This window comes from Anguilla anguilla, chromosome 19 (assembly GCF_013347855.1).
Source record: "Anguilla anguilla isolate fAngAng1 chromosome 19, fAngAng1.pri, whole genome shotgun sequence".
Classification (NCBI taxonomy): domain Eukaryota; kingdom Metazoa; phylum Chordata; class Actinopteri; order Anguilliformes; family Anguillidae; genus Anguilla; species Anguilla anguilla.
The window spans coordinates 853,029-925,117 of record NC_049219.1 but is presented as its reverse complement, the minus strand read 5'-3'; the positions used below and the strand labels follow the sequence as shown (position 1 = coordinate 925,117).

The following is a 72,089-nucleotide window of genomic DNA, read 5'->3' as shown; positions in this document are numbered from 1 at the left end:
TCATACCAGGAACCAGTTTGGTTTCCCTTCTTTCATCCTTTTCCAGATCCTCTATATCTTTCTTGTAGTACAGTCCCCAGAACTGCACACAATTCACTAAGTGTGGTCTGACAAAGGTATTGTATAAAATAAGTAGGCCTATAACTTCCTTGGATTTACAGGGCTCCAGACTAACTTTTTACATTGGATGCACTGGTGCGCCTAACTTTTTCATTTAGGTGCACCAGCACATAATTTAGTTAGACCTAAAATTTTTCACCTCGCCATTTTGGCGCCGTAATAAAACATTTTAAGTGTTACCTTTTTTGTCAGTTCCCATACACATTGGTAATATCGTAACACGTTATGGAAATGATTGTAAACAGGAATAAAGGTGCAGATAAATGTTTTCTCTTTATTTAATTTACAGCACAAACAAGAAATGGCAATAACCTCAACTGTTTAAAAAATGAACTTAAAAAGTGCTGATGTTTAAAGTGCTTGACAAACTCAAATAAATAAATCAAACTCAAATAACTCAAATAAAAGTGTGCGCTGCTCCCGGAGGAGTACAGGGCGCGGTTTCACACACACACACTAGTGATGCGCGGATCGGCTCTGACGTCATCCGAATCCACATGTACGCAATCATCCACCCGCCACCCGCCACCCACCCGAACAAATTATTTTCTCTGATTTAGAGACCCGCACCCGATCACACATTACCGCTATTTCTCATTATTTCGCAGCTGTTGCAAATGACATACCCAGCACTTGACTCGTCATTCACTAAATCGCTCCCACACGGAACTTTTCTGCCCTTCCTTTTTTTAATTCTCCTTTTTTAATTTTCTCTCGGATCTTTTTTGCCTCCATTGCTGCTTAAGTCAAATGGACGCCGCAATTGGCGCAACGAGAGTCTAGTCTGCTAATTCGCGTCTGACGAAAAATGAAGCTTAAAATATGTTCACATTTTAGAGAATGTAATTAATATTTTCCTCATTAATGATGTATTATTTCACCCACCCGCAACCCATCCGCTATTAATCAGAATGTTAATTTTTATGACTCGGCCCACCCGATCCGCAGATTAACCGTGGTGCCCGCGGATATAACTGCGATCCGCACATCACTAATACACACATGCCTAATTTTTTCCCCCACCCGCATTCAGCGAAGAACAATATCAGGGTCAGAGCCAATCAGAGGCAGAGTAGGGGCGGGTCTTCACAGAATGCGGGTGGGGAAAAAAATAACGCTACACACACACATAGACAGACGTGCTAAATGTCAGGTGCACCGGTGCGACCAATGAAAATGTTTAGTCGCACTTGACAGATTTTTGGTCGCATGTTCAACCAAAATGGTCGCACTCTGGAGCCTTGATTTATACTCACTACTATCCCAGCATCCTGTTGGCTTCTTTACTGCAACAGCACAGTATCTAGAACCTGAAAGGTTTTGATCAACTATTACTCCCAAAATTGAGCACATTCCAATGTCGTTCCTCCCATAACATCTAGCCTGATGTTTTTATTTCCCACATGTAGAACCTTACATTGAGCTGTATTGAGTTTCATTTGCCAAGTTTCCACCGACTTCTGGATTCACTTCTGTCATATATTGCAGTCTTCATCCATCCCCATTATTCACTACCTGCTCTGCACTCTAATGAAATCCATACTTACACTAGAGCTACCGCGGTTACTTTATTACCGCGGAAACGCAATCACGTGTTGACGACAGGGAAACTTAATGCTACAGGGCATAGGTGGCTTGCTGCCCTAGCCACATACGATTACGAAGTAAAATATCGCCCTGAGAAGGTCAATGTTGAGGCTGATTTGCTTTCCCGAAACTGGACACTGAGACGTGGAGAAACCTTTCACAGGGTGATGTGAAGGCGATTTGTGGTCGTGTGCATGTGCAGGAGTCTAGTGACAGTGATGTGCACTTGGCAGACAAACTAGGTGTTCCAGCAGAAGGTGTTCCTGAGCTGTATGCTTTTGCAACTCATCTCAATTTGGGTCAGCTAGAACAGTTCACCCGAGAAGACCTGCGAGAAGCGCAGCTAGAGGACAGTGTTCTCAGAGTAGTTAGAGAGGCTTTGAACACAGGTCAGTGGCCGGCAAACTAGAGCTGCCGCGGTTACTGCATTACCGTGGTAACGCAATCACGTCACGTCCACCGCAGAGTCAAGCTGATCACCGCTTCACCGCTGGGTTTTGTTTTTTTCCCGTTTATTTTAGGCCAATTGTTTATGTTCCAATTTTTGCTTGTAAAAGTTGTGATCTGAAATAAATGCAATGCAATTTTTAAAATAATTCTAATTATTATTGTGTAGTCTATTTTCTTCACTCCATGTGTTTGAAAGTTTTCACTCACAGTTGCGCAGTTAACGTTCTGATCGGAGAACGTGTCACCCAGAACGTGCTTTGAAACTGTTGGCTACGGAAAGTTTTCGCTTCAAATTAGGCTAAAAACATGGATCTCGTAGCGAAACCCAACGTTACTTCTATTGTTTAGAAAGATTTTGGCTTTGAGTCCGATGAAGATGGAAGCCAGAGAATTTGGATGAGGCAGTATGCCGCATTTGCGGCAAGAAAATCAATGTCATGCGAGGAAATACGTCAAATCTAGCATCGCCTCTTAGGACCACTCATCGTCCGTTATACGATGCCATGAAAGGCACCCCATCTACCTCGGGAGGTACCGGCTCGGCACTACGTCAGTTAGGAGTCTCAGAGTGACTAAATACAACCGGGACAGCAACAAGTGGCGAGCACTTACAACAACTGTAACAAAGTATTTGGTTGTGGAGATGGTGCCCTTCCGGACTGTAGGAAAGCTATCATTCCGAGCTATGCTTCAGTCCTTCGACAAACAGTATGAACTGCTGGGCAGAACCTATTTTTCGGAAACAGCCATTCCAGAAATGTACTTGTAAAAAACAAAATCGTAGCCCGGAGGTTTAAATTATAATTTTTTTTATGGCGGTTACCGCAACGGTTTGAATGGCTTCGCTAATTTTTGCGGTAAGGAAAAAAATCCCACCTGTCCATAGCCACGCTCCCAAACACCATCTAAAAGCACCCTCCCCTAGGCCTGGAAGCTAGGCCTCTTATAGAGCCCATGGTTAGGTAATGGGCCACAGCTGCAGCAATACCTCTCTGTAGGGCCAATGCTGCCCCCTGGTGGACAGCACCCCAATTCCTTTCCTGGCATCACATGTTAAACAGGCAAGAGCTTTGAGGATATGCTGTGGGGCACTCAGAACAACACCAATTAATGCATTACTAATGAGATGGGAGAAATACCACTGAGGCATAGATGGATAAAACTTGCTTCGCATAAGTGTATTAAGTTTAAATGATCTAGTGTAGATCAGCCTGCTAAGCATCCTGTTGAGAACTCATGGGAAGTGGACATGCAAGGGATTAATTGTTAATTAATTGTGCTGCAACATGATGAACAGACAAACCAACTAATAAATAACTCTCCAGTGCTTCCTCAGGCAGTATGTGAGAAGGGCATCCAATTGATCTGGCGTAATCTGAATTATGGAGTGAAACATTCAGGCGAAGAGCCACTTCCTCCAAATGGCTGAACACTACAGGGTCAATCTCTGTGATGCAGCTACCTGGAACAAACTGTCAAGGCATCCACACAAAAGAGCACATAATGAGGACTAGCATTTTCAGCTAGGTCAGCCAGGCTCAAGCCTCTGGCTATCTCTTGCCTGTATAGGAAACAACAGTTTTCCAAATTGGCTCAATTCTGAAGATATAACTAGAACTAGATTAATCATTTTTAATACAAACCATTCACACCTACATCCTAATTATGATTTCACACCATAATGGAATTTCTGGGACGTGCCATTCAGAAACTGACATGGCGAGCTAACCTAAGTTTTAATACCTTTAAAGGTTCACACAAAGTAAGGTAACTCAATACAGTTTGATGTTTTAGGATACAAACACTGTTTCTAATCTATCTATTGATTACATTTAAATGTTTTTCATAGCCTATTGCCAACTGGTGAAAACTTATCACGATACTGTACATTTGTAGTGTAGTCAGGTTATCCACTAGGTGGAGCCCTAGGCTTTTCGAAACAGGATACACCAACCAATGTAAGACGTCAGTGAGGTGGTGAGGTAGCTTGTTCAGGAGATTGAGTGCAGCCGTGCTGTATGTATGCCACAGTTCTTTAAGCTCCAAAGTAAAGTTTATCATAAACTCTTCTATGTGGTCCTGTTCTTTTCCCTTCTGAAGTTATCCCAGCATTATTCTGCAGTTCCCGTTGAATGTCTTCCCTTTTCAGTCCTGTTATGTTCCCTTGCTCTGTGAGTCTGCGTGCATGTCTTAATCCTGCAGGTGGAGCTGATTGCTCTATCAAAAATATGCAATCTGTTAGTCACGAAAAGACTGTTTACGATTACATACATTTGGATCTTTGATATGCACACACATTACAGCACCCAAAAAATACTTATGGTAAAACAATGTGCTTACATATCACCAAAACAAACTTTTATTTGGCAATATCTCCCAAAATGTTTATCAAAATCCCTTACCTTTCGTTGGAGAGAAAGCAAGGGTCATTCTGAGTGTTTATCCTGAAATACGTCACTCAAGCTGCACCACCTAACCAAAAAAATTAAATCTGTGTTACGTTTTGCCCTGCTCTGCCCTACTAACGTAAATGTGGTAAAAAGCAACCGGTGTTGAAGCAAGGCATGTACAGTGAATCTACGTACTCTGGTATCGATCAACCAATGGAAATATTGTGACACTATGACATATTTTCATTGACAGCCCCCTCATTAACATATGGATGAAAAAATACAGAAATAAATACAGAAATATATATATATACAGGCATAAATTAATCAAAACATAAATAAGGATATAAATATATACAGAAATAAATGAATCAAGCAATAAATAAATATGGAAATGAACATCCACAGAAATGAATGAATCAAGAAATAAATATGGAAATAAATGCAAATACCCGTTTGTCAGATTTTGTCTATTAATTTATTTGTACATTCATTAATTTTTACATTTTCTTGCTTTTGTATTTATTTATTTATACATTAATTCATTTATTGAGTCATTTATTTATTTATTATTTTTACATTTTTGGTCCTCCATATACCTGTAGTACCAGTCAATGGCAATAATCAGTTGTGGCGTTTCTCTGCAGCCAGCAGATGGCGCTGCAGTGTATTTCATTTGCCGCCTTGGTTACATTATTAGATGAAGATTGAATGTTTTTAAAATATAAAGATGTTTGTAGACTGAAGGTGAGGTAAAGTACACCATAGTGATCATACTAGTGCAGTTTCTTGTGTTTGCAAATGAAATATGTTTGCAATCATGTTGTTTGCCATGTGATATCATCGCAACATGGAACAGTTTTGTTAATGAAATCCTTGCAGGAAGCCCCCAACCTTGAGTTGAATTGGCTCCTTATTTTTAGTTATTTTTTGTTAATTGAGCCAAGTGATAACCTTTTTTTTGTGGATTAGTCAGAATAATTTATGAACATAATTAATATAAACTCTTCCTGTTTTTGTGTGTACTGTGTACATCCCAGAAATGCACGTACTGTACAAATAGGAAATTCCACATTTATCTGCTGCCAAGGTGCACAGTGTGACAATTAGCAGTGAATTTCAATTGTGTGTGTGTGTCTGTGTGGTGTGTGTGCGCATGTGTGTTGTGTGTTTGTGTGTGTGTGTGTGTGTACATGTGCATGTTTGTGTGTGTGTGTGTGTGTGTGTGTGGTCTCTCCACAGGCTGGGTTGGTGTAATCTCACAGATGGCTGCTGTGATGTTCTGGCCTCAGTCCTGCGTTCTCCTCACTCAGAGCTGAGAGATCTGGAGCTCAGAGACAATGAGCTGCAGGATTCAGGAGTGAGAGCGCTCTCTGCTGGACTGGAGGACCCACACTGTAAAGTGCAGAGACTGGGGTGAGTACAAACACAAACCCCTTCAATCAAAAAGGGTTTCAATGTGACACAACACAGCACTAATATTAATAATGACTAAATATAGCACTGATATTACTAATGTTTTTAATGTTGAAATAGACAAGAGAGTTATTTTTCTTCACAGAAATAAAGCAACATTTTCCTGTTCTTCCTCTTGGTAGAAACACATTTTAAATCTGACATCAGTTGGAATAAACATATTTTTGAGAAGCGTCAAATCGGTTCTATTCATACATTCTTCAAAATTATGAAAATTAATTGAATCTGTTCAAATTTAGTTTAACTGGTCATTTTCTTAAATAGGCATGATTAATTCCAGAGCCCTGTTATTTTATATTGAGCTGTAGATGGGGTTTGACACACACAGCCCTGTTAGTTTATATTAATGTGCTGTAAAGTAGCACACTGCTATGTGTTTGACACACACAGCCCTGTTAGTTTATTTTAATGTGCTGTAAGGTGTGTAACACACTTCTATGTGTTTGACACACACAGCCCTGTTAGTTTATATTAATGTGCTGTAAGGTGTGTAACACACTGCTATGTGTTTGATACACACAGCCCTGTTAGTTTATATTAATCTGCTGTAAAGTAGCACACTGCTATGTGTTTGACACACACAGCCCTGTTAGTTTATATTCATGTGTGTAAGGTGTGTAACACACAGCTATGTGTTTGACACACACAGCCCTGTTAGTTTATATTTATGTGTGTAAGGAGTGTAACACACCGCTATGTGTTTGACACACACAGCCCTGTTAGTTTATATTAATGTGTGTAAGGTGTGTAACACACTTCTGTGTGTTTGATACACACAGCCCTGTTAGTTTATATTAATGTGCTGTAAGGTGTGTAACACACTGCTATGCGTTTGACACACACAGCCCTGTTAGTTTATATTAATGTGTGTAAGGTGTGTAACACACTGCTATGTGTTTGACACACACAGTCCTGTTAGTTTATATTAATGTGCTGTAAGGTGTGTAACACACTGCTATGCGTTTGACACACACAGCCCTGTTAGTTTATATTAATGTGTGTAAGGTGTGTAACACACTGCTATGTGTTTGACACACACAGCCCTGTTAGTTTATATTAATGTGCTGTAAGGTGTGTAACACACTGCTATGTGTTTGACACACACAGCCCTGTTAGTTTATATTTATGTGTGTAAGGTGTGTAACACACTGCTGTGTGTTTGATACACACAGCCCTGTTAGTTTATATTAATGTGTGTAAGGTGTGTAACATGCTGCTATGTGTTTGACACACACAGCCCTGTTAGTTTTTATTAATGTGTGTAAGTTGTGTAACACACTGCTATGTGTTTGACACACACAGCCCTGTTAGTTTATATTAATGTGTGTACGGTGTGTAACACACTTCTATGTGTTTGACACACACAGCCCTGTTAGTTTATATTTATGTGTTTAGAGTAGCACACTGCTATGCATCTGACACACACAGCCCTGTTAGTTTATTTTAATGTGCTGTAAGGTGTGTAACACACTTCTATGTGTTTGACACACACAGCCCTGTTAGTTTATATTAATGTGCTGTAAGGTGTGTAACACACTGCTATGTGTTTGATACACACAGCCCTGTTAGTTTATTTTAATGTGTGTAAGGTGTGTAACACACTGCTATTTGTTTGACACACACAGCCCTGTTAGTTTATATTAATGTGTGTAAGGTGTGTAACACACTGCTATGCGTTTGACACACACAGCCCTGTTAGTTTATATTAATGTGTGTAAGGTGTGTATCACACTGCTATGTGTTTGATACATACAGCCCTGTTAGTTTATATTAATGTGTGTTAGGTGTTTAACACACTGATATGTGTTTTGAGACAAACAGCCCTGTTAGTTTATTTTAATGTGTGTAAGGTGTGTAACACACTGCTATGTGTTTGACACACACAGCCCTGTTAGTTTATATTGATGCATGTAAGGTGTGTGTGTCCTCTCTGCAGGCTGTCAGGCTGTAGAGTCACACAGAGAGGCTGTGATTCTCTGGCTTCAGCTCTGTGTTCAAACCCCTCACACCTGAGAGAGCTGGACCTGAGATACAATCACCTAGGAGACTCAGGAGTGAGAGCGCTGTCTGCTGCTAAACTGGACACACTCACACTGCTGTAAGTACTGGGAGTTTCCGCACTGCACCTCACACACACACACACACACACCTGAGAGAGCTGGACCTGAGACACAGTCACCCAGGAGACTCTGGAGTGAGAGCGTTGTCTGCTGCTAAACTGGACACACTCACACTGCTGTAAGTAAAGAGAGTTTCCATAGTGCACCTCACACACACACACACATACAAAAGGAGTTGGGGGGGGGGGGGCGGGGGCATGGAGGGCACTGTACAAACCAGCGTTACTCTAGAGAGTTGGGGATCTCCTGTGGAGGGTGCTGAACGGGATCACTGCAGTAAATAAGATGTGGTTGTTGTAGTTAGGGGTTTGATCAGGGACACAGTGATGGTGGAGTTTCAGTATTACAAAGCAAAGCAAGTGTGTTTCAGAGTGTGTGTGTTATAAGGGTGTTTTATGTTCAGTGGAGGGAGGGGAGCTGTTTTTGCACATGGAACAGGGTGAGTGAATGGAATAAGTTTCCTTTCTGACAGATTTGTGTTTTTTTCATATGATTGTGGTTTTGTGTTTTATTGTGCCTTTGTTTTTATTTATGTGATGTCATTGGTGTGTTGAGAGTGGAAATAAAGAATGGTTAAAATTCAGAATTCTGTTCTGCTGTTCTTACAGTGTGGACCATGGAGGAGAGAACAGGACCAAACCAGGACCCAGGAAATGTGAGTCTGTATCGACACAGAACACTTTCCATAGATACACACTCTGTGTGTGTGTGTGTGTGTGTGTGTGTGTGAGAGAGAGCGAGAGACTTCTCTCTTACACACATAAACACACAAACAGAAACACACATGTACACAAACACACACACAGAAGTACTATGACCGTCCTTTCTCTCTCACACACATAATAAGGTGAATATTAATAATGATAATTAATCTCATTAATGTCTCTGGTGTGCAGACGGCTGTCAGTTCACACTGGATCCAAACACAGCGCACAGACAGCTGTCTCTGTCTGAGGGGAACAGGAGGGTGACACACACACTGGGGAGAGAGGAGCAGCCATATCCTGATCATCCAGAGAGATTTGACTACTGGTGCCAGGTTGTGTGCAGAGAGAGTGTGTGTGAGCGCTGTTACTGGGAGGCTGAGTTCAGTGTGCCTGAGAGGGGGGGAGGGGTTTATATAGCAGTGATAGATAAAGGAATCAGCAGGAAAGGACAGGATTATGACTGTATGTTTGGAGAGAATAAAAACTCCTGGAGTCTGGGCTGCTTTAAGTTCGGTCCCTCTGGTAAACTCAGATACTCTGTCTGGCACAATGAGAACCGAACAGACATACCTGCCCCCCCCTCCCCCTACCGCAGAGCAGGAGTGTGTGATGATGATGATGATGATGGTAGAGGAGTGTGTGTGTACAGGGTAGGAGTGTGTGTAGACCGTCCGGCCGGCACTCTGTCCTTCTACAGCGTCTCTGACTCTGACACACTGACCCTCCTGCACAGATGCCACACACACTTCACTCAACACACACCCCTCTGTGCTGGATTTGGAGTGTGGAACTCCTCCTCAGTGTCCCTCTGCCAACTGGAGTAGAGACACACACACACACACACACACACACGCACGTACGCATACACACTCGCACACATGCACGCACACACAAATACACACACTGATGTACACACACACACACACCACATTCATATACCCACTCACACACACACACCACACACACTCATATACACATACACACACACACATACATTCACACACACCCTTGCTTTCTCACACTCATGCACACGCACTCACAAATACACACACTGATGTACACTCATGCACACGCACTCACACACTCGTGCACACACACTCACACTCTTACACACACATACACACCCTCTCACACCCAATCACTCACACACCCAATCACACACATGCACACACACACCTACACACATGAACACACACAATCTCTCGCACACACGAACAAACACATTCACCAGTGCACTCTCACGCGCACAAACACATGCATACATATGTACACACGCTCATAACCGTATGCACACACACACTTTCTCTCTCTCTCTCATACTCAGTCACTCACATACACACCCTCTCTCTCTCACACACACACTCACATCCACACACATTCACACAAACGCACGCACACACACATACATGCATGCAGAGACTCAAACACGTGTCAACACACACATTCACATTCCCATACGCATGCACACACATGTATAAACACACACACATTCACATTCCCATACGCATTCACACACATGTATAAACACACACATATTCAAATTCCCATACGCATGCACACACATGTATAAACACACACACATTGACATTTCCATACGCATTCACACACATGTATAAACACACACATATTCAAATTCCCATACGCATGCACACACATGTATAAACACACACACATTGACATTTCCATACGCATTCACACACATGTATAAACACACACACATTCACATTCCCATACGCATGCACAAACATGTATAAACACACACACATTGACATTCCCATACGCATTCACACACATGTATAAACACACACACATTCACATTCCCATATGCATGCACACACATGTATAAACACACACACATTCACATTCCCATACGCATTCACACACATGTATAAACACACACACATTCACCAGTGCACTCTCACGCGCACACGCATGCATGCATACATACACACGCTCATAATCGTATGCACACTCTCTCTCTCTCTCTCTCTCTCTCTCTCTCTCATACTCTGTCACTCACACTCACACACACACCCTCTCTCTCACACACACACACTCACATCCACACACATTCACACAAACGCACGCACACACACACACAAACTCATGCACTCACACACACACACACCCTCTCTCTCACACACACACGCACACTCACATCCACACACATTCACACAAACGCACGCGCACACACACAAACTCATGCACTCACGCACACACACACATGCCTGCAGAGACACAAACACGTGTCAACACACACACTCCTCAGTGTCCCTCTGCTAACTGGAGTAGAGACACACTCCAACGCATGCACACACACACACAGACATATATATACACACACTCTCATGTACAGATACACACACTCAATAACACACACACACACACACACACACACACACACACACTCACGTATATACAAACACACACACTCGTATAAACATACACACACACTCAATCACACACTCACACATATATATACACACACTCATATGCACCTAGACTCACACACATGCACTCACACATCTACACACACTCTCGCACAACCAGTCACACACACACACCCTCTCTCTCTCACATACACTCCATCACACACACATACTCTCACACACACCCTTTCTCTCTCAGTCATGCACACGCACTCACAAATACATACACTCATGTTTACTCATGCACACGCACTCACAGACCTATGCACGCACACTCTCTCACACCCAGTCACTCACACACACCTACACACGGACACACACAATCTCACGCGCACACAAGGCGCATGCACACATACACGCACTCATACACACACACTTTTTCTCTCACTCACACACTCACATACAGTATACAGACACACACATTCGCAAACGCACGCACACACACATTTATGCACTCACGCACAAACACAAACGTGTCAACACACACACACTCTCATTCCCATACGCACACACACACACATGTATAAACACACACATGTATAAACACACACATTCTCTTACCCATACGCACACACACACACTCATGCACTCACACATGCACACACATGCATACACATACATGCGTGCACACACCATATACACATGTATACACAAACATTCTCATACCCATACATACACACACACACACACATTCACAAAGGCACTCTCACGCACACACACATACACATACACTCATTCTCTTGCACGAACACACACTCAAATACACAGTCAAACACACATTCACACAAACGCACGCACACACACTTTCTCTTACCCATACACACACACACATACTCATGCACTCAATCATACTCTCACACATGCACACACACATACATGCGTGCACATGCACACACACACATTCTCTTACCCATACACACACACAACCCAGGCATACACATACTCATACACACACATGTTCACATCCACAGTCACTCCCACAAACGTACGCATGCATGCACACACATTCACAAATTCACACACACAAACACACTCTCACACACACACGTTGACACACTTGCAACCTTCCTTGACCAATGCCTTACCCGTGCAATTTCAGCTATGCCCAATATTATATATATATATATATATATATAACCTCAGTACAGCCTAACCCCTGTACATAAGAGTAATATCTTTTAGCAGGTTCAGGATAATCACTTGCTGTGTAAATGTGATTTTTTTTTTTTACATTTTAATACATTTATATTGCAAATGTTCAAGGTGTATTTATGTACTTTTGATTATTAAAACATTAATATAACATTGAGAATAATAATGCCAAAAGATGGCAGGGTAAAATGTTTTTGAAGTAATAATTCTATCTCCTGTATCTGCATCTTTTTTAAAAGAAGCCAGTGGCAAACTCCTCCACTTAAATGTGCATTCTACTGGTTTTTACAGTTTCTTTCATTCATTTTCACAAGAGTTCCAATGTGCAAATTTCTGTGGGCAAATGCAGCTGATAGGGAGAATGCAGAATGATCACTGCAGTGTACTTATTTCCTTTCATTACTTTAAACAATAATGGATTGAGTTTCCTTATTAATTCTGTTAGGATTGTTTTTTTTTTTTGTTTGTTTTGTTTTTGTTTTCCTTTAATTTTCTGTATTTTCAGACAATAATATGCAATGATTAAACCTGAATTATAAAAATATAAAATGTTTTGCTGTCGTGATTTATTATTGTGTGATGTATTGAACTCCTGTGACACAGTAGTACTTATTTCATATTCTATATTGGATTATGTTTGGGCTCAATATGAGTAGATCAGCATGGGGCTAAAATCTGCAGTTAAAGCAATGACAGGTGAGTCACATTGCAGCACGATTGATAATCCCAACATAAAAGGCTGTTTTACAGCACTACATTCAGCAGTGTCTGACAACATGGAGCAGCCCAATGCAGTTGGTACTGATGGACGGGTCATGGCTGTGGCTGAGGTTGTGGTCAAGCAGGTAGAAGAAATGCTGCTGTATTGAATGAATTTAGAGCCACAGTGATTGACCATGTCATAAATCCAGGCATAACAATGGGAGAAGCTGGAAGGATTGTAAGGCCAAACTTAAAAATGTCAACAGTGGCATCCAATAAGAGCTTTTGGACTGAACATTGATAAGCCAATAATTTACTGCAAAATGTGATACTGTAATTACATTACAGGATTGTTGTGTTGGTGTCATTTTATATTATTTCTGTTCCGTGACGAGCCTGTAAGCTATGCTAATAATTTTTATTAGAGACCACCCAACTCTGTATCCAAAATGCTGGCTTATTCCACATGGGGGAAAATTGTGTTTGTGTTAGGTATTCCTGTGGCAATGACTGATCTGTCTGTTCTGATAATGTGATTATTTTTCTTCTATCAGATAAGGCCTGCTGGGGCAATTTTGTAATGTTGCATTTGTATGTGTTATTTTTACTGTTTACATGTCAAATGTCTAGAGTGTAAATGTTTCTGTTTAAATGATTGGTTGAATAACACATATCGCCGCTATTTTCAACGACCATGTTAAACGTACTCACTCAGCTCCAAAGGCATGCTGATGTTAAACCCATACTCCAATCTGTTTGGAATGAAACAAATTCTGCCTAGTCTGTTCAAACATCAGACATTTTTTTAACTCTACATATTGTTTATGCCCTGCACCTGAACAAATTGGATGTGCCCATTCTACTGTACCATCTCCTTTGTAAACTAAGAAGTTCCTTTCAGCTGACTACATCAGAATCTGTACTACTGGCGTTTTATGAGAGCTGAAAATGTACAACATTGTTAATCAGATAATCAGATGATATCTGGGTGGGTAAATTGCTGGGTATGCTGTAGAACATACTTTGTCATTGATTGATAAATATACCAGTATATCCTGGGCTTTCACTGATGGTTTAATTGTGGTACATATAGCAGTGGCCTGATATGCATTCTATGTTTGCAGTTTGCTTCTACCTGACTGCTTCCCCCCAGCAGAGAAGCAGAGGGGTACAACCCCCCCAGCAGGGAAACAGAGGGACACAACCCCCCCCAGCAGGGAAACAGAGGGGCACAATCCCCCAGCAGGGAAACAGAGGGGCACAACCCCCCCAGCAGGGAAACAGAGGGGCACACCCCCCCAGCTGGGAAACAGAGGGGCACAACCCCCCCAGCAGGGAAACAGAGGGGCACAACCCCCCCCAGCAGGGAAACAGAGGGACACAACCCCCCCAGCAGGGAAGCAGAGGGACACAACCCCCCCAGCAGGGAAGCAGAGGGACACAACCTCCCCAGCAGGGAAATAGAGGGACACAACCCCCCCCCCCAGCAGGGAAACAGAGGGACACAGAAGACTCTGGGTCATCCCACCATGGATGGCGCAGGAGAGGTAGCAGGTTATAGCAGTTCGCTAAGGTGGTCTGGGAGGATGGACAGCGTGGGAAAGTGTGGAGGACCGATTGCTCAGTGGGTCAGACTTGTGGAAGATACCACAAGCCAGGCTTAGCTTCCTGATCAGGGCCAATTATGACACCCTGCCTTCTCCCCAGAACGTGCGCTAATGGTTTGGTGCGGATGAGACCGTCTGCTGCGGAAGCTTCTGGAATTACTAGAGACCAGCAGACAGGAAGCAAACAGAGACGCCTCGTTCACAGGAGAGGCGTCTCTGTTTGCTTCCTGTCTGCTGGTCTTTGGGAGGCAAGCAGAGGAGGAGGAGACCGTTGGACACAAAGGTGGGAGTAGAGCCCTGGTTCCAGGCAGGGGGTGGAGCATGCGTGTAGATCTCAATTCACAGCTCCATTTCCCAAATGAAATCAGCACAGCGTTCATGTGGCCTAACATGGAGACATGGTCCACTTGGGCGAAGGTGGTGCTCCTTATATGGAGATGTGGTCTACTCGGGCGAAGGTGGTGCTCCTTATATGGAGATGTGTTCTACTCGGGGGAAGGTGGTGCTCCTTATATGGAGACGTGGTCCTCTCGAGTGAAGGTGGTGCTCCTTATGGAGCTCACCCTCCCATGGGAGGAGGGGGCAGAAGCAGCCTATGAGTGGAAATGCCTGAAGTACTCCGACCTGGCAGCGGAGTGTGAGAGTGTAAGGAGTGTAAGGAGGTCCGTTAGAGAGCGACAGTATATCCAGTGGAGGTGGGATGCTGGGGGTTCACCCGCCAGTCAGTGCTCTACCTTCTGGAGAACACGGGCATGGCAGGGGCAAGGCTGAGGAGGGCAGCTAGAGGGCTGGCCAAGGAAGCAGAGAAGGGGGGCTGGCTCAGAGAGGAGGGGGAGAGTCGGCAAACACTCACTGCACCCAAAACAACAGCAGAGGGTGGCAGCTGGCCTTCTGGATCAGTTTGAGCCTCTTTGTGTCCCTGGAGTAGAGGCTCCCAGCCCAGCACACACAGGTGTAGAACAGGACACCGGCCACAATGATCTGGTAGAACATGGCCAGCATCCTGCTACACACACCGAAGGAGCGTAGCCTCCCCAGAAAGAAAAGCCTTCAGTCTAGTAGGGCCTCCAAAGACACAAACCACAGTATCAAACCATCTATCTATATGATCGGGTGAACATGGTGTATATGTGTTTGTGTGTGTGTTTGTGTGCGTGTGTGTGCATATTGTGCATGTGCGTGCGTCTGTGTGTATTGATGCGCTGTGTACGTGCTCTGTGTGTACAATAAAAATGAGCATCTTCAGTGCATCAACCAGTGCAGTGTTTCTTTGAAATTACACCCCCATCCTCATGCTAAATGGAATTTAATAAAACCATTATGTGCCGTGGCAGGAGCTTGAAATAGTCGAAAATATCAGAGTATTTACTTTTGCTATCAGACCTGTTGGCTGTACTGGAATACTGGAAACACAAAGTGGATGCTTTCCGCCATCCGGTGGTCTTGTGACGCTACTACAAGGGACTGAACTCCAGAGGGTGAGACTCAAGGCTGAAGTTGGGAGTTTCTAAATCGTTGACTGCTTACTCCAGTTCCCTCTGTCTAATATAACATTTTTTGTAAAGATCTGAAACTAGGCCCTAATTTTTTTTTTTCTTTTTTACAATTGAGCACACACTTCTTAACCTTTTTCTGTCTAAACTAAATATAAATTAAATTTATGAAATCAAACATTCTATTATTGATGGCCATTATCAAAGGCAAACTCAATGTAGACAGATAGGGCTGGCAGTAGCAGCGCCGCAGCAGCAGCGCTGGCGGTGTGGACACACACATGCATGCGAGCCGCAGCAGTTCGGCGAGGTAGCCGTCACGCGCAGGCGAGGTAAGCGGTGTAGACCAGGCGTAAGGCAGTGCAGTGTGGGGCCACATAGCTCAGGAGCTAAGAGTGGTTGTCTGGCAGTCGGACGGTTACCAGTTTGATCCCCCGCCCTGGGCGTGTCGAAGTGTCCCTGAGCAAGACACCTAACCCCTAATTGCTCCCAACGAGCTGATTGGTACTTTTGCACGGCAGCCTTTCACCGTTGGTGTGTGAGTGAGTGTGTGTGTGAATGGGTGAATGAGAGGCGTCAATTGTAAAGCGCTTTGGATGAAAGCGCTATAGAAATGCAGTCCATTTACCAGAAGGCAGCTGTGATGAACACGATGCACCTAATAATCGTGTGCACCCCCAGCCTCTGGCAAAACAGTCACACGTTAACCCTCATGCTGATATTAATATATAATGTAAACATATGATATAATTAATATAATATATAATATTATTATATTCAATAATAAATTATTATAGATAATTATTATAGATATCAATACATTATTATAGGAAATTATTATATTAAATAATAGAGTTTAAGGTTAGAGTTTAATATTTGTATTTAATTAATTTCTTAATTTATTATTATTATTATTATTATTATTATTATTATTATTATTATTATTAATAATCCGCCATCAGACCCCTGCAGCTCATCCAGAATGCCGCAGCTCGTCTGGTCTACAACCTCCCCAGACATTCCCATGTCACCCCCCTGCTCACTGACCTCCACTGGCTGCCTCTTATGGCTCGCATCAAATTTAAGACTTCGGTGCTTGCATACCAGGCAGCTAAGGGGTCAGCACCAGGATACATCCAGAGGATCATCAGACCATACACACCAGCCAGACCTCTCCGTTCTGCCACCTCTGGACGCTTGGCACCTCCCCCTCTTCGTGTCTGTACTTCCCGTTCGCGTCTGCTGTCTGTCCTGGCCCCTCGCTGGTGGAATGACCTTCCCGTGGCGGTCAGAACAGCAGAGAATCTGATTACCTTCAAGCGCAGACTAAAGACTCATCTCTTCAGGCTGCACCTCTCCCCACCCCTCCCTAGCCTCTAGTCTAGCTCAATGTACCTAGTTAGGCTAATGCGAGTTAGTTTTGTATTTGGCAGGATTGTTTTGTCTGATTCTGATTAGGCAAATGTGATTTCAGTGCTAGTTTTGTACTTGGCAGGATTGTTTGTTTGTTTGTTTGCTGAACAGGTTACCCTACAGGGTTGGAGTCCTGCATTTCAGTTTGAGTACGCTGTGCCTGTGTTTGAAATGCACCGTGTGCATTTCAGATTGAGTACGCTGTGTCTGTGTTTGAAATGCACTGTGTGCATTTCAGTTTGAGTACGCTGTGTCTGTGTTGGAAATGCACTGTGTGCATTTCAGTTTGAGTACGCTGTGTCTGTGTGGGAAATGCACCGTGTGCATTTCAGATTGAGTACGCTGTGTCTGTGTGGGAAATGCACTGTGTGCATTTCAGATTGAGTACGCTGTGTCTGTGTTGGAAATGCACCGTGTGCATTTCAGTTTGAGTACGCTGTGTCTGTGTGGGAAATGCACCGTGTGCATTTCAGATTGAGTATGCTGTGTCTGTGTGGGAAATGCAGCTCAGTGATTGCGCCCTGTGTGTACAGCAGGCCCCTGTTAAAGGCAGTGTGGAGATGAAGGGGGTGCAGAGGGTGGAGTTGGGGACCCTGCTGCAGGTCACCCAGGCCTTGGAGGCTGTGGTGGGCCCGTGCTTCGGTCCGTCCGGGGGCCAGGTCCTCTTCACCCGCGACTCTGGAGAGGTCCTCATCACCAGGGATGGCCGGAGGATCCTTACCTCCCTTCGGCTTGACCATCCCGTTGCCAGGTAACAGGCCCCAGAACCTGTTCTCCCTCTTACTGACATACAGCACAGCCAACAACCTGGGGCATCTTCCATTCCTCCAGCTCAGAAAACGGTTTTACACCACTACGTCTTACTGCAGTATGCACAGTTTGATGTTGGGGATGTGACGTTTGCACTATAAATGAGAAACGAAAGTATACAAGTGGAAAATGCTGTTTGAGTAACAGTGTGTAAATCATACTGCATGCATAACAGTGTGTGAATCATACTGTGTGCGTAACACTGTATGAGTAACACTGTAAATCATACTGTGAGTAAGAGTGTGTAAATATTGTGTGATTAGCAATGTGTATGAGTAACTGTGTAAATCATACTGTGTGAGTAACACTGTGTAAATCACACTGTGTGCGTAACGGTGTGTAAATCATACGGTGTGAGTAACAGTGTGTAAATAATACTGTGAGTATCAGTGTGTAATTCATACTGTGATTAGCAATATGTATGAGTAACTGCAATTCATACTGTATGAGTGACTGTGTGTCAATTATACTGTGTGAGTAACAGTGTGTAAATAATACTGTGTGATTACCAATGTGTATGAGTAACTGTGTAAATCATACTGTATGAGTAATAGTGAGTAAAAGACTATGGATAGAGATGTGTGTGCTGATAATGGTGTTGTGTTGTGCCTGTGACAGAGTCCTGGTGGGATGTGTATCAGCACACTGTAAGATCACGGGTGATGGAGCCAAGTCCTTCCTTCTCCTGCTGGGGGCGCTTCTGCGGGGTATCCACGGCGACCATCTCCACGGCATTCAGGCCCGCCGCGTGGCTCACATTCTGCTGTCCTTCCAGACGCTCGTTTTGGATGGCGTGATCGGGCAGGGCCTCGCCCCTCGCGCCCTGTCCCTTCTCCAGGACCCCGCCCACCTGCGCCCGCTCACGGACGCCTACTTCCGGGGAAAGACGGCGAGCTCCCACTGGGGGGTCCTGAGCCAGACGGCCTGCGAGTTCTACCGCAGGTGGCGGTGTGAGCAGGACTGCACCGGCGTGACCCTGATCGCCCGCCACTTCGCGGCGCTCCACACGCCCGTACCAGGCCTGCCTGTGAGCCGGTCCCGGGTCCTCCAGGGCCTGGTGATGCACAGAGACTTTGCGGTGCGTTGCCCTGGCGACGGGCCGCTCCGAGCGCTGGCCACAAGCGAGCCGCTCCAGTCCCCTCTGGCGCCCCCTGGCGTCTCTCTGAACCTGGCGAGCGCGGCGCAGGCGCAGAGGTGCTGCGGCGGGGTGGGCGGGAGGGCAGAGCGGGGCGTGGCCTGCCTGCGCAGGCTGAGGGTGGGGCTGCTGCTCTCGGCAGCGAAGCAGTCGGAGCTGGCGCTGGACCTCGCTCGGCGGGCCGGCCTGTCCGTGGTGGAGTGCGTGGACAGTGACGAGCTGGCGCTGTTCTGTCGGCTGGCGGGGGCGGAGCTCTTTGCCGACCCCGGTGACTGGAGCCTGATTGGAGAGGAGCACGTTGCCACGGTGACATTCTGCAAGCCCGTGGTGCTGGGTCCTGACAGGTTGGCCCACGTGGGCTTCCCAGAGGGGCGGGGCTTGGCACCGCACTGCCTGGTTCTGTGCGGGCCCAGTCCCGGCCTGGCGGAGCAGTGCAGCACGGCCTTCTGCGGACTGTTCCGGATGCTTCAGCGCGTGTACGAGCCTGTCCAGTCGCGTCACGCACACGGTCCTGTCCAATCACATCACCCGCAGGGCAGGGAGGAGGACAGTGAGAACGTAGCTCATTACATGGTCAAACAACCCGGCCTACACAATGGCACAAGGTTAGATAGAGCACCCGCCAGCATGAGGGACAATGCCCACCTGAGCACTGACAGCACAGAGGCTGGAGGGCCACAGGCCATTATTGGGGTCCCAAACAGGGGTGAGGGGCTACAGGCCCTCATTAGGGACTCAAACAGGGGTGAGGGGCCACAGGCCCTCATTAGCGACCCAAACTGGGGTGAGGGGACACAGGCCCTTATTAGGGACCCAAACAAGGGTGAGGAGCCACTGTGTGCAGGCCAAAGCCAAAATCTTGACAGCACAGAGCCCGAAGCAGAACCTGAACATCCAATTCCGGACTGGCTACGAAATGGCAAGGCATCAGGAGAGCGGCCCGGCGTCCATTTTGGGGAAGGGAAAGAAGGAGTATTGGGGACCCGTACCCGAGAAACAGGCCCCGCCTCTTCAGGTGTCCTAATACAGGCAGGCAGCGTGCTACCAGCAGGGGGCGCGTTTGAGTTCGTACTGCACCACTGCCTCCTGCAGCAGGCCTCCCAGCGGCGCTGCCCCGACCTGCGCGCGGCCTGCCGGCTGGTGGCGGGGGCCATACTGAGCGTGCCCAGGCGGCTGTACCCCGGCCCACGCTTCCTGGATGCCCAGTCACACTTCCTCAGGGCCTCTGGGGCTGCCCCCCCCCCCAGCTGGAGGGTTCGGGGGCTGGAGTCCCTGGCCTGTAAATACCAGCTCCTCCTCTCCGTCCTGCATACTGCGTCAAGCCTGCTGTCCGTGGACCTCATCCTTCACACCCACATCCGCAGCCAGGCGGAACACAGCCAGGAGGAGGAAGAGGAGGCAGAAGAGCAGAAATGTTCTGTCAATCCTGTTTTTCATTATGCACAAATTTGAATGGCTGTATGTATTTATCCAAGTTCCAGGTCCTCCCATGTGATAGTATATTCATACCGTAAGTATGTGAAATTGGGGTGGCAGGTATGCCATCCTGCAAAGTTACGTGTTGGTGAGGTGGCATGCCCCATACATATACAGCACCGAGAGCTTGGCACTTTTCAGGGTTTCCTTACAGAAATAACCACAATGACCCCAGACACTCAACCCTTAAAAACATTCATTTCTGTACCTTCTGACCTCACACATCCACAAAATAAAGCCCCAAACTTAGTGGATTTTGCGTTTTCTTCTTCCTGCCTGATTACATCATCACAAATGCGCCAGAATAGGTTGCCTCATTGGACATACATACAGGTGCATACGTTTAAAAGACCAAACATTTGCAGCCCCAACATCTGTTTTCTTCGTAGCTCACTGGGTAGCATGTTTACCAATTATGGACGAGTGACAGACCCAGGTTCAAATCCCCCCTGAGACTCAAGCAAACCTCTAACTCATTAAACTGGCTTGCTAGCTAACTAAAAATCAAACATTTAAGCTATTGCTTTTGCATCAGTTATGTCTTTGCGGGAAACATATTTCTGAAATCTAAATAAAATACACCCACTTTAGACAGTTCCGCTTTCTGCATTTTCACCGAGTTTATTGTTTGCTACCTTGTTAACGAGACGACAGACCGAGTGCATTATGTTAGTGGAGATACAGACGCCTCTGAAATTAAGTACAATCTGTGTTGCAATTCGGTATAGAAACTGGCGCAAGATAATGACTTCCTCACATCAGGTATATTGATTTTCTTTAAGTCAGAATGGTTCACATTCACTGTTGATAAGTGAATAAGTGATAAGCCTGTACTGATAAGTACTTTTTAACTACTGTAGCTGCCCACATTTCTAAATTAATGTTATCTAGCCCTATAGATCCTCTGCCAATATGCAAACAATTAGTAGGTCTCTTGTATACAATAGCCCATTAAAAAACACTTCAGTCTAAAAAATATGACCTACACCATTTGAACTAATGACCTGCTGACAGTTCTTTGTATGTGTGAGGAACTTGCTGGTTGAGGAACTGTGCTTGCATTCTAATGGTTTCAGGTTCGATTTCCAGGTAGGACACGGCTGTTATACCGTAAGCAGAATAATTCACCTGAATTGCTTCAATATGTAAACAGCTATATAAATTGATACTATGTAAAAATACCAAATATAGTGTGAAATTGCTCTAAATAATGGCGTGTGGTAAAAATGGTTGTAATATCTGGAGTAATTTAAAAGGGTTCTGTAGTTACGATTGTTGTCACTGATTATTTTTTCCTCCATGACAGTTAATTTTCTGCCCCACCCCACATCTTCATAGAAGTGCAAGAGAGAGTGTGTGTGTGTGCGTTCGTGCGTGTGTGCGGGCACATCTGTGTGTGTGCGCAGATGCGCACTTGGACTACACCTCTCTGCCCCTGGAATGGACATTTTATGACTACCCTGTACCGACCCTTTATTCCAGGCCATCATCACCGCTGTGCCTCCTATTTATACTATGTATAATCACCACTGAGGCCACTGGTTAGGCAGTATTTATATCACCTATATTCTTACAGTTATTATAATTACACTTATACTGCCTTATTTATATTTATCACTGCTTTTATTGTGCTTTTATTCTGTTTTTATGTTTCGAGACTGTGTTGTATTTTGTGTTAGCACCTTGGACCGTGAGGAAAGACATTTCGTTCCCGTATACTATGTATGTGGGAATGACAATTAAATTTGAAACTTGTTTGTGCGCATTTCTGTGTATTTTTTGTGGGCGCACACATGCGCATCTGTGTGTGCGTGTGCATGTATGCGTGTAAGCGTGCGTTTGTGCATATGTGCATCTCTGTGTGCGCATGTGCATGTATGCGTGTAAGCATGCGTTTCTGAGGGATTGGTTATGCTGGCTCAGTGAGGGATTGCTAGAATGTAGGCATTTAGCAGAAACCTGTCCAGAGCAACTTCAACACACAACCTACATTTTCTATATATACTGCCTTCCAGAATTATTTTTACACTTGATAAAAGTGAACAAAGAAGGCTCTATAAATAAGCAAGCAATGAGCTATGTGTATAACATGTTTAAAAAGGGGGGTATTTTCTTCAAAATAATAATAATAATTATTATTATATATAGTGTTGTGTGGTTGTAGTAGAATGGATTAGAATGTGTTGTGTGAGTGTAGTAGAATGGATTAGAATGTGCTGTGTGATTGTAGTAGAATGAATTAGAATGTGCTGTGTGATTGTAGTAGAATGGATTAGAATGTGTTGTGTGATTGTAGTAGAATGGATTAGAATGTGTTGTGTGATTGTAGTAGAATGGATTAGAATGTGTTGTGTGATTGTAGTAGAATGGATTAGAATGTGCTGTGTGATTGTAGTAGAATGGATAGAATGTGTTGTGTGATTGGTTGCTTTTCTCACTCCGTGCAGGGCCTGGAGCCAAGATCATGCTGTCAGTGGCCGGAGGATTGATTGGCCTCTTTTTTCTGACAGCACTGGGTGTGCGTGCAGCACACGCTATAACACAGCACAACCCCAGACATCAATAAAGTGTGTATACCTGCACTGTTTAGTCCATCCTCTGTGCTACTGTACCAACAGCACTGTGTCCTTATTCTCCCTGTGTAGCTGTGTACAGACAGCACTGTGTCCTTATTCTCTCTGTGTAACTGTATACAGACAGCTCTGTGTCCTTATTCTCCCTGTGTAACTGTGTACAGACAGTACTGTGTCCTTATTCTCTCTGTGTAACTGTGTACAGACAGCACAGTGTTCTTATTCTCTCTGTGTAACTGTGTACAAACAGCATTGTGTCCTTATTCTCTTGTGTAACTGTGTACAGACAGCACTGTGTCCTTATTCTCCCTGTGTAACTGTGTACAGACAGCACAGTGTTCTTATTCTCTGTGTAACTGTGTACAAACAGCACTGTGTCCTTATTCTCTTGTGTAACTGTGTACAGACAGCACTGTGTCCTTATTCTCCCTGTGTAACTGTGTACAGACAGCACTGTGTCCTTATTCTCTCCGTGTAATTGTGTACAGACAGCACTGTGTCCATATTCTCTGTGTAACTGTGTACAAACAGCACTGTGTCCTTATTCTCTTGTTTAACTGTGTACAGACAACACTGTGTCCTTATTCTCCCTGTGTAACTGTACAGACAGCACTGTGTCCTTATTCTCTCTGTGTAATTGTGTACAGACAGCATTGTGTCCGTATTCTCTGTGTAACTGTGTACAAACAGCTCTGCGTCCTTATTCTCTTGTGTAACTGTCTACAAACAGCACAGTGTCTTTATTCTCTCTGTGTAACTGTGTACAATAGCACTGTGTCCTTATTCTCTCTGTGTAACTGTGTACAGACAACACTGTGTCCTGATTCTCTTGTCTAACTGTGTACAAACAACACTGTGTCCTTATTCGCCCTGTAACTGTGTACAGACAGTACTGTGTCCTTATTCTCTTGTTTAACTGTGTACAAACAACAGTGTCCTTATTCTCTTTATGTAACTGTGTACAAACAGCACTATGTCCTTATTCTCTCTGTGTAACTGTGTACAAACAGCACTGTGTTCTTATTCCCTTGTAACTGTGTACAGACAGCACTGTGTCCTTATTCTCTCTGTGTAAGTGTGTACAAACAGGCACTGTTTCAAACACTGCAATCTAGAGATAAGGAGGGCATCTGATTTTGGTGTCATCCCCTCTAACTGACTGTCTGTTTGTGTTCCAACCTTTATACGCTGTAACTTTGGCAGTGCGCCACCATGACATTGCTGTTCAATGCATGAGATTTTTTGGTCAAACTTGTCTGTGGTTTTACAGAAGATATTGTAGCCAATTAAGTGAACGTGCAGATGGTACATCATAATGCAGTGTATATGTTCGGTGAACGCTGGGTAGATGTGGTTGTTGATAAGTAATAGACAAATATTAGTGAGCAAAATAGCACAGTTCAGAAACTTGCTTCCAGTGGGGCTTGAACCAGGGACCCTGTAATCCATAGACCATGACATTGACCACTCAGCCAAAGGAACTCGCTGCTGAGATTGGAAATGTTTTACAGTAAAAAGATATGTCTATTTTGCATGTGTATTTGAGATTTTGATTGTATTGTGTAGGTGAAGGATTGGCTGGTGTTGGTAAAATGTCCAATGGGGAGACGGAGGAGGAGAAGGAGAAAACGCGAATCCATTTAGTTTGGGGCTTTATTGTGTGGACGTGTGAAGTTGTTTACTAATTCTGTTTGAAATGGGGTCAGAATGTACAGAAATTAATGTTTTTAAGGGCTAAGTGTCTATGGCTGTTGTGGTTATTTTTGTGGGGAACCCTGAAAAGTGCCAAACTCTCAGTGGTGTATAGGTATGGGGCATGCCGCCCCGCCAAGGTGTAACTTGGCGGGATGGCATACCTGCCATCCCAATGAAGAAAGAAAAAAAAAATGTAGCTAGCTATAGGTTATTTCTAGGACATTTTATTTTCTTAGTGTGAGGTTATTTGATTAGCTATAAATGGCCAGAGTTCAATCCAGATAGCTAGTTACAAAGGATCAATCAGATAAATTAGAGGCATAAAAACTGCTGCATTAATATATTAAACTCATATAAAACAAGCTATTTATAATGCCAAAGAATACACTTAAAGGTTAAAAATATATTTACCTTGTTGCTCCTGGTGTAAATTAAGAACAGTTCCTCAGATTAGATCGTCTACTGTAATTTAAACCGGTGAACGTTAGTTGGCTACCTTGTTTGAAGCTGATTTAACTAAGGTAACACTGTAAAAATGAATATTTCTTTACATTTGGTAACGTTACCATACTTATCCATAGCTTGTCGTAACTTTTTCCCAGTTATGATTCAGTTAAATGTGTGGTTATCTTTACCTATCGACGCAGGAAAATAAAACAGCGATTTACATCATTCAATATTTGCGCGTCTCTCAGCCCGAAAGACTCGAGCAAGGGATTGGTCTTGGTAGACATACGCACTCTGATTGGCTATCCCCTTCAATTCATTGGTAGAATCTTGGTAGCGAACGGGGATTTGATTGGATCTCTCTACCAACAATTACAGAGACTCACGGCTTCCTCGGGGTGCCTTTAGAACTGACCTATATTTGGCCGGACCGCAACAGCGTGGCCAGCCGTACAAACACGAATGTCTGTGACTGACTGACTGACTGAGTGATAAAGTTACACCGCCCATGTCTGTGACGTCGGCCGATTCGGTCCAGCAATATACTAGGTTTTAACCTGGTCTTGTTATACGGTCTATCGGTGGCACTCATTTGAGTTATGTGTAATCTAATTGAGCTCATTTTTTCTGGAAAATATACACTCAATTCAACACTGAACACTCAAGTTGTTATTACTACTACTACTACTACTACTACTACTACTACTACTAATAATAATAATAATAGTAGTAATAATCTTAAAAATAATTTGTTTTTAATGACATTTAACGTGATAAACATTTGATGGTAGGCCTACCATAATGTGAAGGCATTCAAAACCTGACAACCTTTTATAAAATCTATTAAAGAAACCACCACTAGATGAAGCCACATGCTCAATAGTCACTGAAGTCAGCATTCAGATTATGGCTAATGTTTCTCAGTTGACAGTTGCTTTTGCAATCAAATGTCTTCATCTGCATATGAATTGGTTCAAGCAGCTTAATAGCAATCTTATCTTACTGTAAAATATTGTCTCACAGTTATGTCAAGTTATATATTTCTACTTTCAAAAATGAAACTGGAACTCACTCTGATATCAGAGAGCCATCAGGCACCAGCCACGCCTAATACCAGCTGATCTGGCTGCTCCAGCTGTCTGTGTCACACTGAGCTGCCTGTGTAGCATCCCTGCATATTGTATACTCCTGTGCTACCACTACTGTGACATTTGCAATGCTTCTAACTTTCTATTGTCTGCGTCTGTGATGCCCTTTAACATAGCACAGTGCTGCAAACCACATTTCTCTACAGGGACAATAAAGTCAAGTCAAGTTCAGTAGAGATGGCTTATATGAAATCCATTGTATTTTCCATGTGCAAGTAATTTCTGTCACAAAGGTCACATAAGTATTTATCTATAACCTTTATATGCATAGTTAAAAACAGTTTTAAGTGCATCAGGTTAAGGCCATTTTAGAAAGTGCCATGCGATTTCTGAAAACATTTTAAGAACATTATACATACTCTCCACACTGGAAGACATCTTGTGCATGTAGAGGCATTGTTATGGGCTCTGTTGTGGAGTTTCATGATTTTCCTCCATGATCAGCGTGTCTCACTTTGCAAGTCTGCTAGATGACTTGCTATATGTGAGAAGGAATCTGAATAAGATCATCTAGAAATTGTGTATATGAAAATAACCTCTATATTATAATTGTGGGTGCTACAATGGTCATGTGCGGTCACTCTGCACAACAGAACTGAACAATGCCTTTAGCATCAGGTTTCTGGGGAGCTTATGATATGCCTGCTCATAGGATAAAAAGTCAGATTATTAAAATATGAATAAAATCCAAACGGTTTATGAGTGAAGACCACACAGCACCGAGTGCCCCCGAAGGTACAGGAAGCATAGATAAACCCTTCAGGCGTGGCCTTAAATCCATTTGAGCATAGATTTTGTACATGAGATGTGATGCACAAGTCAGCATGTGCCTGTTTACTCTGTACATTCAGATCAACCAGCCTGAGTCCATGTTCAGAGCAGGAACGCTGTAATGTGTGTGTGCTTACACGCCGATATGAATCATCACTCCTAAGAGACAAGCAGGATGGCTGTAGGATGGTGTTAACTCTGCTCCTGTTGTCTGTCATCCACGTTAGCCAGGGGGAATCCCCTGGAAACCAGCCACGACGCCGGGAAACCCCCTTGAAACCGATGTCAGATCAGGGAGTCGCAGGCAAGCAAATTCATTACAAACGACAAATTTATTCAATCAATTACTCATTCAATTGTCTGGTCGGGACCACAAACCGGACATGTACATATAATTTAAGAAACAGAACCTTATTTGTTCACGGCGTCAGTGTGTGCACTGAGTCGAGGAAGGATTACTACTCTACAGGATTCCAAAGAAAAACTGCCACGTTATGGGGTAATAATGGGGGGAAACAATATTTACGACAACGTTATCAGTCTTTGTCGCCTCCAATCATGAATTCAACCACTGCTGTAAGCAACCCAAACTCCAACTAACAGTTCTAGTATACAGTTTAACTTGTAGGCTACAGTTGAGGCCAAAAGTTTACATGCACCTCGGCTAAAGACATTCAAACTCAAATTTTCACAACTCCACACATTTCATGTTACCATGCATTTCTTGTGTTAAGTCAATTAGGGTATCTACTTTATTTCCATAAGAGGTAATTTCAAAATAATAGCTAAGAGACTTTTTTCAGCTTGTATGTACTATATCAGATTTTCAGTGGGTCAAAAGTTTACATACACTTTGTTAGTATTTGGTGGCATTGCCTTTTAATTGCTTAACTTAATCAAACACTTGGGGTAAGCTTCCACAGGCTTCTCACAATACTTTGCCAGAATTTTTGCTCATTCCTCCTGACAGAACTGGTGTAACTTAGTCAGGTTTGTGGGCCTCCTTGCTCGGACACGCTTTTTCAGTGCAGTCCACAAATTTTCTATGGGATTCAGGTCAGGGCTTTGTGATGGCCACTCCAGTACTTTCACTTTGTTGTCTTTAAGCCATTTTGTTACAACTTTGGAGGTATGCTTAGGATCATTGTCCTGCTGGAAGACCAAGTTCTGACCAAGTTTTAACATTCTAGCTGATGTCTTGAGGTCTTGCTTCAGTATTTCTAGTTCATTCTGGATTTTTTATGCCGGCTTTGGAGTAGGGGCTTCTTCCTTGTACAGCAGCCTTTCTGGCCATGGCAATGTAGGATTCTCTTAATGGTGGATGTAGATACTTTGGTACCTGATGCTGCCAACTCCTTCACCAGTTCCTTTGTTGTTGTCTTAGGGTTCAGTTGAACCTTTCTGACCATAGTTTGTTTAGCCCTGGGAGTTAATTTGAACTCTGCAGTGTCTGTGGTCCCAAGGTTTTTATATTTGTATACAATTGTTTGTACAGATGTTCGTGTTACCTTCAGTTGTTTGGAATTTTCTCCTAAGGAGGAACCAGACTTGTGGAGGTCCACAATTTTTTGGCAGAGTTGCTTGGATTTCCCCATCGTATCATGGGCAAAAAGGCAGTGGCTCTAAAAGTAGGCCCTTAAATACAGCCATATGTGCCAATTAACTCCCAGTTAACTCCTAATTATGACAAATGTTACGGTAAAAAGTAATTGCATCAATTTCTGGAATCTTCCAGACTGTTTAAAGACACACGAAACTAGGTGTATGTAAACTTTTGACCCACTGGAATTCTGATATAGTGAATTAAAGCTGAAATAAATATGTCTCTAATCGATTGTTTTAAAATTACCTCTGATGTGAACAAAGCAGATGCCTCAATTAACTTGCCAAACTATGTTGAGTTATGAAAGACTGAGTTTGAATATCTTTAGCCTAGGAGTATGTAAGCTTTTGGCCTCAACTGTATGTATGTGTATACATGTCTCTCTCCAGATTTCATTATGGTACATACATTTATATGCATTATTATTATTATTATTATTATCAGTTACTCATAGAAAACACAGTACATAATGAAATATCTCAACAAAAACGCGTTTTCAATGTACAAAAATGCCAAGATACTCACCCATACAAAGCACTGTCTATAAGCCTATAATTAAAACTTGCAAAATCTAGGCCTTTAAAAGTATTGACATCAATACTTTTGATATAAAAAAGGGGTGGGGCGGTGAATAAATAAATACATATAATAATGGAAAATATTTTGGCCTATTAAAAAATATTTTTATTCCAAACAGCATCCAAAGCACTGGATTCCGACGATTGTTCAAACATAGTGTCGCCATTTTCACAATTTCAGGTGTAACAACTGCATAGCTCAATTTCCGTGATTGGCGTTTCACTTTCATGTAACACAAACTTTGAATGACAACGTTCTCAAAATAGAATGAGACCATCTAACAGCTCATGATATTAGCTCTCCATCAACACCAAACATGACTATACTGCATATTAGATTGGCTATAGTTTAGACAAAGACCGTGAAACAAAGTCCTGGTCCCAAAAACATTTAAGTGTGCCAGGAATCTGCTAAAATAACAAGAACCTGCTGGAAAGAGACCTCGCCAATTTAAGGTGGAGCGGAATTTTCGAGTCGGGAGCTGCGAATCGGTAACTTCAGCGTCGTAATCACTGACGATCAAATGCCACTTTCAAATAAATTGTGTAAATTAACAGATTACACAAATACCACAACTTTTGTTTTCGCGCATAATTTATGCACCGACATAGCCTACTATTCACCTCCAGGACCGACAACAAAAACAGATATGCCGTCTCAGAAACGTCAAAACCATCTTGATTCATCTACGCCTTTGGATCATGCTTTTGATTGGATAATATACGTGACTCACCGAATCATTGACCAATAGAAACATGCTTTTGATCCGTCAATTTTGCATTTTACACGTCCCATCTCCAGATACTCCCGACTGGAGAAAGAGACTGTGGGTCAGATCTCACATTTCAGCCCTGAAATGCAAATAAAATAAAATAAAATGTCTTGTGGCGCATTTTGAATAAAATGAAGTGGAACTGGTAAGAGCAGATATCCTGGAAAGTCAGCTCTCGTTAGTTTTTTAAATATATTTTTTAAATACTTCACAAACAAACACATATGATGAGTATAGAAAGGGCAAATAACCTTAAAAATGGTCAACAACAAAAATAAGAGAGAGAAAAGAAACAGTTGATTCGGGAAGGCACAAGAAAATGTACAGACAAAATACCAAAAATTACACACAAACTTATAAACAAAAGCATGTGCTTGTTATTTCTTATTATTTTGTAATAAGAAATAATAAAAATGACTTACCTCACACATTACATAGGGCCATCATTCAGGATGTTAATGGGTCAGTGACTGGCAGGGAGACTGGTGGAGCGTTAATTGATTAATTAATTAATTAATTTAATTTGCTGTCTGTAGTAGGCTATTTGTCTTGAGATGGTTTGTTATTATCAAAAAGGCTTTATTTCTGTGTTCAGCCTACAGATATTGGAGAACTCTAAGTCCCAACATCAATATAATTCGCGAGTTGTTGAATAGGCCTGATATATGTACAGTAAGTACCATAATTCATTGGACAGTGACACATTTTTTGTTATTTTGTTTCGAAAGGATACAATGACAATGAGGTTGAAGTGCAGACTGTCAGCTTTAATTAGAGGCTATTTTCTTACATATCGGAAGAACCGTTTATAAATTATAGAACCTTTTGCACATAGTCCCCCCCATTTTCAGGCATCAAAAAATATTGGACAGTTTAGCATAATGTAGAATAAAGTAATTATTTTTTATATTTGGTCGCACATCCTTTGCATGCATGACTGCTTGAAGTCTGCGATGCACAGACATCACCAGACGATGGGTATCTTCCCTGGTGATGCTCTGCCAGGCCCGTACTGCAGCCATCTTCAGTTCCTGTTTGTTTCGGGGACTTTTTGCCTTCAGTCTCCTCTTCAGCATGTAAAATGCACCCTCTGTAGTCCTGCTGGTGTAGTCTTCTACGTATGGTAGACTTTGACATATCTACACATGCATCAAGGAGAGTGTTTTTGATCTGTTGGGCTGTTGTCAGGGGGGTTGTCTTCACCATAGAGAGTATTCTCCGGTCATCCACTACAATGGTCTTCCTCAGTCTACCGGGTCTTTTGACATAATTGAGTTCACCAGTTGTTTTTTTTTTTCTTGTTAATGATGAACCAAACTGTTGACTTGGGTATGCCCAGGGTTTTTGCAATGTTCCTGATTGATTGATTTTCATTTCTGAGCCTTATGACGGCTGGCTTATTTTGCATCGACACTGCTGTCTTCCTCATGTTGTCACACCCCAACAACAATCTCCAAAGGCAATTGCAGTCTAGAATCAAGACTAGACATCAACAGCTCTCTTCTACATTCACTAACGACACAAATTAATACACCTGCCTAACGAAACACATCTGTGAAGCCAATTCAACAAATACTTGTAGTACCTTAAAATGGGGGGACCATGTACAAAAGGTTCTGTCATTTCTAAATGGTTCATTCGATATGGATGAAAATGCCCTCAAATTAAAGCTGACACTCTGCACTTCAACCGCATTGTCATTGTATCCTTTCAAACTCAAAGTGCTAGAGTACAGAACCAAAATAACAAAAAATGTGTCACTGTCCAATGAATTATGGTGCTCACTGTATGTGCTAAAATTTGGCAAAGATCTACATGGATGAAATATTTGTTTATTCTGCATAACTTATTAAATACCGTGACTGATGCAGCTAATACATTATACCTGCAGATTCCCATTCCTCCCCGCAGCCCTTTATCTTCAGCTTCTCTTACCTCAGTTCCACTCCACAACAGATGACTCCACCCATCGAACATTCAGTTGAGCAGGTAAACAGGTAAGTAGCCTAAGGGAATTGTCCAAAACAGAAACGGAAGCTTAACGGCCATTTTAAAAACGGAGGAGAAAGGAATCCTAGGAAAGAAGGAATAAAATGAAATGTAAAAAACGGAGTAAACGGTCTGTTGTGGAGTGGAACTGAGGTAAGAGAAGCTGAAGGTAAAGGGCTGCGGGGAGGAATGGGAATCTGCAGGTATAATCGCATTAACCCGCGTAATTCAGAAAAACTGATAACTGGCAATAAAATAGCGAGTTTAATGCGTAGCCTAACAAGCTAAGAGCTTATACGGAATCCAAACATACCTTTTAGACCAGAAAGTAATTTGAAAAATAACCCTTAAAAGAAAGTTTACTTCAGTTTTTTTTATATATTCCATGACCACTTTTACCACGTGAGGAGGTAGCCTAGTGAGACGGACGTCACAGGACTTGTCGCTTGTTGTTGACATTTTTACACTTACTGCACTATAAACCCTGATTTTGTTTTAAATTAAACAATTAAGGGGTTGTTACTTTTTTCATGTTTTAGAGGGAATCATTCCCATTAGCCTACTAAAATTAAGTGGTTTGCAATATTGAGGAAAAATATACAGTGGAGTGATTATGTTAGGCAGAGATTACTCTAGGCCTATATGATATCATTTTACTCGTAGTCGGACACCCTCCAGAACCCGGACACGCTCCCTTGCGGCGTCGGTCCCGTCCTTTTTATTGAAAATTTCGAAAAGATGTGGGGGTTGGAAGTAGCCTAGGTGTCCGGTATTTAAGGTAATTAAACTACCTTTGTGTGAAATTCCATGTCCATCCAAACATATATGAACATATTACGACGACTTTAATAAACATTACCCTGTTCGATTGAATAAAATGGGGCAATTCTTCATTGGATGACGATCTCGCGACAGTTTACTGCAGGCATGTCAAACATACGGCCCGCGGGCCGGACCCGGCCCGTTGGATGATTTAATCCGGCCCGGCATAAATTTCTGAGTATGTCAAAAAAAGAAGCGAGTCTCTAGCTCATTTCTATCAAAAGTTATGATTTTTTAAAATAAATACAAACCAAATGCTCCCTCCGGCCGCGGGAGGGCAGTACATGTGTAAAAGAGCTGCATGCGGCATTGACACGAGTTAGTACTAAAAATAAACCGGCAATCTTGCTTCACAATTCACCACTACTAAACAAGTTATCGGTCAACACACCCTTCCCAAAATGGCACTGTCAAAAAAAAGAAAAGTGGACACGGAGTGCAGAGTTTTCAAGGAAAAATGGACTGAGAATTATTTATTCACAGAAGTGAATGCAAAACCAGTGTGCTTGGTATGTAATCAGCAAGTTGCAGTGTTCAAAGAGTTTAATATTCGGCGCCACTATGAGACTCATCATAAAGACAAGTATGACCACTTGAAAGGACAAATAAGGAAAGACGAGATAAACAAATTGGTGGCTGGTCTGAAGAAACAGCAGTCTACTTTTACGCGCAGCCGCGATATCGCTGATGGGGCTGTAAGAGCCAGCTACATTATTGCCAACGAGCTGGTGCAGGCATCCAAGCCATTTTCTGATGGGGAGTTTGTAAAAACATGCATGCTGAAGGCTGCAGAAGTCGTGTGCCCTGAAAAGCGACCTGCCTTTGCCAATATTAGTCTAACGAGGAACACTGTCGCAGATCGGGTGACAGAACTCTCAAGTGACTTGACAGGCCAAATGAAAGAGAAAATCAAGTCATTTATCGCATTTTCAATTGCAATAGATGAGAGCACCGATGTCACAGATATTGCTCAACTGGCCATATTCGTTAGAGGTGTTGATGAAACTTTGACCATCACCGAGGAGCTGCTTGAATTGGTGCCCATGAATGACACCACAACAGCAGATGACATTTTCAGCGCTCTCGTTGGAGCGCTGGACAAGGTGGGAGCGGAATGGTCCCGTGCCGTGAGCCTGGCTACCGACGGTGCGCCATCAATGGTCGGGAGAAAGGCAGGCGTTGCCACAAAATTCCGTGACAAAGTACAGACCGCAAATGGAGGACAAGAGTTTTGGGCATTTCACTGTATTTTGCATCAGGAGGCGTTATGTTGCAAAACACTGCAAATGGACCATGTTATGAGTGTGGTTGTGAAAACTGTCAATTTCATCAGAGCGCGCGGTCTAAATCACCGTCAGTTTGACACATTTCTCAGTGATAATGTCATTCATGCTGGCCTACCATACCACACTGACGTGCGGTGGTTAAGCAGAGGTGCAGTACTCAAGCGCTTCTTTGAGCTACGAGGGGAAATTAGACAGTTCATGGAGAAGAAGGGACGCCCAGTAAAGGAACTTAAATGCAAGGAATGGGTGCAGGATCTTGCGTTTATGGTTGATATTACACAACACTTGAATACACTTAACACTACATTGCAGGGCCGTAACAGAGTTGTCACTCAATATTACGACAGCATAAGTGCGTTCAAGATGAAACTGTCACTGTGGGAGACGCAGCTATCCAACGGTGACACCGCGCATTTCTCTTGTCTCACAGCTGTGCGTCCGGAGGCACCGGACCGTCCCGATAATGATTTGGAAAAATATAAAGACAACATAACAGATTTGCTGCGAGAGTTTGAGCAGAGGTTTCAGGTATTCAGTGAACTTGAGAACAAATTTGGCTTTTTTCGCTCGCCATTTACAGTGAAGCCTTCTGATATGCCAGCTGACATTCAACTCGAGCTTATTGACTTGCAGTGCGATTCCGCTATGAAGGATAAATTTGGGTCCGTGGGATTGGATCAATATCTCGTGCCAGGTTACCCCAAATTAACAGCCATGGCTGCAAAGGTTCTATCCATGTTTGGGACTACTTATCTTTGTGAACAGGTGTTCTCCGTAATGAACAATAATAAAACAAAGCAGCGCTCAAGGTTAACAAATAAACACTTGAATGACATTGTTAAATGTGCTGCTACTCAGGATTTGACACCTAATATCGATACACTTGTGAAGGCAAAAAGATCCCAAGTTTCAGGAGCCAGCAGCAGCAAGTAGACTGCAGGAGTGCAGTGAGAGAGAAAAAAAGTGTGATGACACGAAATTTGTTTGCACTCATGAATACGGATCATTAAAAATAAGATTAATCTGGTTTCATATTAAAGACAATTAATATTGTGCAGTATATTCTCAGCTTCAGTAGGCCCAGCCTAGTAGTTTGATCTGATGTAGTCTAATCTTATTGCCCATGCACTGCTATAACTTTTATTTTGTATTTCTTTTTTTATTTATTTCAAAGCAGTATGACAATTAAGGCGAAAATATTTTTTTCATAGCTCCCACTTGAGTTTGTTTAGTGTGGTGAGTTGGTTCAGGTGTAAAACTGCATTCACTTAACTGTTAAAATAAACCAGTTGTTAACACATTCACCGCCTAACATGAAATCATTTTTTTTTTTCCATTGTTTGTGAATAAATGTGTTGTGCTTAGAAAAGATCCCTTGTCATCCGTGATTATAATATGTAGGGTAGGCTACAAATGTAGGCTGAATGATAAAGCATAGTACTGAAAAACAAAGCTAAATATTTGGAGTTGACATTCTTTTACTGATCCGGCCCACCCGAGAACAGAAAGTCTGGATCCGGCCCCAGAGCCAAACTGAGTTTGACACCCCTGGTTTACTGTCTACTCTCGCCGGCTTTGACTGGGGGTGTCCGTCTATCTTTGACTAGGCTAACCGACGGAGGTCTTCTAGTTTTCCCACTAGGAAAAAAATAAGGTTAGCTGACCTTACAATTCCTATACGTATGTGTTTGTGACATGTTGTCTGTTGTTGTGTTTCAAGCTGCTTATATGTCGGGTGAACGGACAAGGAAGACCGCAGGCACCTATTACGCGAAAAAGCTTCCACCCATAGGTAAGCGGACGAAAAGGCTGCGTCCGAATCAAGCGGCCAAAACCAGACTTCGTTTTTGAAGCTCATTTCCTGGTCTTGTTGTTCCTGGTTGCTCACTAGCGCCACTACGGTTGGCTCCAGTATAGGTGTTTTCATATCCGGTTTCCATGTCTAATTTGCAGAATCAGTGGTAAATGGTAAATGGACTTTTATCCAAAGCGCTTTACAATTGATGCCTCTCATTCGCCAGAGCAGTTAGGGGTTAGGTGTCTTGCTCAAAGACACTTCAACACACCCAGGGCGGGGTTTGAACCGGCAACCCTCCGACTGCCAGACAATTGGTCTTACCTCCTGAGCTATGTCGCCCCTCTGTAAGTCTATGGTACAAATGCGGTCAAAATACAAAGTCAATAATTTTTTCTCATGAGAACAAATAGTCACAATATGTGTCTTTTGTTCGTCTTATGACTGTCCATGGGTCGATTTCATGATTTATTGTGTCATTTGGGCAATGTTATAATATTTGTTGTGGACCAATGAGGTACAGTTTGCGTCACTTCCTGATTACTGCGGAGGACTAAGCTACAGTAGGGGCTACAGTCTGTGGTCACTGGGGTGGGAGGTGGCGCCTCTTGGCCTTGACATTGCGGCTCCGACCACGGTAGCATTGCTTTGGAATAAATCTTATTTAATTTTGGTGAGGCAGGATAGCCTATATTGTTTGTAGTACCATAACTTGGCGTCATTTTGATATCAATACTTTGAATGGCAGGCCTGGATTTTGGCAGTCTGAATGAATGAGTTATAGAATCATGTATGTCTTGTATGTGTGAGTAACTTGGCATTATTGTACGTTGAAAACGTGTTTTTTATGAGATATAATTTCTTTTTGCAAAGCGTTTTATTATGAGAGTGAGAAATGCGAAGTGACCCTGTAAGAAGCGGTTGTGGATTATGGCTATCCTCGTGTGAATTTATACAGTCTGATGTGCGTGTACCGTTTGCTATATATGTAAAACAGTGGCTGTGACAAAGGGTGCGGTGGCGTAAGTGTAAACGCATCAGAAACGCAGGTGAAATATGGCCAGTGTATGTACTCACGGATTTGACGGCCATCCAACGAGCCTTGATTGACAAAAGAATCAGCAAGCCCGTAGAATTAGAGCTCCCTAAGTCGCAACTTGTGTACCCTTCTGTCCTGCTCCATTTTCTGTTATTTCGTGGAGATGCACTTTTAGTGTTTGTAAGGTTTATAAGGCATTTTGATAGGCTTATCTGGAATGAATGAATAGGTAGGAATCCTCTTCGCTGTTTTGCTAAGCTTGAACCGGAAAACTTGATAGTGGAGAATAGGAGCAGACGCATAGGCCTATGTCCCAGCAGGCTTTGCATATGAGAAAATAAGAACAGTGTGAGAGAAATTAGGAGATATGATGAAATTGCATAGTTGAAACAATATGTTTTTAGCAGAATGGGCATGTAGGTGAAGGTTGACATGATCATAAACTATAGTGCGAAGTAAACTTAGGAGCTTAGGTTCCTTATTGAATGGTATATATAACAGTCAGTATAAAGTTTAATTATTAAAGTGGAGGGTTAAGTAATGTGTGAAATTCGTTACACTGATGTGCTTTTTTCATGTTCAGTACGAGTAGTTATAGTTATGAGTGAGTCATGATTTTAAATGTAATGTTTTAATGGGGAGTTGCAGAACGTACATACGTAGTAATTGTTTGTATGTGGCTAGATAGAGAACAGGGCGAGGTAACATGAATGCAGAAACGTGGGCGTTTGCCGATAAGAAGGTTTTGTACGGTAGCCAAGTGAAGAAATATAGTTAGTAGAAATGGCACAGTGGTGAACTGGTGTAACTTTTTAATAAAAGGAATACATTTGCCGTCATGAAATGCATATGGGTGGCCTTGAGTGAGTTTTGGTAAAGCAAATATAAGCGTAAGAAAACGTTAGTGTAAAAGAGGAAATTATCTGCCTGAAGGCGAGGCGGGATTCAATCCTTCAACCGGAGGTTTACCAGTCTGTGACTTTGCTAGTGCAGCACCATGACATAGCTATGCAATGCGTGAAATATCATTAGCAAACCTGTCCGTGGTTTTAAAGAAGAACACAGGCCAGTAAGCACAGAAGAGCTCCCGTTGAATCCATATGGCTTTGCAATATTGTAGCCGGTTAATAACTGAATATGCAGACGGTACGTCATAATGCAGTGTATACTTTCGGTGAACGGCGGGTAGATATGGTGCAAAAGCAATAATTGAGAAGTAGTAGACAATTATTAGTGATTAAAATGATGAATTATAAAATGCAGGTTAAAGAAACATGTCCCTAGCTGGGTTTGAACCTAAGACCCCATATTCCCAAAACTGTAACCTTACCCACTAAGCCACAGGCCAATTAGCTGTTTAAACTGCAAATGTTTCAGAGTAAAAATGCATGGGTATTTTGCGTGTGTATGCAAGTTTTTGATTGGGTCGTGTAGGTCAAGATTTGGCTGATGTCAGTAAAATGTCCAATGGGGAGACATGTTGTTAGTGGGATAGGCGGCAGGAAAAATAAGAATGAGAAGAAGAAGAAGGAGGAGAAAATGCAAAATCCCCTTAGTTTGGGGCTTTATTGTGTGGACATGTGAAGTTGTTTATGAAATCTGTCTGTTGAAATTGGGTCAGAATGTACAGAATTTAATGTTTTTAAGGGCTGAGTGCCTGTGGCTGTTGTGGTTATTTCTGTGGGGAACCCTGACAGGTGCCAAACTCTCGGTGCTGTATAGGTATGGGGCATGCCCCCGCCAAGGCGTAACTTGGCGGGATGGCATACCTGCCATCCCAATGTTCCGAAGATGGACTACTAAAAGCGCATCTTAATTACTACTGCCCCGTGCATTCTTACAGTGATGTTTCATGCAGGCTATATAAACGTGGACAACCCGGTGAAAAATATTACTTCATTACCAGGGTTGGAATTGAATTAAAAAAGGAATATAGGCTACCAGTCAAGTGAAACGAAATGGTTGTCACATTGAGAATGGTTGCTCACGCTCATCCTCCTGTCCACTCATATTTATCGACATGAATCCCAATTAATTTGATTGTATGAAAATAATTCATTAAATTTAATGCAAGATAGGCATACCATGTTAGGCCTACAAATTTGCTACTGTACATATCATCATTCATAAGTTTCAAACATGTGGAATTAAAAACAATCTAGCTAAAAACGTCTCCTATCCCTTTTTCTTGAAAGACAGACTTCTGTGTTATGGTTAATATGCTGATTATGATCTGATTATAAGCCTATGCATATAATAGCTTAAGAACCACCGCACAACTCAGTCATGTTGATCGTTTGTTTTCGTGAACGGCTGAATTGTACTTCACTTTAAATGTTGCTGCCGTAAGGAATTGTGGGGCGGCATTATCTCCTTTCCTTTCGTAAAGGACGGTCCAGTGTGCCCTATGCTAAAGGAGATAAGATAGGAAGCATTGAAGCACCTTTCCTTAGCATTTAGAGAATTCAAACAGCTCTTATCATGGCTGCCACTTAGATACTTCCGGTATTTCACTCAGTTAGGAACCTTCCTAAGCAAAAAATGTCGTCCTATGTCTTTTCCTAACCACTTTTCCTTGACCTCGATGGAAAACGTCATGAGGTTAAGGAAATATGTTAAGGAGAATTTTAAAAAAACATAGGAAAAGACAACCGCGGTGCCCGTGTTTCTGCCCGCGTTTCTGTCTGTGAGTTCTGCCCTGCCTGAGTTCTGTTTTTTTTTTTTGAAAATTCTGCTGTTTTTGTTTTTGAAAGTGCCCTGTCTTGCCTTGTTTTTGTTCCCTGTTTTCTGTTACCTGTATGAGAGTAAAGTCTTTGATTGTATTTTCCATTTTGGAGTTCCTGGTGTTTTTCCCACTCTGTGTTTGGGTCCTGGTCCCCCGGTACCTGACATATCTTAAATCCGGTGGAATTAACTGAATTTATGACTAAGTCAGAGCTAATGTGGAGATCTCTAATTTGAGTTATGACTAGTCATAATTGAAATGGCGATACAGTATCTGGAGTTGATGTTTTGGATAGTCAAAACTGAATTGTAGGTATCTTTTAATTGGAGGTCCCATACAACTGAATGGCGAAAGAAACTTCAATCTTACTAGCAAAATGTAATTCGAGATATTAAAAGTTTTTTGATGAGTGAAAATGCAGTTACATTACAGGCATTTAGCAGACACTCTTATCCGGAGCGACTTACACAATGTTTTACATAGCATTTTACATTGTATCCATTTATACAGCTGGATATATACTGAAGCAATGCAGGTTAAGTACCTTGCTCAAGGGTACAACGGCAGTGTCCTTACCCGGGAATCGAACCTGCGACCTTTCGGTTACAAGCCCAGTTCCTTACCCACTGTGCTACACTCCGTCACAGTTAGATCTTAAATTAGCTCTTTGACTAGTCATAAATCAGTTACAGGTACCTGTAATGTGAATCTGGTCAGGCTATTAAATGTTTGCGACACAATACCTTAATTAGCATTAAACAGGCACAGAAAACAAACTAAGATTGGGGGAACTGGTGCCCTCTAGTGTGACGGTTGGATTCAGGTAGGGTTGTTATTTCCCAAAAATATATAAAAATATTTGGGACCCCTAAAGATTCTTATAAATAAAATAAAATCAAACTCAATCTACATCAATATTAAGAGAAACTCTTGTGGCCTTCCATGGCTTCCTGTTTCACTGGAGGATTAAACTGAGAACCTGCTTGTGAAACCCATTTTTCATCTTCGCCACAGAGAAAGACAAAGAACTGACGAACGAAATGAAAATGGATGCTAACCTTTGAAAATCAGGCAATGGATCAAAAAATAAACTGAAGATGCTAATTACTACTGTGAGGGCAATAATGAAGACGTTTAAAACTGCTGGAGGGCAGCATGGTGGTGTGTGTGGAGTTTGCATATTCTCATCCCATGTCTGCATGGGTTTCCTCCCACAGTCCAAAGACATGCAGGTTAAGCTAATTGGAGGCACTGAATTGCTTGAATGTATGTGTGTGTAAGTGCATGGTGTGTGTGCCCTGTGATGGACTGGTGACCTGTTCAGGGTTTTTTCCTGCCTCTTGTCCAATGCATGCTGGGACAGGCTCTAGCCCCCCTCACAACCATGTCCAGGAATATGATGTGGGATGGATTTAAGGATGCATATACTGAAAAAAAAAATATGTTGGTGGATCTTTAATGTTATGGGGCTACTTTGCTCACACTGGTCCTGGGGCCCTTGTTAAGGAAAGCAGCATTGTGAACTCTACCCAAGTACCAAGACAATTTAGCCCTAAACCTGACTACCTCTGCCAGCAGACTGAAACTAGTGGATCTTTCAGCAAGACAATGACCCCAAATTCACATTAAAATCCACAAATGAAAAGGTTAATGATGCAGAAGCATCATTGTGCAATGGCTACAACAGTCTAAAGACTGCTGAAACTCCCTGAAAACCTGTGACTCAATTGAACAGCACAGCCCATAAGCACAGATCAACAAAGACATCAGGATCTGGAAAGATTCTGGGTGGAGGAAGAGTCTAAGATCCCTCCCTCCCAATGTGTTCTCTGGTCTTGTAAGACGTTATGTAAAAAGACTAAGTGCCATTATCCCTGCGAGGGGAGGGTGCACACAGTACCAAATACAGGGGTGCCAATAATTGTGATGTACAATTTTTGTAAAGAAATGTGAGAAATGTGTCATTTTGGTAGTTTCCATTATATCATTAAATATATTCCGTATGTTGGACAATGAAAATATACCTCAGCACTGGTACTCCATATATTGAACGGTCTTAGTAATTTATTTTTATTTAACCTTTATTTAACCAGGTTAGTCTCATTGAGATTAGAAATCTCTTTTTCAAGAGAGACCTGGCCAAGAAAGCAGCAGTCGATTACAGACACAACAAAATTGCAACATTTAACATACTATAAAAGCAGACAAACAGCAATGTTCAAAGTTTCACAATCTGGTTAACATGAGTAATCTGTAGTGCAACTAAGGATCAAAACAATTACAAGTTTCACTTTCCTCCATAACCTTAAGCCTTTTTTAAAAATAATTTAATGATAAAAGCTCCTGTAAATTAAGTTCTTTCTGGAGCTCATTCCACGCAGAAGGAGCTGAGAACTGGAATGCCAGCCTCAGTACGAACCTTTGGCACAGACAATAAAACACTGTTTTGTGAGCAAAGTTGGTATTTTCCATTAGTCTGCTGGACAATGTACATGCAAAGATAAGATGGAAGCACTTTCAATATGGCCTTGTAAATTAAAATATACCAGTGACACAGCCTATGTAATGCCAAGGAGGGCCAGCCCACTCTTCTATAAAGAATACAGTGATGTGTCAAAAATTTGTAATTTGTGACAAACCTCAGTGCCCCATGATACACCATGTCCAACCGACACAATGACGCTAAAGGTGCATGCATATATAAAATGTCTCCATAATCTATTACCGGTAAGAAAGTAGTTGAGACTAGCCTCTGTCTCACCTCAAGAGAAAAACAGAACTTGTTTCTAAAATAAAAACCCAACTTACAAGGGAATCTATATGAAACTTAAAAGCGAGACCATCATCTAATAAAAAACCCAGGTACTTATAAGTTGTCACCCTTTCAATTGGTTTATTCTGTGTGGCAACGATACAAGGTAATGTCTGCGGCTCTAACTTTGACCTAGTGAAGAGCATCAACTTGGTTTTATCAACATTTAAAATAAACTTCAGCTGATAAAGCTGAGCCTGTATGGTATTAAAAGCAGACTGTAGGTCTTCACAAGCCTTTTTTACTGTTTCTGCATAAGAGCAGATGACTGTGTCATCTGCATAAAAATGAAAACTGGCATTTGACACGTGTTTGCCAATATTGTTTAAATAAATCGTAAATAAAAGAGGTCCTAGGACTGAGCCCTGTGGCACCCCATTCTGTACAGTTAAAACACCAGATGTCTTTCCATCGAACTGGATGCACTGTGTTCTATCTAAGAGGTAGCTTCTGAACCAGGAAACTGCCTGGTCAGAAAATCCTATATTGACTAATCTTTGTAGCATGATGTCATGATCTACAGTGTCAAATGCCTTTGACAGGTCAATAAAAAGGGTGACACAGTGTTGCTTCTTATCCAGCGCACAGATAACATCATTAACCACTTTAATTGCTGCAGTAGTAGTGCTATGCTGTTTTCTAAAACCTGATTGGCACTCAGCTAAAATATTGTTGTTGTTTAAAAATCCCTTGATCTAATCACACACCAGTGTCTGCAAAACCTTAGACAGAATTGAAAGCTTAGAAATAGGCCTGTAGTTATCTAGATTTGAGGGCTCCCCTCCTTTAAACAGGGGCAGAACAAAGGCAGATTTCCATACACTGGGGATAACATTCAATTCAAGAGTGAGATTGAAGAGATATGTTAGGGGCTCAGCAATAAAATCAGAAGAAAGTTTCAATAGATAAGGATCCAAGTTGTCAGGACCAGCTGCTTTTGAGTCTATACCTTTAAGCGCTTTGTGTACTTCTGGTAGAGAAAAAGGGGAAAAACAAAAACTTTGTCCCATTCTCTTATTTACAACGGCATCAGTAAATGGCTGATTACCTGATGTAGCCTTAAACAGAAAACCAGAGGAAACAAAATGTTTGTTGAAACAGTTGAGCATTTCAACTCGATCAGTGACCTTATCAACGCCCTTTATAATACATGACGGCAGTTCATAATTACAGTTTGTACTCAGGGATTTGATTACTTTCCAAAATTTGAAAGGGTTGTTTAAATTTTTAGTTGTGGTTGATACAAAGTAGTCAGATATTAGCTTCTTAACTAAAAGTGTACACTTATTCCTCAGAAACCTAAATATTAGCCAGTCTGACTCTGAACCTGTTCTCCTAGCAGTAGCCCAAGCTTGGTTTCTCATGTGTTATTGCTTAGACAGCTCGTCAGAAAACCAAGGATTTTCCCTACTTTTAATCCTATAAGTTCTAAAAGGAGCATGTTTGTTTGAGATTTTCAAGAAATTGTCCCTAAAGAAAGTCCAAGCCATTTCAACATCTGGAATAAGACTGATCCTGCTCCAATCACAATAGTGCAGGTCGTGTAAAAACGATTGTTTTGAAAAATGTTTAAAATTACGTTTTTGGAGAAAATGGGGGTTGGTTTTAGGGATCTTAGTGTTGCGTATAGCTGCAATGGCACAGTGGTCACTCAGATCCAGGGCTGGACTGGGACAAAAAATAGGCCCTGCCATTTTTGGCTCAGACCGGCCCACCGCAATCGGTCGGACACCGCTCATCAGAACAACATCCTCACAGACCGTTCAATATGTATATGATGCATATCTAACCATTTGCCAAACCCCCTACAGAGCGGAGTGTTATGGACAAGTCAAGTATGCCAATGCAAGTGGAGCAGTGTACTCACTCCCTCTTGATCCTGGTGATCAGAGGTGGCTGTGGAGTAAACAATACCCATACTCAAAAAGTAATTATTAAAGAAAAACTCTGCTAGATGTTGTATGAATAATTCAAATAATTTAATACAATTTTATGTAAAAAAAAAAAAAAACACATTCACTGTACATTGATTGCCATTCAAAGGCACAGAATAAAGGTCTTAAATAAAACAAATACAATACAGACTCTCTACAGTAGACAACGTAGAATGGAACATGCTAAATGCTAAGGCAACTTCGCTTTCACTCGCTTTCGTTTTCTCCATTTTACGCAAATGCATCAGAATCGTCGTCATTTAGAAATGAGATCGCATTGATGTATGATCGTGATTTTTTTTACAACGAGTTGTGCAGCCCTATTCCATACATTTATTTATTATATCCTTGCAAACTTAGCTACTTCTCCTGCCTCCTCATTCGTAGACTACCTCGCTCGCGCTGACTAGTCTCGACATCTCTCACCTCTCTCTCGCTCTTCCGCTCACACCTTTGATAGTGTAGTAGTGATGTGTCCTGAGTGTTTCTGTTTTTGCCATAAGAATTTGAGAATACAAGGTGTTATTGTTCATTCTGTTAAAATATTCAGAGAAAAGAAAAAGCCCAAAAACATTTTTGATCGACTTGTTTATGTATGAATCTTATTAAACCCGCCCCATATTAGACAAACAGTTGTGACTGGCCCGCCATATCTCAGGACGAGAGAAATCAGTTTAATAGCCTGAGTGACCAGACTGATCTGCAGAGCGAAATTAAATGTGTTTTAGGCAATGGTATTATCAGAGGCAGAAGAACCACAGTACAATATTTTTAGCTCATCAAGGAAAACACAAGAGAGCTAAGCTAACGACAGTTCATAGTTTGCCATGGTGTCTCCCCAACATTGATAATGATAACGCTAGCTTGCGGCCAAACAATGCTAACGTCATTAATAGCTTATAGTTTTGCTTGACAGTGACAGACTAACCACATGCTGCTGCTTACCACTTCAGCTTCACTATCCTGCTCATTTTGTGACTGTCCCTCATCTGCCCTTTCGGGTTCATCCTGCTCAGAACTCACTATCAGAGCTGTCTCGCTGTCTGCCTCATCTTGGACCGTCACATCTCTGATTTTAAACACCTGTTGCTGGTGCTGACTGCCAGCAGCAGGTACTGCAGGAGCCCCCACAGTCGTGCCAGCAAACATTGAAGTTATTTTGACACATTTTGAGGCATACTCCGCCAGCTTTCTTATTTTTTCTCCCGCAATTTCTCAGCACCACTTTTACGCTTTCCTTTCTCCATCATACACCGCACCGACTACGAGGCTGAGGTGATGTCGACTCGAGTCTCAAGGGCAGAAACGGACAGCGAGGGGTGGGGCCTAGACATATGATTGGGCCAGCCCAGTGTCAGTATAGAAAACAAACCAATGGGCCACTGAAATTGGGCCAGGTCAGTGTCAGTATGAAACAAAGGCCCACTGGCCCAAAAGTAGGTCAGCCCACCGGGCATTTGCCCGGTAGAATATAGGCCCAGTCCATGCCTGCTCAGATCATTAACAAAAATACCAGTTGCAATATATTTGTGCGGAACATTTGTCAGGAAAAGATCAATAAGGGTCGATTTCTCTGGACATTTCTGGTTTGGACGTGTTGGGCCACTTATTAATTGCGTTAAATTCATAGAGTCGCAGTAAGCCTTTAAATCATCAGAGATCGGTTTTAACCAATCCCAATTTAGATCTCTGACAATGACAACCTCATTGTAGTTCAGTTTCGCCATGCATTTCGTGAAAGAAGACAGCATATTACTTGGAGCAGATGGAGGTCTAACAACCAACCACAGTAATGAAGACGTCTTTCGACACCTCTACTCTTCGAGCACACATTTCAAATAGTTTGCACGCGGACTCTGACAGCAGTACACTCATACGGAAATCGCTTTTGGCATAAATAGCTACACCATCTCCCCTTTTGGGTCTGTCAGTGCGGAACACGTTGTAGCCATATATATGAATATCTTTATCAGGAACCGACTTGCTCAACCAAGTTTCAGATATCACAGTAATATCAGCATCAGTTAATTCAACCCAAATCCTTATCAGGTCTATTTTTGGAACTAAACTACGAACATTAAAATACTATAAGTACTATACCCAGACCCGATGTACTTTTAAAATCTGACGGAGTTTCCAAACATTTTAGACTTTTTCATCTTTTTACATTTTCATCTCGAAGATTTTCATTAAAATAAATGTCTGTTCGATCTATCGCCGAATTAGGTAACACAATGGTGATTGAGCCTATTATTATATTAATTTATATTATTATTATTATTATAATAATTTATGATTAAAGAACTGGGTGTCTGTGGCGACATTCCCGGGAAAAAATCACAAGCGGCGCATAGATAGTGACGCGTTTTCCATCACCCATCTGGCGGTTGGTCCGCCAGAGAGGGTAGGCGGAGCTAATGCAACAGGCTTGCTCTTCAACTCACTTGTGTGTGAGTGGCGTACTGTTTTTTCCGGTGTCTGCTAGCGTTAAAGGTGGGGGGGTTATGGAACCCTAATAAGTTTTTGTGTAACATGAGAGGTCATATTATTTGTTGATGTAAATTTCGTATTACATTTGATGACAATGTAACGTTACTAAATTACATAGCTATTTGCACAGCTAACGCTAGCTACCGGACTATGTCAATAAAGGCAACATTAGTTTAGACAACGTTGCGCACAGTATCCATCTCTCATATCAGGTAACGTTGCGTTAGCTAGCTAGCTAATGAAATTAACACAATCTAATGTCAGCTAACAATCTAATGCAATGCTACCTTGTTGCAATGTTGCAGTGTAGCTAACTAAAGGGACAGGCAACGGCTCTGCTACTAACCAGTTCACACCGCTGCAGTTTTCTCTGCAGCGTTCTAAAATCGTTTCGTCTGGTTGCAAATCATTGATCTGAACTGGCCTTAATGTTACCGTAACTTTAAAGTGACAATCTCGAAGATTTCAGTTTCGTTCTCTATGGCGGTGCCAATGGCGAGAAGCGGTAATTGCAGGTGTGTTTTTGGACCTCACTTCCCATAGATCCAACCAGATCCAACCAGTGTCGCGTGTGTGACGTCAGTCAGTTGGCACGCCAACTATAACATTTACTATTTATTGAATAAAAAACGGTTGTTATAAAAGTAACGTTATGTACATACTCTTTCGTTGTCTAACATTAGGCTAACTCAAGATGTCTTTACACTGCCGAGCCGGGTTAAAATGCCGTAGCAAACCTGGGGTAGAATTAGTGATGATCAATTTCTGCAAACGTTCTTTATCCACCTTTTGCCTGGTATGAACATCTTTACACTGCAGAGAAGAATTTGCGGGATTCGCTGTGGCTCGTGCAATTATGTATCTCGTGCACAATAAGCAGTCTTTTTTGTGAATGATTGTTGTGTGGTATTTTTGAAACAACTGCCTTGCAAAATGTTACCCCTGGTGTTTCTGGTTTTGCTAGCTAAACTGTTTGAGAATAAAGCCAAGCTGGGTGTTAAATTAGCAATCAGAACAAGAAGAATAAAACAAAAACAAAGGATATTTAATCAAAAAGGGCATAAAGGCTGAAGGAACATATGAGGAAGCGTAATAAAATAACAATGCTAATCCATTCTGCCGTATTCTTTTATTTAGTTTTCTCCTGCATGACGTCTTCAGAAATCAGACCCGGCTCTGCTCCACATACCCCGGCTTTATTCCGATCATTATAATATATTGATGAAATCAATGGCAATGTAAATAACGGTAACGTTAAGGCCAGTTCAGATCAATGATTCGCGACGAGGCGAAACGGTTTTAGAATGTTGCAGAGAAAATTGCAGCATTGCATAGCATTGCATTCGAGAGACGATTTGCGAGGTCGGTACCGGTCGGTAGCGTTAGCTAGCGTTTTTTTTAAATTGTTAGCCGACATTAGATTGTGTTAATTACATTAGCTAGCTAGCTAACGCAATGTTACCTGATATGAGAGATAGATACTGTGCGCAACGTTGTCTAAACTAATGTTGTCTTTCTTGCCATGGTCCAGTAGCTGGCGTTAGCTGTGCAAATAGCTATGTAATTTAGTAAAGTTACCTTGTCATTAAATGTAATATGAAATCTACATCAACAAATAATATGATCTCTCATGTTACACAAAAACTTTTTAGGGTTCTATAACTCCCCCAACCCCCCCTTTCTCTGTTATTGTAACGCATGCAGACACCGGGAAAAAAACAGTACGCCGTTCACACACAAGTGAGTTGAAGAGTGAGCCTGTTGCGTTAGTTCCGCCTACCCTCTCTGGCAGACCAACCACTGATGGGTGATGAAAAACGCGTCACTAACTGTGCGCCGCATGTGATTTTTTCCCGGGAATGTCGCCACAGACACCAAGTTTTTTAATCATGAATTATGATAATAATAATAGTATTACATTACATTACATTACATTACAGGCATTTGGCATACGCTCTTATCCAGAGCAACGTACAACAAAGTGTATGACCATAACCAGGAACAAGTATGACGAAACCCCTAGAGAGAAGTACCGGTCCAAGTACAGGGAACAACCGCATAGTTCAACTTGGACCCTGATGGTTAAACTGATTAACACTAACAACGAGAACGGCAACAACGCAATCTATGGAAAAATAAAAATAAATAAAAATACAAGTAGTCGTTAAGACAGTTGATGCGCCTAAGTCACCTAGTATAAATTAATATAAAAAATAGGCTCAATCACCATTGTGTTACATAATGCAGTGATAGATAGTGACTTAACAGACATTTATTTTAATGAAAATCTTTGAGATTATTAGTTTAAGTCTGGGCCAGGGTTTGGTTGAACATTTCCGGATAAAGCAACAGTAGAACAATTAAGCTTCTCAGTTTAGTGTCTTTTTCGCATTTAATTTGTCCACAAAATCCAAAACGGAGTCTTTCGATACAACAAAGTAGTCATTCAAAAGCAACAAACTATGAAGATGATGTAGGATTTCCGAATTTTTTGTTGGCTTGACGACAGGCAGGGCATGATCAAAATGAAATACTGAGTCCGTGGCAGTCAAAGGTAAGATCATCTGCGAAAAACGCTCGTGATTGGAACTACTCACCACATTCTGCTCGCTACGGACGGTGAGTAGATAGTACATTATTACCAGGAGAGCTTTCATCTTGACTGTACTTCGACCCACTGATTTGTGTTGTGAGCTCAAACACCAGGATTGCCAGATGCGCTCAAAGCGGATTTCCAGGCCGTGGTGTGCACTATACAGGGTTGCCAGATAGCCATAGTCTTTGATCAGGTGCACGAGGACAGGATTGCTTGTTACTCACGAAGAGCCGCGAAGTGCAGGTAGAAAGAAGATTCAGCTGACCAGGAAAAAAAACTTCTACTGATGTACAGGTCAGCTTCCTTTATAGACAACATCAGTAGGCAGCCATGGAGAATGTTGACCATGGAACAGGGCCTGGGAGATGGTGGTCTAGCTGATCAGAATAACTCCAGGGAGAGGCGCTGAAGCCACTCTTATGCCACTTACGCTGGCATTTTGAATCATAATGCACAAGCTTTTCTTTTGCAGACTTTGTTGCACTTCAAGGGCCCTTTTGCTAGGCCTTGTTTGGTGGTCCTGTTTTCAAGTTTTGGCAGGAAGCCAAAAATAATGCATCAAGACGAACTTTTCAACATATTAAAAATAAAATAAAATAAAACCTATTCTTCTGCCTTTAATTTAAAAATAATTGGTGTGAAAAATGAGAACAATTAACTTACAAAGTTACAAAACACTTACAAACACTGGACTGCAAACTCAGACAAAGACTGATATGCTGCCATCTTGGATTCGGATGCATAATACTGGTAGGTTGGCTACAATGGGAGGGGAGTTCAGGACAATAACATACACACCTCTTTCTCGCAGGGCCGTGGGTTGCATTGTCAGTCTCGGTCTCCTCTGAGGAACTCATTTTAGAAACAGCGCCCCCTGTCTCAGGACACCTGAACACACCAAATCAGATTCACCAGTGGGTTCTGACCCAAATTGGCAGACCTGTAAATACGCACAAGAAGAACAGACATAATAATACACACATACACACACATACATCAAATCTCATAGAACAGACGGACAAATCTGGAATTTAACTGAGCCATAAACTTGTACAGAAATACAATTGTTATCAAGGGTGCAGAATATTTTGGAAGGAATTGTATTACTGTACAAGTAACTTAAATCTCAGTGGCTACTTTTTGGTTTAGTGGGGTGTATGATAGCACATTCTCGTCAACATGTGTGTATTAACTCATTTTGAAGTGTCATAATGTGTTTTATATCACATTTGGATGTGCTGTAAGTTAGGGTTGCAGTAAGAGGATGTGTTTAACTGGAAGCTCTGTCTCCATGTGCTGTGAGTTAGAGCTGCAGTAAGAGGACGAGTTTAACTGGAAGCTCTGTCTCCATGTGCTGTGAGTTAGAGCTGCAGTAAGAGGATGAGTTTAACTGGAAGCTCTGTCTCGATGTGCTGTGAGCTATAGCTGCAGTAAGAGGATGAGTTTAACTGGAAGCTCTGTCTCCATGTGCAGTGAGTTAGAGCTGCAGTAAGAGGATGAGTTTAACTGGAAGCTTTGTCTCCGTGTGCAGTGAGTTAGAGCTGCAGTAAGAGGATGAGTTTAACTGGAATCTCTGTCTCCATGTTTTGTTCACAGGGTTCGGGTAGAGAGGGCAGGGTCACCTGTACCCAGCTGTCTGTCTATAAAAAGTGATCATTCAATGGATCATCCAAAACACTTCAGAGGAGAGTTCACAGGTGATCAAAGGTAATGAAGCACGTTCAAATTGAGTTAGAGCTGCAGTTAGAGGATGAGTTTTACTGGAAGCTCTGTCTCCATGTGCTGTGAGTTTGACCTGCAGTAAGAGGATGAGTTTAACTGGAAGCTCTGTCTCCATGTGCTGTGAGGTAGAGCTACAGTAAGAGGATGAGTTTAACTGGAAGCTCTGTCTCCATGTGCTGTGAGTTAGAGCTGCAATAAGAGGATGAGTTTCACTGGAAGCTCTGTCTCCATGTGCTATGAGTTAGAGCTGCAATAAGAGGATGAGTTTCACTGGAAGCTCTGTCTCCATGTGCTGTGAGTTAGAGCTGCAGTAAGAGGATGAGTTTAGTTCACACAGTGATCACTGTTCAGACCTAACCTCTGCAAAGCCAACTAGGCAGAAGAATAAGCTACAGTATTAAGACAAATACAAATTACCAAAAAGTGCTGGGATGGGGCAACATGTAACAAGTGTCATGAAAAAAAAGGGGGGGGGGGGGGGGGGGGGATTTAGAGTGAAATATACAGCGTGTTGGTGGTTAGTCTAGGTATAGTCTGAAGAGATGAGTCTTCAGGCCACGGCGGAAGATGGGTAGTGAGGGGGAGGTTCGGAGAGGGACGGGGAGTTCGTTCCACCACTGGGGAGCTAGGGTGGAGAAGCTCTGTGATCCCTTTGGGCGGGTGGGAGGGGTTACAAGGCGCCCTGCTGCCGCAGAGCGGAGTGGTCGAGCAGGCACATAGAATCGAGTCTCCATGTGCTGTGAGTTATAGCTGCAGTAAGAGGATGAGTTTAACTGGAAGCTCTGTCTCCATGTTTTGTTCACAGGGTTCGGGTAGAGAGGGCAGGGTCACCTGTACCCAGCTGTCTGTCTATAAAAAGTGATCATTCAATGGATCATCCAAAGCACTTCAGAGGAGAGTTCACAGGTGATCAAAGGTAATGAAGCACGTTCAAATTGAGTTAGAGCTGCAGTTAGAGGATGAGTTTAACTGGAAGCTCTGTCTCCTTGTGCTGTGAGTTAGAGCTACAGTAAGAGGATGAGTTTAACTGGAAGCTCTGTCTCCATGTACTGTGAGTTAGAGCTACAGTAAGAGGATGAGTTTAACTGGAAGCTCTGTCTCCACGTGCTGTGAGTTAGAGCTACAGTAAGAGGATGAGTTTCACTGGAAGCTCTGTCTTCATGTGCTGTGAGTTAGAGCTGCAGAAAGAGGATGAGTTTAACTGGAAGCTCTGTCTCCATGTGCTATGAGTTAGAGCTGCAGTAAGAGGATGAGTTTAGTTCACACAGTGAACACTGTTCAGACCTAACCTCTGCAGAGCCAACTAGGCAGAAGAATAAGCTACAGTATTAAGACAAATACAAATTACCAAAAAGTGCTGGGATGGGGCAACATGTAACAAGTGTCATGAAAAAAAAGGGGGGGGGGGATTTAGAGTGAAATATACAGCGTGTTGGTGGTTAGTCTAGGTATAGTCTGAAGAGATGAGTCTTCAGGCCACGGCGGAAGATGGGTAGTGAGGGGGAGGTTCGGAGAGGGACGGGGAGTTCGTTCCACCACTGGGGAGCTAGGGTGGAGAAGCTCTGTGATCCCTTTGGGCAGGTGGGAGGGGTTACAAGGCGTGGTCGAGCAGGCACATAGAATCGAGTCTCCATGTGCTGTGAGTTATAGCTGCAGTAAGAGGATGAGTTTAACTGGAAGCTCTGTCTCCATGTTTTGTTCACAGGGTTCGGGTAGAGAGGGCAGGGTCACCTGTACCCAGCTGTCTGTCTATAAAAAGTGATCATTCAATGGATCATCCAAAGCACTTCAGAGGAGAGTTCACAGGTGATCAAAGGTAATGAAGCACGTTCAAATTGAGTTAGAGCTGCAGTTAGAGGATGAGTTTAACTGGAAGCTCTGTCTCCTTGTGCTGTGAGTTAGAGCTACAGTAAGAGGATGAGTTTAACTGGAAGCTCTGTCTCCATGTACTGTGAGTTAGAGCTACAGTAAGAGGATGAGTTTAACTGGAAGCTCTGTCTCCACGTGCTGTGAGTTAGAGCTACAGTAAGAGGATGAGTTTAACTGGAAGCTCTGTCTCCATGTACTGTGAGTTAGAGCTGCAGTAAGATGATGAGTTTAACTGGAAGCACTGTCTCCATGTGCTGTGAGTTAGAGCTACAGTAAGAGGATGAGTTTAACTGGAAGCTCTGTCTCCATGTACTGTGAGTTAGAGCTACAGTAAGAGGATGAGTTTAACTGGAAGCTCTGTCTCCACGTGCTGTGAGTTAGAGCTACAGTAAGAGGATGAGTTTAACTGGAAGCTCTGTCTCCATGTTTTGTTCACAGGGTCCGGGTAGAGAGGGCAGGGTCACCTGTACCCAGCTGTCTGTCTATAAAAAGTGATCATTCAATGGATCATCCAAACAACTTCAGAGGAGAGTTCACAGGTGATCAAAGGTAATGAAGCACGTTCAAATTGAGTTAGAGCTGCAGTTAGAGGGTGAGTTTAACTGGAAGCTCTGTCTCCATGTGCTGTGAGTTAGAGCTGCAGTAAGAGGATGAGTTTAACTGGAAGCTCTGTCTCCATGTGCTGTGAGTTAGAGCTACAGTAAGAGGATGAGTTTAACTGGAAGCTCTGTCTCCATGTGCTGTGAGTTAGAGCTGCAATAAGAGGATGAGTTTCACTGGAAGCTCTGTCTTCATGTGCTGTGAGTTAGAGCTCCAGAAAGAGGATGAGTTTAACTGGAAGCTCTGTCTCCATGTGCTATGAGTTAGAGCTGCAATAAGAGGATGACTTTCACTGGAAGCTCTGTCTCCATGTGCTATGAGTTAGAGCTGCAGTAAGAGGATGAGTTTAGTTCACACAGTGAACACTGTTCAGACCTAACCTCTGCAAAGCCACCTAGGCAGAAGAATAAGCTACAGTATTAAGACAAATACAAATTACCAAAAAGTGCTGGGATGGGGCAACATGTAACAAGTGTCATGAAAAAAAGGGGGGGGGGGGGGATTTAGAGTGAAATATACAGCGTGTTGGTGGTTAGTCTAGGTATAGTCTGAAGAGATGAGTCTTCAGGCCACGGCGGAAGATGGGTAGTGAGGGGGAGGTTCGGAGAGGGACGGGGAGTTCGTTCCACCACTGGGGAGCTAGGGTGGAGAAGCTCTGTGATCCCTTTGGGCAGGTGGGAGGGGTTACAAGGCGTGGTCGAGCAGGCACATAGAATCGAGTCTCCATGTGCTGTGAGTTATAGCTGCAGTAAGAGGATGAGTTTAACTGGAAGCTCTGTCTCCATGTTTTGTTCACAGGGTTCGGGTAGAGAGGGCAGGGTCACCTGTACCCAGCTGTCTGTCTATAAAAAGTGATCATTCAATGGATCATCCAAAGCACTTCAGAGGAGAGTTCACAGGTGATCAAAGGTAATGAAGCACGTTCAAATTGAGTTTGAGCTGCAGTTAGAGGATGAGTTTAACTGGAAGCTCTATTTTCTTGTTCTGTGAGTTTGACCTGCAGTAAGAGGATGAGTTTAACTGGAAGCTCTGTCTCCATGTGCTGTGAGTTAGAGCTGCAGTAAGAGAATGAGTTTTACTGGAAGCTCTGTCTCCATGTGCTGTGAGTTAGAGCTGCAGTTAGAGGATGAGTTTAACTGGAATCTCTGTCTCCATGTGCTGTGAGTTAGAGCTGCAGTAAGAGGATGAGTTTAACTGGAAGCTCTGTCTCCGTGTGCTGTGAGTTAGAGCTGCAGTAAGAGGATGAGTTTAACTGGAAGCTCTGTCTCCATGTGCAGTGAGTTAGAGCTGCAGTAAGAGGATGAGTTTAACTGGAAGCTTTGTCTCCATGTGTTGTGAGTTAGAGCTGCAGTATGAGGATGAGTTTAACTGGAATCTCTGTCTCCATGTGCTGTGAGTTAGAGCTGCAGTAAGAGGATGAGTTTAACTGGAATCTCTGTCTCCATGTGCTGTGAGTTAGAGCTGCAGTAAGAGGATGAGTTTAACTGGATGATCCGTCTCCATGTGCTGTGAGTTTGAGCCTCAGTTAGAAGATTTAATGGAAGTTTTGTCTTTTAATTTTATCACAGGACCCACTGCTCACCGGAGTCCAGTAATTTTGGAGAAAAGTGTTTCGAGAACCTACATTCCTCAACACAGGTATGATGTATACTTCTTTATCTTCATAGTTTCTTGTGCTATTTTCTTGTGCACTATGTTTGCTTTGAATTTGTTAACATAACAAAAGATGTAGTGCTAATGTGAATATGCTACATTTAACCCTCCTAAGGATAAGACTCATTATCTAATCAGGTTCATTAATGTTGTAGAGTTTTACCTGGCCATCCTTGGCTCACAGAACGACCAGATTTTTTAAGCATTGTTATGCTCATCTGTCTAGGGATTTTGACTGCATTTCTGAAAGCAGCTGCAGGTTAGGAATCATGCGGTCTTGACCGATCCAAGGATCTGCTCAGTAACGAACAACCCAGTCGTGTTACTATAGTTCAGTTAGTTATGGTTAAAATCAGTGTCTTGAAGTGCGGTTTGGTGCAAAATTAAGAATCAGTTTTTCCAACTCAATTTTTTAAAACCCGAGTAGTATCTCCAAAATCATCATTACATTACATTTATTTAGCAGACACTTTTATCCAAAGCAACGCACAAAAGTGCATTTCATGGTCATGGACAACTACAAAACACAGGTACAATACTCATTTCATACAGATATTTATAGCCAAGAACACAGTTCAGTTAACACAGTGAACACTATTCTGACCTAGGTTATGCCAAGCCAAACTAGGGAGAATAACAAGCTACAATATTAGGACAAATACAAAAAGTGCTGGAATGGGGGTACATGTAACATGAGTGTCATGAAAGGGGGGATTTAAAGTGAAATGATTCACAGATCAGATTGTTAGCAGTTAGTCCAGGTATAGTCTGAAGAGATGAGTCTTCAGACTACGGTGGAAGATGGGTAGTGAGGGAGAGGTTCAAAGAGGAGCAGGGAATTTGTTCCACCACTGGGGAGCTAGAGTGGAGAAGCTCTGTGATCCCTTACTCGGGTGGGAGGGGGTACAATGCGCCCTGCTGCTGCAGAGCGAAATGGTCGAGCAGGCGTATAGAATCAAATCATGTCCTGCAAGTAGATAGGGGCCGTCCTGTTGGCTGAAATGATGCATCAGTCAAGAGCAAACGCTGCACTTCAAACATGAGGCTATGGACCAGCTGCATGTTTGGTGTTTGTAATTATCCATCCCTGTGAGAAAACCTCAAGCCAGGATATGATTGTTTCTGATAAAGATTTCACACACAGCTACAGCACACCATTTCATGTAGGGATGCACCGAAATGAAAATTCTTGGCCGAAACCGAAAATAAGGAAACTCTAGGCCGAATACCGAGTACCGGTATTTTTTAATTTATTTGCCCATTTGTACCACTGCATAAATTAAATCAATTTTGCTTTTGATTTATGCTTTTCAATGACAAAATTAAATTACAAAACGACAAGGTGATGAAAAAACTTTTATTAGTCTATTGAACATTCAGTCCTTTGCAGCAGACATTATACCAAAAAAGCACAATAACTGGGGTAATGAACATCGAGGGCAGGGAGTGTCAGAGGCGTCACTAGGGGGGTGTGGGGGGTGCGGACCACACCGGGTGACACCATCAGAGGGGGGTGACACCGAAATGACTGGCAATACATTTTTTGTGCAGTGTTTTGTGTAGCGACGTTGTTGAAACAGCTAATTTCTCCGGTGCAGTTTACTGCCGGTTGATTTAATTAGCAGTATTAATGTGATGAGAAGCGCTTTGTCGTTTGAATGCATAACCCACCATCAACATCGGGTGACACCAACGATTGACTGCACCGGGTGTCACCATCCCTAGTGATGCCACTGGGGAGTGTTCCACAGAAAGCTGATATACTAGTATAATATTCAGTAAAAATCTTTTTTTGAGGTAATTCAAGATCTTTATTATTTTCCTTTGTACAATACAAGAATACAATAGCTAAAAAAAACAAATAAAATGAGAAAACACACATCATTCAACCAACATGATTTCCAACCATAGATGGTCACCTGTAGCCTAACGGTGTATTATACAGTCTATTTCATTTCTACCGAACGTAATTTCAAGAAATATTCAGTGCCGATTGTTGACTAATCAAGGGAAATGTAAAATACATAACTGTACAAATAGGCTACTAGCTGCATGCTGCGTGTATTAGCCATTCTAAATGCACACAAAAAGGCGCTGTTTGAAATAAACGTCGAAGTGCGAGATGCGTGTGCACGAACAGGGGAGTCAGTTCACTTCGAGGATACTGTATTCGCTGCAACACCGGCATCAATGTCATCAATAGCCACAGGAAAGCAACAAAACAGCGTCACATTTATTTCTATACTTTTGTTACAGTAAAAACACACACACACACACACAAATTCGGTCAAAATTTTCGGCATTTCATTTTCTTTAGGCCAAATACCGAACGTGTTATTTTTTGCTATTTTCGGCTGAATATTGTCGGTGACCGAAATTTCGGTGCATCCCTAATTTCATGTTCTTATTTCACACAGCTATAGCACACCTCTTCATGTGTTTATTTCACACACTGAGACAGCACACCTCTTCATGTGTTTATTTCACTCTGATACAGCACACCTCTTCATGTGTTTATTTCACACTGATACAGCACACCTCTTCATGTGTTTATTTCACACTGATACAGCACACCACTTCATGTGTTTATTTCACACTGATACAGCACACCTCTTCATGTGTTTATTTCACACTGATACAGTACACCTCTTCATGTCTTTATTTCACACTGATACAGAACACCTCTTCATGCGTTTATTTCACACTGAGACAGCACACCTCTTCATGTCTTTATTTCACACTGATACAGCACACCTCTTCAGGTCTTTATTTCACACTGATACAGCACATCTCTTCATGTGTTTCTTTCACACTGAGACAGCACACCTCTTCATGTGTTTATTTCACACTGAGACAGCACACCTCTTCATGTGTTTTTCACATTCTGTTACAGCACACCTCTAAATGTGTTTATTTCACAATGATACAGCACACCTCTGTGTGTGTTTATTTCACACTGATACATCACAACTCTTCATGTGTTTATTTCACACTGATACAGCACACCTCTAAATGTGTTTATTTCACACTGATACAGCACACCTCTAAATGTGTTTATTTCACACTGATACAGCACACCTCTTCATGTGTTTATTTCACACTGACACAGCACACCTCTTCATGTGTTTATTTTACATTCATACAGCACACCTCTTCATGTGTTTTTCACATTCTGTTACAGCACACCACTACATGTGTTTATTTCACACTGATTCAGCACACATCTTCATGTATTTATTTCACACTAATACAGCTGACCAACAGCCCTGTGAAGCAGAAGGATCTCACTGACTCACTGGAGAGAGATGAGCCGCACAGTAAGAGTTTTCACTCATTGCTACTGTGTGTCCATTTGAATGCTGAAATGAGCTTAGCAATCGAATATAACAGAGTAAAATGTTTTGATTTTTAGCATCTACACTTTCATAATAGTGTTTTACATCAACAGTCTTACATCAACCATCACACACTACATGTACACAACGGTGTTTAAATTAAAATACTGCATCCAGCAGTGATTATGGGGCAAGCAAATGCACATTAAATGCAGATTAAATGTCCCTGAAAGAGATTCAAATCTGGTCTGAGTTTTTATTCAGGATTAATGAGCACTGAGCATAAAAATTATAAGATGATTAAATTACTACATGACCCATGAAGACCATATTTACCACATCATACTATGAAAAATTAAGAAATTGAATGTGATAAAGGAATTGAATCCTTTTTCATCGTTTGATATGTTTTCATTTTGTGTATAGAACACACTGTGAGAAGTGTGTAACACCTTAAGAGGTGTGTGTACCATTGTGACAATGGACTGCATATGTATTTTTTATTGTCTGTTCTGTTATTTTAAACATTGCTTCTCATATTTCGTCTCCTCAGATAAATCCATAGAAAAAGCCCAGCAGGCACTGAAAACTGCTCTGAAGAAGAAGTGTGAACACATATTTGAAGGTTTAGCAAAGCAGGGCAACCCAGCCCTCCTCAATGAGATCTATACAGAGCTCTACATCACAGAGGGGGGAAGTGGGGGGGTCAATGATGAACATGAGATCAGACAGATTGAGACAGCATCCAAGAGACAAACCACACAGGAGACTGCAATCCTCTGCAATGACATCTTTAAGCCTTTACCTGGACAAGAGAAACCGATCAGAACTGTGCTTACAAAGGGCATCGCTGGTATTGGGAAAACAGTCTCTGTGCAGAAGTTCATTCTGGACTGGGCAGATGGAAAAGCCAATCAGGACATTGATTTCATCTTCACTCTTCCTTTCCGAGATCTGAATCTGAAAAAAGAGAGAGGATTCAGTCTGATGCAACTTCTACAGCACTACTTTCCACAACTGAAAGAGATCAAGAGTATTGAAGATGATGGTGTCAAAATTGTGTTCATCTTTGATGGTCTGGATGAGTGTCGACTTCCTCTAGATTTCCAAAGCAATGAGATCTGCTGTGATATAACAGAGTCATCATCAGTGGATGTGCTGCTGGCCAACCTCATTAAGGGGAATCTGCTTCCCTCTGCTCTCCTCTGGATCACCACCCGACCAGCAGCAGCCAATCAGATCCCTCCTAAGTGCGTCCACCAGGTGACAGAGGTACGAGGATTCAATGACCCACAGAAGGAGGAGTACTTCAGGAAGAGACTCAGAGATGAGAAAAAGGCCAGCAAAATTATCTCACACATAAAGTCATCCAGGAGTCTCTACATCATGTGTCACATACCAGTCTTCTGCTGGATTTCTGCCACTGTACTGGAGACAATGTTGGGTAAAATAGACAATAGAAAAATGCCTAAAACTCTGACTGAAATGTACACACACTTCCTGCTCATTCAGACTAATGTGAATAATGAGAAGTATCATGGCACCAATGAGACAACCCCAAAGATAATGTCAGCATCAAATACAGAAATCATCCTGAAACTGGGGCAGCTGGCTTTACTACAGCTGGAAAGGGGCAATCTGATATTCTATGAAGAGGACCTGAGAGAGATGGGCATTGATGTCAGTGAAGCTTCAGTGTACTCTGGGGTGTGCACAGAGATCTTTAAAGAGGAGTGTGGGTTGGGTGAGGAGAAGGTCTACTGCTTTGTGCATCTGAGCATTCAGGAGTATCTGGCTGCCTTGTTTGTGTTTCATTCATGTGTGAATGAGAACAGAAATGTACTCAGAGCAGAAGAATCAAAACCTCGCAGTGACAGAGTGCAGCTGTCTGATTTACACAGGACTGCAGTGGATCAGGCCTCAGAGAGTAAGAATGGACACCTGGACCTTTTCCTCAGATTCCTTCTAGGCCTCTCTTTGGACTCCATTCAGACTCTATTAGGAGGAATACTGACACAGACAGGAAGCAGATCACCTGTACTAGATTGGATAAAAGCACTATATAAATACAGTCTATTTACCATTTACCATTTAGATCCACAGACAGGAAGCAGATCAGAGAGCATTGAGAAAACAGTATTGTACATAAAGGAGAGGATCAAAAAAGAATCTTCAGCAGAGAGGACCATAAATCTGTTCCACTGTCTCAATGAACTGAATGACAACTCTCTAGTGGAGGAAGTCAAGAAGTTCCAGAGATCAGGAAAACTCTCTAATGAACAGCTGGAACCACACCAATGTTCAGCCCTGGCCTTTGTGTTACTGATGTCAGAGAAGATCCTAGATGAGTTTGACTTGAAGACCTACAACACATCAGCAGCAGGTTATCAGAGACTGCTACCAGTAGTCGGGAACTGCAGGAAGGCCATGTGAGTATGGTGTAATAATTAAAGTAGATAATTACAGCATGTTTTTATAAACAATTCATAGTTAAAGTGAAAATAGAATATAATAAAAGAGAGGCTAAAAATATATGTTTTGAGCCTAGCTTTAAATAAGGTGATAGTGTCTGCGCCCCGAACATGGGCAGGCAACTTATTCCACAGGAGGGGAGCACGATAGGAGAAGGCTCTACCACCTATGGTACTTTTAGATATTCTAGGAATAACAAGGAGGCCTGCACCCTGCGAACAGACCGTTCGTGAGGGAATATAAGGAAGAAGTAAATCATTTAAGTACAAAGGGGCAAGACCATGTAAGGCTTTAAAGGTAAGAAGTAGTATCTTATAGTCTATTTGGAATTTAACTGGCAACCAGTGAAGCAATGCTAACACTGGGCTGATGTGTTTGAATCTCCTTGTTCTAGAGAGAATACGAGCTGCTGCATTTTGAATTAGCTGGAGCCCTTTCAGAGAGGAATTTGCACATCCAGACGAAAGAGCATTGCAGTAATCTGATCTTGAAGTAACAAAAGCATGAGCTAGCTTTTCTGCATCATGTAAGGACAGTATTTTCCGAATTTTTGAGATGTTTCTCAAGTGATAAAAAGCAACCCTGAACCAAGAGAGTGCCTGTCCACGGAGGCCTACAAGATTTTCAAGTCTATCCAGAAGGATGAGGTGATCAACTGTGTCAAATACCACACTTAAGTCTAAAAGCACAAGTGCAGAGATGCAGCCATGGTCAGAAGCGAGGAGTAGATCATTGAGTACTTTGACCAGGGCTGTTTCAGTGCTGTGAGAGGGTCTAAAACCAGATTGAAAAACCTCCAATATATGATTGGAGTGCAAAAATGAACCAAGTTGTTTTGAAATGGCCTTTTCTAGTATTTTAGAAAGGAACAGGAGGTTCGAGATAGGCCTGTAGTTAGACAGGTCATTCACATCCAAGTTTGGCTTCTTAAGAAGGGGTTTGATGGCTGCAATTTTAAGAGTCTGTGGTATGTGTCCAGATGCTAAAGACACATTGACAATACGTAACATTGGTGTTCCAATCACTGTTAATAGCTCCTTGAAAAGCTTCTTAGGGATAGGGTCTAGAAGACAAGTAGAAGATTTTGAGGTATTAACTATGGCATTAAACTCCATGAGATCTATTGGAGCAAAAGAGTTCAGATAGGCCGCCTGTCTTTCTGAAGATTCTTCTGAAGATTCTGCATCCATGCGTTGAGCGGATGGAAGGGCAGACCCTATATAAGGGGTGGTAGGAGAACTTTGAATCTTGCCCCTGATTTTTATAATTTTGTCATCAAAGGGTGGGAGCCAAGAAATCCCCACAGTGCACAAATGAGCCTGGGAGCTCATTAATAAAAGCATTTGCAGTCCTGGAGGAAAGCTTACAGTTAAGGTAGAATGAAGGATCTGGTGACACATGACAGACTTGTGAAAGTTGGAAAGTAATTAAATAATGGTCTGATAGCACAGGGTTTTAGGCATACCTGCTATATTTGCTATTTCTGTATCATAAGTTAAGACCAGATCAAGAGTATGGTTATGAGAATGTGTGGACTGATGTATATGTTGATCGAAGCCAATAGATTCAGTGATAGACAAGAGTGCTGATCTGAGAGGATCACCTTCACTATCCATGTGAATATTGAAGTCCCCTCCAATTACTACTTTATCTGAATTAACAACCAGGCTGGAAAGGAAATCAGCAAACTCAAGTAAAAAGCCACTGTATGGCCCTGGTGGCCTATATACAATTGCAAGAATAAAACGGACTGCTTTTTTGTCTGGATGTGCAAAACTGAGAACAAGCACTTAAAAAAAGTTACATTTGAAGCCGGATTTCAAAATAGCAAAAAAAAATTTAAATGATATACAGCAGCAAACCACCGCCACGACCCGTCAGACGGGGAACGTGAGTATAGCTGTAGCCAGGAGGGGTGGATTCATTTAAGGCAATATACAGTTTTAAGCCAAGTTTCAGTCACACATAAGATTTAAACTTGGTGATCAGTAATTAATTCATTTACAAGAGTTGCCTTAGGGGCTAGTGATCTGATAGTAATTAATCCAATTTTTAGCTGAGTTTGGTCAGCCGCATTATTAGTAGAATAACAAGGTCTGTTTTTTTGCAGATTAGCCATACAAACACCCCTATGGTCTTTATTGAACTAACATTTGTCCTTAACTTTGACTTGTACAAGTAAACACAAATGTTACACTTATTCTTATCTAACTCAGTTTGGTGAAGTAGTTCGAACTGTGTTTGTGTAGAAAGAAGAATCCCTCCTTTTAAATGTCAGTCAGTTAAGGACGAATGTTGATTGAATCAAATCCATGTTTTTCAAAAGGGGGGAAGAATCCCGCTTTTATGCCTAGTCCATGCATAGATAATTTGTGAGTGGGAGATGACCAGAGAGAGCCTGCTCAGTCTGTACCCCTCTTACATTGTTCAAGAAGATGAGATATTTTTTCAACATTATGATTAATGTAATGCTGGGTTTGGTTTGGGAGAGGCAAGTGTGGTTATGAATGAAATGTTTGTGTTACTGTATTGTGAGATTAGGTCAGGCAGTAAATGCACCATGTTACAAGGCCAGTAGTGCCACCCTGGTCTCTGCTTTATTCTGGTGTACGCTGTCCCAGAATCCAATAGTGCCTGTAGACAGAGTGAAAATGGGAAGGTAGAGGAATTGTAGGATATAAGGGGTGTCAGGGTGAGGTCTTCTCAGGGGACTGTTAAAGTGCCTGTTTTTGAGGTAATTCTGTGGCTTATCTCAGGCTAAAGTCTGGCCTGTACAAGGTTCTGAAGTTTCCTAAAGCCTGGAAAAAGCTATATGGTGTCTCCTTGGACAGCACCATCAAATGTATCACTATTCCAACAAAACTAACTCAAATTTGAATCTGGCTTTTGCTGCGTATTGGTTTGCAATGCTGTGGGAAGTTTCTCACAGTTACCAGCAAAAGTAAAGAAGCAGAGCCTAACTCACTATCCACCCTGAAAGACTTGTGTTATTTCTTGCATCTTTACTTTTGGTTGTATCTCTGACAAATGTCAGAAGAAAGGGGGCCATTTGGGTAAGAATCTCATCTGTAGAACTGTCAGACTTCTGTCCAACAGGACGTCTAATCCTCAGGCCTAAAGTGCTGCAGTTGGAGATTGGAGCAAAGTCATTTTCCTCACAGCATCAGTAACTTTAAATCCTCAATATCACTCTTCATCACTCAATGCAATTACTGTTACATTGCACACATCAGATTTTACAGTATATTGCGCTATTTAATCATATAATAATATATAAACTCTTTTTTGCAGACTGAACAGGTGTGACCTCACAAAGAAGTCCTGTGAAATTGTGGCCTCTGCTCTCCAGTCATCAAATTCACCCCTGAGAGATCTGGACCTCAGCTACAATAACCTGGGAGATTCAGGAGTGAAGCTGCTCTGTGCTGGACTGATGAGTCCAAACTGTAAACTACAGACACTGGAGTGAGTAGTGCTGTGTACTGTGTGACCTTAACTAAATAGAATTAGTGATTTTGGATCTGTGCAGTGAAATATAGGGTTGCCATGTTTGTGGTTCCTGACCATAACATAGGGTTTCAGTGGAGTCCGTAGTATCAGGTCACAGGTGATGACTGAATGCTGGATGCATGATTGACATTGTAAAATATTGACCACTTCAGTACAGTAATATGTTTCACGTCTATCATAACATAACAAAAATAACATAACATAATGACAAGAACAGGCCATTCAGCCTGACATGCACCCCATTTTCCTACCTACCACTAGTGCTTGGTTTACATACAAACTAGATAGTATCCAGCATCGTATCAAGCCCGGTCTTGACAACCCCCAGAGTTTCTGCCTCTGGACTGATGAGTCCAAACTGTAAACTGCAGAGACTGGGGTGAGTAGTTCTGTGTACTTCAACAGCAGTTGGCTTTATTTATCTTGCTAGACAGAGGGTAGAGGTTGCACAGGGTCATTATATAGCAGGAACACAAGGAGACTCCTCACTGCTAAATAGAGCACAGGGTCATTATATAGCAGGAACACAGTGAGACTTCACTGCTATATAGAGCATAGGCTCATTATATAGCAGAACACAAGGAGACTCCTCACTGCTATATAGAGCACAGGGTCATTATATAGCAGGACCACAAGGAAACTCCTCACTGCTATATAGAGCACAGGGTCATTATATAGCAGGACCACAAGGAGACTCCTCACTGCTATATAGAGCACAGGGTCATTATATAGCAGGAACACAAGGAGACTCCTCGCTGTTATATAGAGGACAAGGTCGTTATATGCACCTTTAGCTGCTTCTAACAAAACTGGCAGCAACCCACCATACTGTCCATAGCCCAGCTCCCAAACACCATCTAAAAGCACCCTCCCCTTGGCCTGGAAGCTAGGCCTCTTATAGAGCCCATGTTTAGGTAATGGCCCACAGCTGATATGATTGCAATGAACCACAGCTGCAGCTATACCAGTCTGTAGGGCCGATGCTGCCCCCTGGTGGACAGCACCCCAATTCCCTTCCTGGCATCACATGTTAAACAGGCAAGAGCTTTGAGGATATGCTGTGGGGCACTCAGAACAACACCAATTAATGCATTACTAATGAGATGGGAGAAATACCACTGAGGCATAGATGGATTAAACTTGCTTTGCATAACTGGATTAAGTTTAAATGATCTAGTGTAGATCACCCTGCTAAGCATCCTATTGAGGACACATGGGAAGTGGACATGCAAGGGCAGAAAGAGGAGAAAAGCTCTTATTAATTGTGCAAGTATGCAATGGGGAAAGCTACAATTAAAGGGGAAAAGACATGGCTCCTTCAACCTGCTGGTCTGTCATCTCCCCTTGGTTTCTTCTGGATCCTGTAATAGACCTAGCTGTGTTAGGAAAGAACAGAACTGACACAGAGGACCTCTTACAGTAAGTTCAGCTGACGCACAGCTGCAGCAAGTGTGGGGTGGATATCTGCAGATCCTCAGTATCACTCTTCATCACTCAACACGATTACTGTTACATGGCACATATCAGATTTTACAGGATATTGCGCTATTTAAACATACAATAATATATAAACTCTTCTTTGCAGACTGAACAGGTGTGACCTCACAGAGAAGTCCTGTGAAATTGTGGCCTCTGCTCTCCAGTCATCAAACTCACCCCTGAGAGATCTGGACCTCAGCAACAATAACCTGGGAGATTCAGGAGTGAAGCTGCTCTGTGCTGCACTGATGAGTCCAAACTGTAAACTACAGAGACTAGGGTGAGTAGTGCTGTGCACCGTGTGACCTTAATTAAATAGAATTAGTGATTATGGATCTGTGCAGTGAAATATAGGGCTGCCAGCTGAGCCGGTTTTAGCCTGCTGTATTAGGGTGGGCTGGTAGAAATAATAGGTGGGCAACTTGGGCGCAGTTTCGTCACTAGGATTGGTGTCACCCAGTGCGCTCGACGGGGGGACGGGGTGCTGTTGGTTTCTGTCCGGTGGGGGGGGGGGGGGGGGGGGGGGGCGCGTGTTATGCATTAAATTCATATAGCACTTCTCGTCACATTAAAGACCATCTTGCAGGTTTAATTTTTTACGAAATGTATACTTAACCTTGTCTGTAAATGACCATTTGAAAAGTTAAAAAAGTTAATGCAGGCTTGAATAATTTTTACAAGACATAAGGGCACAAATTCAGAGGAACCACAACAGCCACAGACACTCAGACAGCATCTGAAGTCTTTCCTCAAAACTTTAATCTTTCATACCAGGAACCAGTTTGGTTTCCCTTCTTTCAACCTTTTCCAGATCCTCTATATCTTTCTTGTAGTACAGTCCCCAGAACTGCACACAATTCACTAAGTGTGGTCTGACAAAGGTATTGTATAAAATAAGTATAACTGTATAAGGATTTACAGGGCTCCAGACTAACTTTTTACATTGGATGCACTGGTGCGCCTAACTTTTTCATTTAGGTGCACCAGCACATAATTTAGTTATACCCAAATTTTTTCACCGCGCCTTATGGCGCCGTAATAGTACATTTTAAGTGTTACCTTTTTTGTCAGTTCCCATACACATTGGTAATTTCTTAATGCATTATGTAAATGATTGTAAACGGGAATAAAGGTGCAGATAAATGTTTTTTCTTTATTTAAATCACAGCACAAACAAGAAGTGGCAATAACCTCAATTGTTTAAAAAATAAACTTAAAAAGTGCTGATGTTTAAACTCAAACTCAAATAACTCAAATAAAAGTGTGCGCTGCTCCCGGAGGAGTACAGGGCGCGGTTTAACACATACACACTAGTGATGCGCGGATCGGCTCTGACGTCCTCCGAATCCACATGTACGCATAAATCATCCACCCGCCACCCACCCGAACAAATTATTTTCTCTGATTTAGAGACCCGCACCGATCACACATTACCGCGATTTCTCATTATTTCGCAGCTGTTGCATATGACATACCCAGCACTTGACTCGTCATTCACTAAATCGCTCCCACACAGAACCTTTCTGCCCTTCCTTTTTTTAATTCTCCTTTTTTAATTTTCTCTCAGATCTTTTTTGCCTCCATTGCTGCAAATGGATGCTGCAATTAGCGCAGCGAGAGTCTAGTCTGCTAATTCGCGCCTGACGAAAAATGAAGCTTAAAATATGTTCACCTTTTAGAGAATGTAATTAATATTTTCATCATTAATGATGTATTATTTCACCCACCCATAACCCATCGGCTATTAATCAGAATGTTAATTTTTATGACTCGCCCCACCCGATCCGCAGATTAACCGTGGTGCCCGCGGATATAACTGCGATCCGCGCATCACTAATACACACATGCCTTATTTTTTTCCCCACCCGCATTCAGCGAAGAAGAATATCAGGGTCAGAGCCAATCAGAGGCAGAGTAGGGGCGGGTCTTCGCAGAATGCGGGTTTGGAAAAAAAATAACGCTACACACACACACAGACAGACAGACCTGCTAAATGTCAGGCGCACCGGTGCGACCAATGAAAATGTTTAGTCGCACTTGACAGATTTTTGGTCGCATGTTCAACCAAAATGGTCGCACTCTGGAGCCTTGATTTATACTCACTACTATCCCAGCATCCTGTTGGCTTTTTTACTGCAACAGCACAGTGCCTAGAACCTGAAAGGATTTGATCAACTATCACTCCCAGAATTCCAATGTTGTTCCTCCCATAAAGTAATCTAGCCTGATGTTTTTATTTCCCACATGTAGAACTTTACATTTAGCCTCATTGTGTTTCATTTGCCAGGTTTCTGCCCACTTCTGGATTCACTTCTGTCACATATTGCAGTCTTCATCTATCCCCATTATTCACTACCTGCTATGAACTCTAATGAAATCCATACTTATACCCCACTCTCTTTCTCATGCTGACCTTGTGATGAAGATGAGTTGTACTCCTTCACAATACACACCTGTGTGTGCTACAGGGTTGTGGTGTTTCTGAAGATATTGAGCATAAAATGAGATATTATCAGGGCTGCGTTTACCCATCTTGAGGCCCTGGGCTACGCAGCTCAGAGGCCCCCCCGCCGCGGCGACGCACGCACGCACGCAAAGATACGCAACACAAGACAACCCCATAATAAGCCAGTGCAAAGAGGCCATGGGAAAATACACACCAACGCCATACAAAAGAATGCCAATTATAGTCATACTGCAAACACACAACGGCAGGATAATCAAAATTTGAGCAGTTTTATCACACGGCAAACAGTCCACAAAAGATAAACAACATTCTAATTATATTTGTATGAGAAATACATATGGGCATCGCTGAATAGAATATCGTAGTCATTTTTGTTTATAAACTACACGATAATATTCAAGACTTAAACTAGCATATTAAAAAAAAATCTGACTCACCAGTGATGTCATTAAAAGGCCTTTTTCCTGCTTTTCTTTGCAAAATCCTTAATTAAATCCTTAAAATCCAGCTGGCGCAGCAGATCATGCTCAATGGACAGAATGGTCAACCCGTTCAGTCTATTTTCCTCAATGGATGCCCTCAGTCTGTTCTTAATAATGCCCAACTTGGAAAATGATCTTTCTCTGGTGGCATTTGAAATAGGAAGAGTGAGATAAATTCGGAGTCAATGTCCACGTTTGGGAAAGCACTTTGGAGTTGTTTCTCTCTCAGTAAGACCATCAGGTTTCTTGGTGACAGATCGTCAGTTGTTGTGTCGCAGAATTTAATGAACTGAACAAGCTCATCCTCGAAAACATCCTGTAAATCGGTGCTGTATTTTTTCTGAAGATTGCGGCTCGCTTCACGTATTTCAGACACAGACAGGCTCTTGAGATGGGTTAAAAAGCCAAAATAGTCACAAGTCTCTGTGTAGGACTTATGTCTTGCTTGCAAAGCACTTGTTAGTTTCTCAATTATGACTAAAAATACCTCGACACGAAACTCCTCAGCTCCAATTAGAATGTGGTCAGGTGCACTGGAATCATCTGCTCTCCGTTTTCTCTTCGCCTGCCGAGTTACCACAGACCTGTATTCCTGTGTTCCTCCCATTTCCTTAGCCTGCGTCTCCAGGTCTCCAAACTGGTCGCGTAAACCTGCCACAAAATCTGACAGTGATCGCAGCATATCCACAGCCGTAACGAGATCCACATCTACCTTCTGGAGGATAGTACTCGTTGTCTGAATTCTTTGTAATACTTTGTTCCACAATATACACAAGAAAGCTGTCTCTAATCGGTTCATTTTGTTAGCCAGAGAGCGTGCCTCGTCACGCGTGAGAGCATTCTGAGAATCATCATCTGATATGTTTATTAGCGAATTCAATATTGGGATGGCAGGTATGCCATCCCGCCAAGTTACGCCTTGGCGGGGGCATGCCCCATACCTATACAGCACTGAGAGTTTGGCACTTTTCAGGGTTCCCCACAGAAATAACCACAACTGCCATTGACACTCAGCCCTTAAAAACATTAAATTCTGTACATTCTGACCCCATTTCAACAGACACATTTCATAAACAACTTCACATGTCCACACAATGAAGCCCCAAACTAAGGGGATTTTGCGTTTTCTCCTTCTTCTCTTTCTTCTTCTTCTTCTTCTTCTTCTACTTCTTCTTCTCATTCTTATTTTTCCTGCCGCCTATCCCACTAATAACATGTCTCCCCATTGGACATTTTATCGACACCCGCCAAATCTGCACCTACACGACCCAATGAAAAACTTGCATACACACGCAATATACCCATACCTTTTTACTCTGAAACATTTTCAGTACAAACAGCTAGTCCGCCTGTGGCCTAGTGGGTAAGGTTACAGTCTTGTGAACACAGGGTCCCAGGTTCAGGTCCAGCTAGGAACGCGTTTCTTTAACCTGCTTTTAATAATTGTCTACTACTTCTCAATTATTGCTTTTGCACCATATCTACCCGCCGTTAACCGAACGTATACACTGAATTATGACGTACCGTCTGCACATTCAGTTATTAACCGGCTCCGGTTGAAGGATTGAATACCGCCTCGTCCTCAGGCAGATAATTCCCTCTTTTACACTAACGTTTTCTCACGCTCTTTATATTTGCTTTACCAAAACTCGCTCACGGCCACCCATATTCATTTCCTGACGGCAAATGTATTCCTTTTATTTAAAAAGTTACACCAGTTGACCACCCAATCAAAAACTCGCATACACAGCCAAAATACCCATACCTTCTTACTCTGAAACATTTCAAGGTTAAATAGCTAATCTGCTTGTGGCCCAGTGGGTAAGGTTACAGTCTTGGAAACACGGGATCCTAGGTTCAAACCCAGCTAGGGACACGTTTCTTTAACCTGCTTTTACCCTCACTAATAATGTTCTCTTACGCTTATATTTGCTTTACCAAAACTCACTCATGGCCACCCGTATGCATTTCATGACGGCAAATGTATTCCTTTTATTAAAAAGTTACACCAGTTCACAGCTGTGCCATTTCTACTAACTACATTTCATCACTTGGCTACTGTACAAAACCTTCTTATCAGCAAACGGCACGTTTCTACATTCATGTTACCTCGCCCTGTTCTCTATCTAGTCACATACAAACAATTACTACGTCCGTCCGTTCTGCAACTCCCCATTAAAACATTACATTTAAAAACACGATTCACTCATAATTATAACTACTAGTACTGAACATGAAAAAAACACAGCAGTGCAAATACATTTCACATGCTACTTAACCCTCCACTTGAACAGCTAGCGCTATATAGCGACTGTTATATATACCGTTCGATAAGGAATATAAGCTCGCTCATGGTC

The 72,089-nt window shown here is 42.3% G+C and overlaps 2 protein-coding genes and 1 long non-coding RNA gene across 5 annotated transcripts; all 3 read left to right on the top strand.

Moving 5' to 3' along the window:
* Window positions 1–7,984: 7,984 nt before the first annotated feature.
* On the top strand, window positions 7,985–21,184 carry LOC118218917 (Bardet-Biedl syndrome 10 protein homolog). Of its 3 annotated transcripts, XM_035401674.1 has the most exons (5): window positions 7,985–8,058; window positions 8,199–8,261; window positions 8,752–8,798; window positions 18,180–18,397; window positions 19,075–21,184. In XM_035401674.1, the coding sequence occupies exons 3-5, from the start codon at window positions 8,760–8,762 to the stop codon at window positions 21,041–21,043; spliced, it is 2,226 nt and encodes a 741-aa protein (XP_035257565.1). In that variant the 5' UTR covers window positions 7,985–8,058; window positions 8,199–8,261; window positions 8,752–8,759; the 3' UTR covers window positions 21,044–21,184. The 3 variants fall into 3 exon arrangements, with proteins under 3 accessions (XP_035257565.1, XP_035257566.1, XP_035257567.1); XM_035401675.1 differs by lacking the exon at window positions 7,985–8,058 and having other exon boundaries at window positions 8,148–8,261; window positions 18,183–18,397; XM_035401676.1 differs by lacking the exons at window positions 7,985–8,058; window positions 8,199–8,261; window positions 8,752–8,798 and adding an exon at window positions 15,965–16,218 and having other exon boundaries at window positions 18,183–18,397.
* Window positions 21,185–32,613: 11,429 nt separating this feature from the next.
* LOC118218967 lies at window positions 32,614–51,777 on the top strand. The gene is made up of 3 exons (XR_004763611.1): window positions 32,614–32,797; window positions 36,473–36,544; window positions 51,740–51,777. It is a non-coding gene; the product is annotated as an uncharacterized LOC118218967 (long non-coding RNA).
* A 26-nt stretch (window positions 51,778–51,803) lies between these two features.
* On the top strand, window positions 51,804–70,381 carry LOC118219197 (protein NLRC3-like). The gene is made up of 7 exons (XM_035402190.1): window positions 51,804–51,850; window positions 55,903–55,972; window positions 59,241–59,304; window positions 59,876–61,359; window positions 61,426–61,751; window positions 65,086–65,091; window positions 70,348–70,381. Exons 1-7 carry the CDS (start codon window positions 51,804–51,806, stop codon window positions 70,379–70,381), a joined length of 2,031 nt encoding a protein of 676 aa, XP_035258081.1.
* The last annotated feature ends 1,708 nt before the right edge of the window (window positions 70,382–72,089 follow it).

Coding starts and splice junctions, on each gene's coding strand:
- LOC118218917 (XM_035401674.1), top strand. CDS start 8,760: ATGGAGGAGAGAACAGGACCAAACCAGGACCCAGGAAAT. Junction 8,799..18,179: donor CAAACCAGGACCCAGGAAAT/GTGAGTCTGTAT, acceptor CTGTGTGTACAG/CAGGCCCCTGTTAAAGGCAG. Junction 18,398..19,074: donor CTTGACCATCCCGTTGCCAG/GTAACAGGCCCC, acceptor TGCCTGTGACAG/AGTCCTGGTGGGATGTGTAT.
- LOC118219197 (XM_035402190.1), top strand. CDS start 51,804: ATGGATCATCCAAAACACTTCAGAGGAGAGTTCACAGGTGATCAAAG. Junction 59,305..59,875: donor GGAGAGAGATGAGCCGCACA/GTAAGAGTTTTC, acceptor TCGTCTCCTCAG/ATAAATCCATAGAAAAAGCC. Junction 61,360..61,425: donor AGACAGGAAGCAGATCACCT/GTACTAGATTGG, acceptor TTAGATCCACAG/ACAGGAAGCAGATCAGAGAG.